Genomic DNA, 72,089 nt, shown 5'->3' with positions numbered 1-72,089 from the left:
CGAGGTAGACAATTGAAATTTGGTGAAATTATAGCTTTTGGTCCCTAACCGACGGGAAAATTCCAAGATGTTCAAATTTTTCACTTTTTACCCCCAAGGATATCGAAATATGGAGGCAATTTTAATGACTGTGCAGACATTCCTCCTGAGCTATTTTTTGGCTAAACGGTAAGTCGTATCACAAAACGGATGGCACAATGTCCCTTCAATTCGGAGTGATCTACAACTTTGGTCCTGTGACATTTTGTCGTATCTCTCTCCCTTATACGTTAAATTTGGCCGTATTTCTGGATTGTTCGTAAATTTGGTGATTTTTACAAGTATATTTTATTGTTTGACACACTTATAAGAATGATAGGATCATCACGTTGTGTGCGCACATTGGCACGATTAAGGGACATATGTTTACCAAATTTCATGATTCTAGCTTATACATAAGTAGGCAAAATGTAATGTAAAATGTTAAAAATGCACCCAAATTTCACCCTATTCAAAATTTGAACTCAATTTACCCCCTTAATACGGGAGATACGAGGAAATGATTTAGAAACAAACATGTAGAGCGATAAATGAGGCGTCTGATGGCGCAAACCGTTTCTTAATATCATAAACCGTTTAGGAGATATGAATCTCGAAGTGGAAGTCTGCACTTTTCAACGTGCTCGTGCTTATTCGTCATCTATATATATAAAAGCAAGTCGGGCTGGAGCGATGTATATATAAATATTTAAAAATGAAAAAAGACGTGAATTAATGAGGCACTTCCAGAAATCTCAGAACTTTGAAACTTGGTACGAGGGAAACTGATGACCCCAGGATCCCTAGAAAAATCGCAAATTCTCAAAATTCCCTGAAGGGGGCACGCTGGGGGGGCTCAAATTTTGGGCTCAGTATAAGAACACAGTCGTATAGTATATCCAAAACGATAACCTATAGGTTTCGTGGGCTTAAAAATTTTCGGGAATTTCCTCATTTTTATCCCCCATCCCCCCAAATCAAGATGGCGGCACAACCTGCGAGACGAGGTAGACAATTGAAATTTGGTGAAATTATAGCTTTTGGTCCCTAACCGACGGGAAAATTCCAAGATGTTCAAATTTTTCACTTTTTACCCCCAAGGATATCGAAATATGGAGGCAATTTTAATGACTGTGCAGACATTCCTCCTGAGCTATTTTTTGGCTAAACGGTAAGTCGTATCACAAAACGGATGGCACAATGTCCCTTCAATTCGGAGTGATCTACAACTTTGGTCCTGTGACATTTTGTCGTATCTCTCTCCCTTATACGTTAAATTTGGCCGTATTTCTGGATTGTTCGTAAATTTGGTGATTTTTACAAGTATATTTTATTGTTTGACACACTTATAAGAATGATAGGATCATCACGTTGTGTGCGCACATTGGCACGATTAAGGGACATATGTTTACCAAATTTCATGATTCTAGCTTATACATAAGTAGGCAAAATGTAATGTAAAATGTTAAAAATGCACCCAAATTTCACCCTATTCAAAATTTGAACTCAATTTACCCCCTTAATACGGGAGATACGAGGAAATGATTTAGAAACAAACATGTAGAGCGATAAATGAGGCGTCTGATGGCGCAAACCGTTTCTTAATATCATAAACCGTTTAGGAGATATGAATCTCGAAGTGGAAGTCTGCACTTTTCAACGTGCTCGTGCTTATTCGTCATCTATATATATAAAAGCAAGTCGGGCTGGAGCGATGTATATATAAATATTTAAAAATGAAAAAAGACGTGAATTAATGAGGCACTTCCAGAAATCTCAGAACTTTGAAACTTGGTACGAGGGAAACTGATGACCCCAGGATCCCTAGAAAAATCGCAAATTCTCAAAATTCCCTGAAGGGGGCACGCTGGGGGGGCTCAAATTTTGGGCTCAGTATAAGAACACAGTCGTATAGTATATCCAAAACGATAACCTACAGGTTTCGTGGGCTTAAAAATTTTCGGGAATTTCCTCATTTTTATCCCCCATCCCCCCAAATCAAGATGGCGGCACAACCTGCGAGACGAGGTAGACAATTGAAATTTGGTGAAATTATAGCTTTTGGTCCCTAACCGACGGGAAAATTCCAAGATGTTCAAATTTTTCACTTTTTACCCCCAAGGATATCGAAATATGGAGGCAATTTTAATGACTGTGCAGACATTCCTTCTGAGCTATTTTTTGGCTAAACGGTAAGTCGTATCACAAAACGGATGGCACAATGTCCCTTCAATTCGGAGTGATCTACAACTTTGGTCCTGTGACATTTTGTCGTATCTCTCTCCCTTATACGTTAAATTTGGCCGTATTTCTGGATTGTTCGTAAATTTGGTGATTTTTACAAGTATATTTTATTGTTTGACACACTTATAAGAATGATAGGATCATCACGTTGTGTGCGCACATTGGCACGATTAAGGGACATATGTTTACCAAATTTCATGATTCTAGCTTATACATAAGTAGGCAAAATGTAATGTAAAATGTTAAAAATGCACCCAAATTTCACCCTATTCAAAATTTGAACTCAATTTACCCCCTTAATACGGGAGATACGAGGAAATGATTTAGAAACAAACATGTAGAGCGATAAATGAGGCGTCTGATGGCGCAAACCGTTTCTTAATATCATAAACCGTTTAGGAGATATGAATCTCGAAGTGGAAGTCTGCACTTTTCAACGTGCTCGTGCTTATTCGTCATCTATATATATAAAAGCAAGTCGGGCTGGAGCGATGTATATATAAATATTTAAAAATGAAAAAAGACGTGAATTAATGAGGCACTTCCAGAAATCTCAGAAATTTGAAACTTGGTACGAGGGAAACTGATGACCCCAGGATCCCTAGAAAAATCGGAAATTCTCAAAATTCCCTGAAGGGGGCACGCTGGGGGGGCTCAAATTTTGGGCTCAGTATAAGAACACAGTCGTATAGTATATCCAAAACGATAACCTACAGGTTTCGTGGGCTTAAAAATTTTCGGGAATTTCCTCATTTTTATCCCCCATCCCCCCAAATCAAGATGGCGGCACAACCTGCGAGACGAGGTAGACAATTGAAATTTGGTGAAATTATAGCTTTTGGTCCCTAACCGACGGGAAAATTGCAAGATGTTCAAATTTTTCACTTTTTACCCCCAAGGATATCGAAATATGGAGGCAATTTTAATGACTGTGCAGACATTCCTTCTGAGCTATTTTTTGGCTAAACGGTAAGTCGTATCACAAAACGGATGGCACAATGTCCCTTCAATTCGGAGTGATCTACAACTTTGGTCCTGTGACATTTTGTCGTATCTCTCTCCCTTATACGTTAAATTTGGCCGTATTTCTGGATTGTTCGTAAATTTGGTGATTTTTACAAGTATATTTTATTGTTTGACACACTTATAAGAATGATAGGATCATCACGTTGTGTGCGCACATTGGCACGATTAAGGGACATATGTTTACCAAATTTCATGATTCTAGCTTATACATAAGTAGGCAAAATGTAATGTAAAATGTTAAAAATGCACCCAAATTTCACCCTATTCAAAATTTGAACTCAATTTACCCCCTTAATACGGGAGATACGAGGAAATGATTTAGAAACAAACATGTAGAGCGATAAATGAGGCGTCTGATGGCGCAAACCGTTTCTTAATATCATAAACCGTTTAGGAGATATGAATCTCGAAGTGGAAGTCTGCACTTTTCAACGTGCTCGTGCTTATTCGTCATCTATATATATAAAAGCAAGTCGGGCTGGAGCGATGTATATATAAATATTTAAAAATGAAAAAAGACGTGAATTAATGAGGCACTTCCAGAAATCTCAGAAATTTGAAACTTGGTACGAGGGAAACTGATGACCCCAGGATCCCTAGAAAAATCGGAAATTCTCAAAATTCCCTGAAGGGGGCACGCTGGGGGGCTCAAATTTTGGGCTCATTATAAGAACACAGTCGTATAGTATATCCAAAACGATAACCTATAGGTTTCGTGGGCTTAAAAATTTTCGGGAATTTCCTCATTTTTATCGCCCATCCCCCCAAATCAAGATGGCGGCACAACCTGCGAGACGAGGTAGACAATTGAAATTTGGTGAAATTATAGCTTTTGGTCCCTAACCGACGGGAAAATTCCAAGATGTTCAAATTTTTCACTTTTTACCCCCAAGGATATCGAAATATGGAGGCAATTTTAATGACTGTGCAGACATTCCTCCTGAGCTATTTTTTGGCTAAACGGTAAGTCGTATCACAAAACGGATGGCACAATGTCCCTTCAATTCGGAGTGATCTACAACTTTGGTCCTGTGACATTTTGTCGTATCTCTCTCCCTTATACGTTAAATTTGGCCGTATTTCTGGATTGTTCGTAAATTTGGTGATTTTTACAAGTATATTTTATTGTTTGACACACTTATAAGAATGATAGGATCATCACGTTGTGTGCGCACATTGGCACGATTAAGGGACATATGTTTACCAAATTTCATGATTCTAGCTTATACATAAGTAGGCAAAATGTAATGTAAAATGTTAAAAATGCACCCAAATTTCACCCTATTCAAAATTTGAACTCAATTTACCCCCTTAATACGGGAGATACGAGGAAATGATTTAGAAACAAACATGTAGAGCGATAAATGAGGCGTCTGATGGCGCAAACCGTTTCTTAATATCATAAACCGTTTAGGAGATATGAATCTCGAAGTGGAAGTCTGCACTTTTCAACGTGCTCGTGCTTATTCGTCATCTATATATATAAAAGCAAGTCGGGCTGGAGCGATGTATATATAAATATTTAAAAATGAAAAAAGACGTGAATTAATGAGGCACTTCCAGAAATCTCAGAACTTTGAAACTTGGTACGAGGGAAACTGATGACCCCAGGATCCCTAGAAAAATCGCAAATTCTCAAAATTCCCTGAAGGGGGCACGCTGGGGGGGCTCAAATTTTGGGCTCAGCATAAGAACACAGTCGTATAGTATATCCAAAACGATAACCTATAGGTTTCGTGGGCTTAAAAATTTTCGGGAATTTCCTCATTTTTATCCCCCATCCCCCCAAATCAAGATGGCGGCACAACCTGCGAGACGAGGTAGACAATTGAAATTTGGTGAAATTATAGCTTTTGGTCCCTAACCGACGGGAAAATTCCAAGATGTTCAAATTTTTCACTTTTTACCCCCAAGGATATCGAAATATGGAGGCAATTTTAATGACTGTGCAGACATTCCTTCTGAGCTATTTTTTGGCTAAACGGTAAGTCGTATCACAAAACGGATGGCACAATGTCCCTTCAATTCGGAGTGATCTACAACTTTGGTCCTGTGACATTTTGTCGTATCTCTCTCCCTTATACGTTAAATTTGGCCGTATTTCTGGATTGTTCGTAAATTTGGTGATTTTTACAAGTATATTTTATTGTTTGACACACTTATAAGAATGATAGGATCATCACGTTGTGTGCGCACATTGGCACGATTAAGGGACATATGTTTACCAAATTTCATGATTCTAGCTTATACATAAGTAGGCAAAATGTAATGTAAAATGTTAAAAATGCACCCAAATTTCACCCTATTCAAAATTTGAACTCAATTTACCCCCTTAATACGGGAGATACGAGGAAATGATTTAGAAACAAACATGTAGAGCGATAAATGAGGCGTCTGATGGCGCAAACCGTTTCTTAATATCATAAACCGTTTAGGAGATATGAATCTCGAAGTGGAAGTCTGCACTTTTCAACGTGCTCGTGCTTATTCGTCATCTATATATATAAAAGCAAGTCGGGCTGGAGCGATGTATATATAAATATTTAAAAATGAAAAAAGACGTGAATTAATGAGGCACTTCCAGAAATCTCAGAAATTTGAAACTTGGTACGAGGGAAACTGATGACCCCCGGATCCCTAGAAAAATCGGAAATTCTCAAAATTCCCTGAAGGGGGCACGCTGGGGGGGCTCAAATTTTGGGCTCAGTATAAGAACACAGTCGTATAGTATATCCAAAACGATAACCTATAGGTTTCGTGGGCTTAAAAATTTTCGGGAATTTCCTCATTTTTATCCCCCATCCCCCCAAATCAAGATGGCGGCACAACCTGCGAGACGAGGTAGACAATTGAAATTTGGTGAAATTATAGCTTTTGGTCCCTAACCGACGGGAAAATTGCAAGATGTTCAAATTTTTCACTTTTTACCCCCAAGGATATCGAAATATGGAGGCAATTTTAATGACTGTGCAGACATTCCTTCTGAGCTATTTTTTGGCTAAACGGTAAGTCGTATCACAAAACGGATGGCACAATGTCCCTTCAATTCGGAGTGATCTACAACTTTGGTCCTGTGACATTTTGTCGTATCTCTCTCCCTTATACGTTAAATTTGGCCGTATTTCTGGATTGTTCGTAAATTTGGTGATTTTTACAAGTATATTTTATTGTTTGACACACTTATAAGAATGATAGGATCATCACGTTGTGTGCGCACATTGGCACGATTAAGGGACATATGTTTACCAAATTTCATGATTCTAGCTTATACATAAGTAGGCAAAATGTAATGTAAAATGTTAAAAATGCACCCAAATTTCACCCTATTCAAAATTTGAACTCAATTTACCCCCTTAATACGGGAGATACGAGGAAATGATTTAGAAACAAACATGTAGAGCGATAAATGAGGCGTCTGATGGCGCAAACCGTTTCTTAATATCATAAACCGTTTAGGAGATATGAATCTCGAAGTGGAAGTCTGCACTTTTCAACGTGCTCGTGCTTATTCGTCATCTATATATATAAAAGCAAGTCGGGCTGGAGCGATGTATATATAAATATTTAAAAATGAAAAAAGACGTGAATTAATGAGGCACTTCCAGAAATCTCAGAAATTTGAAACTTGGTACGAGGGAAACTGATGACCCCAGGATCCCTAGAAAAATCGGAAATTCTCAAAATTCCCTGAAGGGGGCACGCTGGGGGGCTCAAATTTTGGGCTCATTATAAGAACACAGTCGTATAGTATATCCAAAACGATAACCTATAGGTTTCGTGGGCTTAAAAATTTTCGGGAATTTCCTCATTTTTATCCCCCATCCCCCCAAATCAAGATGGCGGCACAACCTGCGAGACGAGGTAGACAATTGAAATTTGGTGAAATTATAGCTTTTGGTCCCTAACCGACGGGAAAATTCCAAGATGTTCAAATTTTTCACTTTTTACCCCCAAGGATATCGAAATATGGAGGCAATTTTAATGACTGTGCAGACATTCCTCCTGAGCTATTTTTTGGCTAAACGGTAAGTCGTATCACAAAACGGATGGCACAATGTCCCTTCAATTCGGAGTGATCTACAACTTTGGTCCTGTGACATTTTGTCGTATCTCTCTCCCTTATACGTTAAATTTGGCCGTATTTCTGGATTGTTCGTAAATTTGGTGATTTTTACAAGTATATTTTATTGTTTGACACACTTATAAGAATGATAGGATCATCACGTTGTGTGCGCACATTGGCACGATTAAGGGACATATGTTTACCAAATTTCATGATTCTAGCTTATACATAAGTAGGCAAAATGTAATGTAAAATGTTAAAAATGCACCCAAATTTCACCCTATTCAAAATTTGAACTCAATTTACCCCCTTAATACGGGAGATACGAGGAAATGATTTAGAAACAAACATGTAGAGCGATAAATGAGGCGTCTGATGGCGCAAACCGTTTCTTAATATCATAAACCGTTTAGGAGATATGAATCTCGAAGTGGAAGTCTGCACTTTTCAACGTGCTCGTGCTTATTCGTCATCTATATATATAAAAGCAAGTCGGGCTGGAGCGATGTATATATAAATATTTAAAAATGAAAAAAGACGTGAATTAATGAGGCACTTCCAGAAATCTCAGAACTTTGAAACTTGGTACGAGGGAAACTGATGACCCCAGGATCCCTAGAAAAATCGCAAATTCTCAAAATTCCCTGAAGGGGGCACGCTGGGGGGGCTCAAATTTTGGGCTCAGTATAAGAACACAGTCGTATAGTATATCCAAAACGATAACCTACAGGTTTCGTGGGCTTAAAAATTTTCGGGAATTTCCTCATTTTTATCCCCCATCCCCCCAAATCAAGATGGCGGCACAACCTGCGAGACGAGGTAGACAATTGAAATTTGGTGAAATTATAGCTTTTGGTCCCTAACCGACGGGAAAATTCCAAGATGTTCAAATTTTTCACTTTTTACCCCCAAGGATATCGAAATATGGAGGCAATTTTAATGACTGTGCAGACATTCCTTCTGAGCTATTTTTTGGCTAAACGGTAAGTCGTATCACAAAACGGATGGCACAATGTCCCTTCAATTCGGAGTGATCTACAACTTTGGTCCTGTGACATTTTGTCGTATCTCTCTCCCTTATACGTTAAATTTGGCCGTATTTCTGGATTGTTCGTAAATTTGGTGATTTTTACAAGTATATTTTATTGTTTGACACACTTATAAGAATGATAGGATCATCACGTTGTGTGCGCACATTGGCACGATTAAGGGACATATGTTTACCAAATTTCATGATTCTAGCTTATACATAAGTAGGCAAAATGTAATGTAAAATGTTAAAAATGCACCCAAATTTCACCCTATTCAAAATTTGAACTCAATTTACCCCCTTAATACGGGAGATACGAGGAAATGATTTAGAAACAAACATGTAGAGCGATAAATGAGGCGTCTGATGGCGCAAACCGTTTCTTAATATCATAAACCGTTTAGGAGATATGAATCTCGAAGTGGAAGTCTGCACTTTTCAACGTGCTCGTGCTTATTCGTCATCTATATATATAAAAGCAAGTCGGGCTGGAGCGATGTATATATAAATATTTAAAAATGAAAAAAGACGTGAATTAATGAGGCACTTCCAGAAATCTCAGAAATTTGAAACTTGGTACGAGGGAAACTGATGACCCCAGGATCCCTAGAAAAATCGGAAATTCTCAAAATTCCCTGAAGGGGGCACGCTGGGGGGCTCAAATTTTGGGCTCATTATAAGAACACAGTCGTATAGTATATCCAAAACGATAACCTATAGGTTTCGTGGGCTTAAAAATTTTCGGGAATTTCCTCATTTTTATCCCCCATCCCCCCAAATCAAGATGGCGGCACAACCTGCGAGACGAGGTAGACAATTGAAATTTGGTGAAATTATAGCTTTTGGTCCCTAACCGACGGGAAAATTCCAAGATGTTCAAATTTTTCACTTTTTACCCCCAAGGATATCGAAATATGGAGGCAATTTTAATGACTGTGCAGACATTCCTCCTGAGCTATTTTTTGGCTAAACGGTAAGTCGTATCACAAAACGGATGGCACAATGTCTCTTCAATTCGGAGTGATCTACAACTTTGGTCCTGTGACATTTTGTCGTATCTCTCTCCCTTATACGTTAAATTTGGCCGTATTTCTGGATTGTTCGTAAATTTGGTGATTTTTACAAGTATATTTTATTGTTTGACACACTTATAAGAATGATAGGATCATCACGTTGTGTGCGCACATTGGCACGATTAAGGGACATATGTTTACCAAATTTCATGATTCTAGCTTATACATAAGTAGGCAAAATGTAATGTAAAATGTTAAAAATGCACCCAAATTTCACCCTATTCAAAATTTGAACTCAATTTACCCCCTTAATACGGGAGATACGAGGAAATGATTTACAAACAAACATGTAGAGCGATAAATGAGGCGTCTGATGGCGCAAACCGTTTCTTAATATCATAAACCGTTTAGGAGATATGAATCTCGAAGTGGAAGTCTGCACTTTTCAACGTGCTCGTGCTTATTCGTCATCTATATATATAAAAGCAAGTCGGGCTGGAGCGATGTATATATAAATATTTAAAAATGAAAAAAGACGTGAATTAATGAGGCACTTCCAGAAATCTCAGAACTTTGAAACTTGGTACGAGGGAAACTGATGACCCCAGGATCCCTAGAAAAATCGGAAATTCTCAAAATTCCCTGAAGGGGGCACGCTGGGGGGGCTCAAATTTTGGGCTCGGCATAAGAACACAGTCGTATAGTATATCCAAAACGATAACCTATAGGTTTCGTGGGCTTAAAAATTTTCGGGAATTTCCTCATTTTTATCCCCCATCCCCCCAAATCAAGATGGCGGCACAACCTGCGAGACGAGGTAGACAATTGAAATTTGGTGAAATTATAGCTTTTGGTCCCTAACCGACGGGAAAATTCCAAGATGTTCAAATTTTTCACTTTTTACCCCCAAGGATATCGAAATATGGAGGCAATTTTAATGACTGTGCAGACATTCCTTCTGAGCTATTTTTTGGCTAAACGGTAAGTCGTATCACAAAACGGATGGCACAATGTCCCTTCAATTCGGAGTGATCTACAACTTTGGTCCTGTGACATTTTGTCGTATCTCTCTCCCTTATACGTTAAATTTGGCCGTATTTCTGGATTGTTCGTAAATTTGGTGATTTTTACAAGTATATTTTATTGTTTGACACACTTATAAGAATGATAGGATCATCACGTTGTGTGCGCACATTGGCACGATTAAGGGACATATGTTTACCAAATTTCATGATTCTAGCTTATACATAAGTAGGCAAAATGTAATGTAAAATGTTAAAAATGCACCCAAATTTCACCCTATTCAAAATTTGAACTCAATTTACCCCCTTAATACGGGAGATACGAGGAAATGATTTAGAAACAAACATGTAGAGCGATAAATGAGGCGTCTGATGGCGCAAACCGTTTCTTAATATCATAAACCGTTTAGGAGATATGAATCTCGAAGTGGAAGTCCGCACTTTTCAACGTGCTCGTGCTTATTCGTCATCTATATATATAAAAGCAAGTCGGGCTGGAGCGATGTATATATAAATATTTAAAAATGAAAAAAGACGTGAATTAATGAGGCACTTCCAGAAATCTCAGAAATTTGAAACTTGGTACGAGGGAAACTGATGACCCCAGGATCCCTAGAAAAATCGGAAATTCTCAAAATTCCCTGAAGGGGGCACGCTGGGGGGGCTCAAATTTTGGGCTCAGTATAAGAACACAGTCGTATAGTATATCCAAAACGATAACCTATAGGTTTCGTGGGCTTAAAAATTTTCGGGAATTTCCTCATTTTTATCCCCCATCCCCCCAAATCAAGATGGCGGCACAACCTGCGAGACGAGGTAGACAATTGAAATTTGGTGAAATTATAGCTTTTGGTCCCTAACCGACGGGAAAATTCCAAGATGTTCAAATTTTTCACTTTTTACCCCCAAGGATATCGAAATATGGAGGCAATTTTAATGACTGTGCAGACATTCCTTCTGAGCTATTTTTTGGCTAAACGGTAAGTCGTATCACAAAACGGATGGCACAATGTCCCTTCAATTCGGAGTGATCTACAACTTTGGTCCTGTGACATTTTGTCGTATCTCTCTCCCTTATACGTTAAATTTGGCCGTATTTCTGGATTGTTCGTAAATTTGGTGATTTTTACAAGTATATTTTATTGTTTGACACACTTATAAGAATGATAGGATCATCACGTTGTGTGCGCACATTGGCACGATTAAGGGACATATGTTTACCAAATTTCATGATTCTAGCTTATACATAAGTAGGCAAAATGTAATGTAAAATGTTAAAAATGCACCCAAATTTCACCCTATTCAAAATTTGAACTCAATTTACCCCCTTAATACGGGAGATACGAGGAAATGATTTAGAAACAAACATGTAGAGCGATAAATGAGGCGTCTGATGGCGCAAACCGTTTCTTAATATCATAAACCGTTTAGGAGATATGAATCTCGAAGTGGAAGTCTGCACTTTTCAACGTGCTCGTGCTTATTCGTCATCTATATATATAAAAGCAAGTCGGGCTGGAGCGATGTATATATAAATATTTAAAAATGAAAAAAGACGTGAATTAATGAGGCACTTCCAGAAATCTCAGAAATTTGAAACTTGGTACGAGGGAAACTGATGACCCCAGGATCCCTAGAAAAATCGGAAATTCTCAAAATTCCCTGAAGGGGGCACGCTGGGGGGGCTCAAATTTTGGGCTCAGTATAAGAACACAGTCGTATAGTATATCCAAAACGATAACCTATAGGTTTCGTGGGCTTAAAAATTTTCGGGAATTTCCTCATTTTTATCCCCCATCCCCCCAAATCAAGATGGCGGCACAACCTGCGAGACGAGGTAGACAATTGAAATTTGGTGAAATTATAGCTTTTGGTCCCTAACCGACGGGAAAATTCCAAGATGTTCAAATTTTTTACTTTTTACCCCCAAGGATATCGAAATATGGAGGCAATTTTAATGACTGTGCAGACATTCCTTCTGAGCTATTTTTTGGCTAAACGGTAAGTCGTATCACAAAACGGATGGCACAATGTCCCTTCAATTCGGAGTGATCTACAACTTTGGTCCTGTGACATTTTGTCGTATCTCTCTCCCTTATACGTTAAATTTGGCCGTATTTCTGGATTGTTCGTAAATTTGGTGATTTTTACAAGTATATTTTATTGTTTGACACACTTATAAGAATGATAGGATCATCACGTTGTGTGCGCACATTGGCACGATTAAGGGACATATGTTTACCAAATTTCATGATTCTAGCTTATACATAAGTAGGCAAAATGTAATGTAAAATGTTAAAAATGCACCCAAATTTCACCCTATTCAAAATTTGAACTCAATTTACCCCCTTAATACGGGAGATACGAGGAAATGATTTAGAAACAAACATGTAGAGCGATAAATGAGGCGTCTGATGGCGCAAACCGTTTCTTAATATCATAAACCGTTTAGGAGATATGAATCTCGAAGTGGAAGTCTGCACTTTTCAACGTGCTCGTGCTTATTCGTCATCTATCTATATATATATATATAAAAGCAAGTCGGGCTGGAGCGATGTATATATAAATATTTAAAAATGAAAAAAGACGTGAATTAATGAGGCACTTCCAGAAATCTCAGAAATTTGAAACTTGGTACGAGGGAAACTGATGACCCCAGGATCCCTAGAAAAATCGGAAATTCTCAAAATTCCCTGAAGGGGGCACGCTGGGGGGGCTCAAATTTTGGGCTCAGTATAAGAACACAGTCGTATAGTATATCCAAAACGATAACCTACAGGTTTCGTGGGCTTAAAAATTTTCGGGAATTTCCTCATTTTTATCCCCCATCCCCCCAAATCAAGATGGCGGCACAACCTGCGAGACGAGGTAGACAATTGAAATTTGGTGAAATTATAGCTTTTGGTCCCTAACCGACGGGAAAATTCCAAGATGTTCAAATTTTTCACTTTTTACCCCCAAGGATATCGAAATATGGAGGCAATTTTAATGACTGTGCAGACATTCCTTCTGAGCTATTTTTTGGCTAAACGGTAAGTCGTATCACAAAACGGATGGCACAATGTCCCTTCAATTCGGAGTGATCTACAACTTTGGTCCTGTGACATTTTGTCGTATCTCTCTCCCTTATACGTTAAATTTGGCCGTATTTCTGGATTGTTCGTAAATTTGGTGATTTTTACAAGTATATTTTATTGTTTGACACACTTATAAGAATGATAGGATCATCACGTTGTGTGCGCACATTGGCACGATTAAGGGACATATGTTTACCAAATTTCATGATTCTAGCTTATACATAAGTAGGCAAAATGTAATGTAAAATGTTAAAAATGCACCCAAATTTCACCCTATTCAAAATTTGAACTCAATTTACCCCCTTAATACGGGAGATACGAGGAAATGATTTAGAAACAAACATGTAGAGCGATAAATGAGGCGTCTGATGGCGCAAACCGTTTCTTAATATCATAAACCGTTTAGGAGATATGAATCTCGAAGTGGAAGTCTGCACTTTTCAACGTGCTCGTGCTTATTCGTCATCTATATATATAAAAGCAAGTCGGGCTGGAGCGATGTATATATAAATATTTAAAAATGAAAAAAGACGTGAATTAATGAGGCACTTCCAGAAATCTCAGAAATTTGAAACTTGGTACGAGGGAAACTGATGACCCCAGGATCCCTAGAAAAATCGGAAATTCTCAAAATTCCCTGAAGGGGGCACGCTGGGGGGCTCAAATTTTGGGCTCATTATAAGAACACAGTCGTATAGTATATCCAAAACGATAACCTATAGGTTTCGTGGGCTTAAAAATTTTCGGGAATTTCCTCATTTTTATCCCCCATCCCCCCAAATCAAGATGGCGGCACAACCTGCGAGACGAGGTAGACAATTGAAATTTGGTGAAATTATAGCTTTTGGTCCCTAACCGACGGGAAAATTCCAAGATGTTCAAATTTTTCACTTTTTACCCCCAAGGATATCGAAATATGGAGGCAATTTTAATGACTGTGCAGACATTCCTCCTGAGCTATTTTTTGGCTAAACGGTAAGTCGTATCACAAAATGGATGGCACAATGTCCCTTCAATTCGGAGTGATCTACAACTTTGGTCCTGTGACATTTTGTCGTATCTCTCTCCCTTATACGTTAAATTTGGCCGTATTTCTGGATTGTTCGTAAATTTGGTGATTTTTACAAGTATATTTTATTGTTTGACACACTTATAAGAATGATAGGATCATCACGTTGTGTGCGCACATTGGCACGATTAAGGGACATATGTTTACCAAATTTCATGATTCTAGCTTATACATAAGTAGGCAAAATGTAATGTAAAATGTTAAAAATGCACCCAAATTTCACCCTATTCAAAATTTGAACTCAATTTACCCCCTTAATACGGGAGATACGAGGAAATGATTTACAAACAAACATGTAGAGCGATAAATGAGGCGTCTGATGGCGCAAACCGTTTCTTAATATCATAAACCGTTTAGGAGATATGAATCTCGAAGTGGAAGTCTGCACTTTTCAACGTGCTCGTGCTTATTCGTCATCTATATATATAAAAGCAAGTCGGGCTGGAGCGATGTATATATAAATATTTAAAAATGAAAAAAGACGTGAATTAATGAGGCACTTCCAGAAATCTCAGAACTTTGAAACTTGGTACGAGGGAAACTGATGACCCCAGGATCCCTAGAAAAATCGCAAATTCTCAAAATTCCCTGAAGGGGGCACGCTGGGGGGGCTCAAATTTTGGGCTCAGCATAAGAACACAGTCGTATAGTATATCCAAAACGATAACCTATAGGTTTCGTGGGCTTAAAAATTTTCGGGAATTTCCTCATTTTTATCCCCCATCCCCCCAAATCAAGATGGCGGCACAACCTGCGAGACGAGGTAGACAATTGAAATTTGGTGAAATTATAGCTTTTGGTCCCTAACCGACGGGAAAATTCCAAGATGTTCAAATTTTTCACTTTTTACCCCCAAGGATATCGAAATATGGAGGCAATTTTAATGACTGTGCAGACATTCCTTCTGAGCTATTTTTTGGCTAAACGGTAAGTCGTATCACAAAACGGATGGCACAATGTCCCTTCAATTCGGAGTGATCTACAACTTTGGTCCTGTGACATTTTGTCGTATCTCTCTCCCTTATACGTTAAATTTGGCCGTATTTCTGGATTGTTCGTAAATTTGGTGATTTTTACAAGTATATTTTATTGTTTGACACACTTGTAAGAATGATAGGATCATCACGTTGTGTGCGCACATTGGCACGATTAAGGGACATATGTTTACCAAATTTCATGATTCTAGCTTATACATAAGTAGGCAAAATGTAATGTAAAATGTTAAAAATGCACCCAAATTTCACCCTATTCAAAATTTGAACTCAATTTACCCCCTTAATACGGGAGATACGAGGAAATGATTTAGAAACAAACATGTAGAGCGATAAATGAGGCGTCTGATGGCGCAAACCGTTTCTTAATATCATAAACCGTTTAGGAGATATGAATCTCGAAGTGGAAGTCTGCACTTTTCAACGTGCTCGTGCTTATTCGTCATCTATATATATAAAAGCAAGTCGGGCTGGAGCGATGTATATATAAATATTTAAAAATGAAAAAAGACGTGAATTAATGAGGCACTTCCAGAAATCTCAGAAATTTGAAACTTGGTACGAGGGAAACTGATGACCCCAGGATCCCTAGAAAAATCGGAAATTCTCAAAATTCCCTGAAGGGGGCACGCTGGGGGGGCTCAAATTTTGGGCTCAGTATAAGAACACAGTCGTATAGTATATCCAAAACGATAACCTACAGGTTTCGTGGGCTTAAAAATTTTCGGGAATTTCCTCATTTTTATCCCCCATCCCCCCAAATCAAGATGGCGGCACAACCTGCGAGACGAGGTAGACAATTGAAATTTGGTGAAATTATAGCTTTTGGTCCCTAACCGACGGGAAAATTCCAAGATGTTCAAATTTTTCACTTTTTACCCCCAAGGATATCGAAATATGGAGGCAATTTTAATGACTGTGCAGACATTCCTTCTGAGCTATTTTTTGGCTAAACGGTAAGTCGTATCACAAAACGGATGGCACAATGTCCCTTCAATTCGGAGTGATCTACAACTTTGGTCCTGTGACATTTTGTCGTATCTCTCTCCCTTATACGTTAAATTTGGCCGTATTTCTGGATTGTTCGTAAATTTGGTGATTTTTACAAGTATATTTTATTGTTTGACACACTTATAAGAATGATAGGATCATCACGTTGTGTGCGCACATTGGCACGATTAAGGGACATATGTTTACCAAATTTCATGATTCTAGCTTATACATAAGTAGGCAAAATGTAATGTAAAATGTTAAAAATGCACCCAAATTTCACCCTATTCAAAATTTGAACTCAATTTACCCCCTTAATACGGGAGATACGAGGAAATGATTTAGAAACAAACACGTAGAGCGATAAATGAGGCGTCTGATGGCGCAAACCGTTTCTTAATATCATAAACCGTTTAGGAGATATGAATCTCGAAGTGGAAGTCTGCACTTTTCAACGTGCTCGTGCTTATTCGTCATCTATCTATATATATATATAAAAGCAAGTCGGGCTGGAGCGATGTATATATAAATATTTAAAAATGAAAAAAGACGTGAATTAATTTGGCACTTCCAGAAATCTCAGAAATTTGAAACTTGGTACGAGGGAAACTGATGACCCCAGGATCCCTAGAAAAATCGGAAATTCTCAAAATTCCCTGAAGGGGGCACGCTTGGGGGGGCTCAAATTTTGGGCTCATTATAAGAACACAGTCGTATAGTATATCCAAAACGATGACCTATAGGTTTCGTGGGCTTAAAAATTTTCGGGAATTTCCTCATTTTTATCCCCCATCCCCCCAAATCAAGATGGCGGCACAACCTGCGAGACGAGGTAGACAATTGATATTTGGTGAAATTATAGCTTTTGATCCCTAACCGACGGGAAAATTCCAAGATGTTCAAATTTTTCACTTTTTACCCCCAAGGATATCGAAATATGGAGGCAATTTTAATGACTGTGCAGACATTCCTTCTGAGCTATTTTTTGGCTAAACGGTAAGTCGTATCACAAAACGGATGGCACAATGTCCCTTCAATTCGGAGTGATCTACAACTTTGGTCCTGTGACATTTTGTCGTATCTCTCTCCCTTATACGTTAAATTTGGCCGTATTTCTGGATTGTTCGTAAATTTGGTGATTTTTACAAGTATATTTTATTGTTTGACACACTTATAAGAATGATAGGATCATCACGTTGTGTGCGCACATTGGCACGATTAAGGGACATATGTTTACCAAATTTCATGATTCTAGCTTATACATAAGTAGGCAAAATGTAATGTAAAATGTTAAAAATGCACCCAAATTTCACCCTATTCAAAATTTGAACTCAATTTACCCCCTTAATACGGGAGATACGAGGAAATGATTTAGAAACAAACATGTAGAGCGATAAATGAGGCGTCTGATGGCGCAAACCGTTTCTTAATATCATAAACCGTTTAGGAGATATGAATCTCGAAGTGGAAGTCTGCACTTTTCAACGTGCTCGTGCTTATTCGTCATCTATCTATATATATATATATAAAAGCAAGTCGGGCTGGAGCGATGTATATATAAATATTTAAAAATGAAAAAAGACGTGAATTAATGAGGCACTTCCAGAAATCTCAGAAATTTGAAACTTGGTACGAGGGAAACTGATGACCCCAGGATCCCTAGAAAAATCGGAAATTCTCAAAATTCCCTGAAGGGGGCACGCTGGGGGGCTCAAATTTTGGGCTCATTATAAGAACACAGTCGTATAGTATATCCAAAACGATAACCTATAGGTTTCGTGGGCTTAAAAATTTTCGGGAATTTCCTCATTTTTATCCCCCATCCCCCCAAATCAAGATGGCGGCACAACCTGCGAGACGAGGTAGACAATTGAAATTTGGTGAAATTATAGCTTTTGGTCCCTAACCGACGGGAAAATTCCAAGATGTTCAAATTTTTCACTTTTTACCCCCAAGGATATCGAAATATGGAGGCAATTTTAATGACTGTGCAGACATTCCTCCTGAGCTATTTTTTGGCTAAACGGTAAGTCGTATCACAAAACGGATGGCACAATGTCCCTTCAATTCGGAGTGATCTACAACTTTGGTCCTGTGACATTTTGTCGTATCTCTCTCCCTTATACGTTAAATTTGGCCGTATTTCTGGATTGTTCGTAAATTTGGTGATTTTTACAAGTATATTTTATTGTTTGACACACTTATAAGAATGATAGGATCATCACGTTGTGTGCGCACATTGGCACGATTAAGGGACATATGTTTACCAAATTTCATGATTCTAGCTTATACATAAGTAGGCAAAATGTAATGTAAAATGTTAAAAATGCACCCAAATTTCACCCTATTCAAAATTTGAACTCAATTTACCCCCTTAATACGGGAGATACGAGGAAATGATTTAGAAACAAACATGTAGAGCGATAAATGAGGCGTCTGATGGCGCAAACCGTTTCTTAATATCATAAACCGTTTAGGAGATATGAATCTCGAAGTGGAAGTCTGCACTTTTCAACGTGCTCGTGCTTATTCGTCATCTATATATATAAAAGCAAGTCGGGCTGGAGCGATGTATATATAAATATTTAAAAATGAAAAAAGACGTGAATTAGTGAGGCACTTCCAGAAATCTCAGAAATTTGAAACTTGGTACGAGGGAAACTGATGACCCCAGGATCCCTAGAAAAATCGGAAATTCTCAAAATTCCCTGAAGGGGGCACGCTGGGGGGGCTCAAATTTTGGGCTCAGTATAAGAACACAGTCGTATAGTATATCCAAAACGATAACCTATAGGTTTCGTGGGCTTAAAAATTTTCGGGAATTTCCTCATTTTTATCCCCCATCCCCCCAAATCAAGATGGCGGCACAACCTGCGAGACGAGGTAGACAATTGAAATTTGGTGAAATTATAGCTTTTGGTCCCTAACCGACGGGAAAATTCCAAGATGTTCAAATTTTTCACTTTTTACCCCCAAGGATATCGAAATATGGAGGCAATTTTAATGACTGTGCAGACATTCCTTCTGAGCTATTTTTTGGCTAAACGGTAAGTCGTATCACAAAACGGATGGCACAATGTCCCTTCAATTCGGAGTGATCTACAACTTTGGTCCTGTGACATTTTGTCGTATCTCTCTCCCTTATACGTTAAATTTGGCCGTATTTCTGGATTGTTCGTAAATTTGGTGATTTTTACAAGTATATTTTATTGTTTGACACACTTATAAGAATGATAGGATCATCACGTTGTGTGCGCACATTGGCACGATTAAGGGACATATGTTTACCAAATTTCATGATTCTAGCTTATACATAAGTAGGCAAAATGTAATGTAAAATGTTAAAAATGCACCCAAATTTCACCCTATTCAAAATTTGAACTCAATTTACCCCCTTAATACGGGAGATACGAGGAAATGATTTAGAAACAAACACGTAGAGCGATAAATGAGGCGTCTGATGGCGCAAACCGTTTCTTAATATCATAAACCGTTTAGGAGATATGAATCTCGAAGTGGAAGTCTGCACTTTTCAACGTGCTCGTGCTTATTCGTCATCTATCTATATATATATATAAAAGCAAGTCGGGCTGGAGCGATGTATATATAAATATTTAAAAATGAAAAAAGACGTGAATTAATGAGGCACTTCCAGAAATCTCAGAAATTTGAAACTTGGTACGAGGGAAACTGATGACCCCAGGATCCCTAGAAAAATCGGAAATTCTCAAAATTCCCTGAAGGGGGCACGCTCGGGGGCTCAAATTTTGGGCTCATTATAAGAACACAGTCGTATAGTATATCCAAAACGATAACCTATAGGTTTCGTGGGCTTAAAAATTTTCGGGAATTTCCTCATTTTTATCCCCCATCCCCCCAAATCAAGATGGCGGCACAACCTGCGAGACGAGGTAGACAATTGAAATTTGGTGAAATTATAGCTTTTGGTCCCTAACCGACGGGAAAATTCCAAGATGTTCAAATTTTTCACTTTTTACCCCCAAGGATATCGAAATATGGAGGCAATTTTAATGACTGTGCAGACATTCCTCCTGAGCTATTTTTTGGCTAAACGGTAAGTCGTATCACAAAACGGATGGCACAATGTCCCTTCAATTCGGAGTGATCTACAACTTTGGTCCTGTGACATTTTGTCGTATCTCTCTCCCTTATACGTTAAATTTGGCCGTATTTCTGGATTGTTCGTAAATTTGGTGATTTTTACAAGTATATTTTATTGTTTGACACACTTATAAGAATGATAGGATCATCACGTTGTGTGCGCACATTGGCACGATTAAGGGACATATGTTTACCAAATTTCATGATTCTAGCTTATACATAAGTAGGCAAAATGTAATGTAAAATGTTAAAAATGCACCCAAATTTCACCCTATTCAAAATTTGAACTCAATTTACCCCCTTAATACGGGAGATACGAGGAAATGATTTAGAAACAAACATGTAGAGCGATAAATGAGGCGTCTGATGGCGCAAACCGTTTCTTAATATCATAAACCGTTTAGGAGATATGAATCTCGAAGTGGAAGTCTGCACTTTTCAACGTGCTCGTGCTTATTCGTCATCTATATATATAAAAGCAAGTCGGGCTGGAGCGATGTATATATAAATATTTAAAAATGAAAAAAGACGTGAATTAATGAGGCACTTCCAGAAATCTCAGAACTTTGAAACTTGGTACGAGGGAAACTGATGACCCCAGGATCCCTAGAAAAATCGGAAATTCTCAAAATTCCCTGAAGGGGGCACGCTGGGGGGGCTCAAATTTTGGGCTCAGTATAAGAACACAGTCGTATAGTATATCCAAAACGATAACCTACAGGTTTCGTGGGCTTAAAAATTTTCGGGAATTTCCTCATTTTTATCCCCCATCCCCCCAAATCAAGATGGCGGCACAACCTGCGAGACGAGGTAGACAATTGAAATTTGGTGAAATTATAGCTTTTGGTCCCTAACCGACGGGAAAATTCCAAGATGTTCAAATTTTTCACTTTTTACCCCCAAGGATATCGAAATATGGAGGCAATTTTAATGACTGTGCAGACATTCCTTCTGAGCTATTTTTTGGCTAAACGGTAAGTCGTATCACAAAACGGATGGCACAATGTCCCTTCAATTCGGAGTGATCTACAACTTTGGTCCTGTGACATTTTGTCGTATCTCTCTCCCTTATACGTTAAATTTGGCCGTATTTCTGGATTGTTCGTAAATTTGGTGATTTTTACAAGTATATTTTATTGTTTGACACACTTATAAGAATGATAGGATCATCACGTTGTGTGCGCACATTGGCACGATTAAGGGACATATGTTTACCAAATTTCATGATTCTAGCTTATACATAAGTAGGCAAAATGTAATGTAAAATGTTAAAAATGCACCCAAATTTCACCCTATTCAAAATTTGAACTCAATTTACCCCCTTAATACGGGAGATACGAGGAAATGATTTAGAAACAAACATGTAGAGCGATAAATGAGGCGTCTGATGGCGCAAACCGTTTCTTAATATCATAAACCGTTTAGGAGATATGAATCTCGAAGTGGAAGTCTGCACTTTTCAACGTGCTCGTGCTTATTCGTCATCTATCTATATATATATATAAAAGCAAGTCGGGCTGGAGCGATGTATATATAAATATTTAAAAATGAAAAAAGACGTGAATTAATTTGGCACTTCCAGAAATCTCAGAAATTTGAAACTTGGTACGAGGGAAACTGATGACCCCAGGATCCCTAGAAAAATCGGAAATTCTCAAAATTCCCTGAAGGGGGCACGCTGGGGGGGCTCAAATTTTGGGCTCAGCATAAGAACACAGTCGTATAGTATATCCAAAACGATAACCTATAGGTTTCGTGGGCTTAAAAATTTTCGGGAATTTCCTCATTTTTATCCCCCATCCCCCCAAATCAAGATGGCGGCACAACCTGCGAGACGAGGTAGACAATTGAAATTTGGTGAAATTATAGCTTTTGGTCCCTAACCGACGGGAAAATTCCAAGATGTTCAAATTTTTCACTTTTTACCCCCAAGGATATCGAAATATGGAGGCAATTTTAATGACTGTGCAGACATTCCTTCTGAGCTATTTTTTGGCTAAACGGTAAGTCGTATCACAAAACGGATGGCACAATGTCCCTTCAATTCGGAGTGATCTACAACTTTGGTCCTGTGACATTTTGTCGTATCTCTCTCCCTTATACGTTAAATTTGGCCGTATTTCTGGATTGTTCGTAAATTTGGTGATTTTTACAAGTATATTTTATTGTTTGACACACTTATAAGAATGATAGGATCATCACGTTGTGTGCGCACATTGGCACGATTAAGGGACATATGTTTACCAAATTTCATGATTCTAGCTTATACATAAGTAGGCAAAATGTAATGTAAAATGTTAAAAATGCACCCAAATTTCACCCTATTCAAAATTTGAACTCAATTTACCCCCTTAATACGGGAGATACGAGGAAATGATTTAGAAACAAACATGTAGAGCGATAAATGAGGCGTCTGATGGCGCAAACCGTTTCTTAATATCATAAACCGTTTAGGAGATATGAATCTCGAAGTGGAAGTCTGCACTTTTCAACGTGCTCGTGCTTATTCGTCATCTATATATATAAAAGTAAGTCGGGCTGGAGCGATGTATATATAAATATTTAAAAATGAAAAAAGACGTGAATTAATGAGGCACTTCCAGAAATCTCAGAAATTTGAAACTTGGTACGAGGGAAACTGATGACCCCAGGATCCCTAGAAAAATCGGAAATTCTCAAAATTCCCTGAAGGGGGCACGCTGGGGGGGCTCAAATTTTGGGCTCAGTATAAGAACACAGTCGTATAGTATATCCAAAACGATAACCTACAGGTTTCGTGGGCTTAAAAATTTTCGGGAATTTCCTCATTTTTATCCCCCATCCCCCCAAATCAAGATGGCGGCACAACCTGCGAGACGAGGTAGACAATTGAAATTTGGTGAAATTATAGCTTTTGGTCCCTAACCGACGGGAAAATTCCAAGATGTTCAAATTTTTCACTTTTTACCCCCAAGGATATCGAAATATGGAGGCAATTTTAATGACTGTGCAGACATTCCTTCTGAGCTATTTTTTGGCTAAACGGTAAGTCGTATCACAAAACGGATGGCACAATGTCCCTTCAATTCGGAGTGATCTACAACTTTGGTCCTGTGACATTTTGTCGTATCTCTCTCCCTTATACGTTAAATTTGGCCGTATTTCTGGATTGTTCGTAAATTTGGTGATTTTTACAAGTATATTTTATTGTTTGACACACTTATAAGAATGATAGGATCATCACGTTGTGTGCGCACATTGGCACGATTAAGGGACATATGTTTACCAAATTTCATGATTCTAGCTTATACATAAGTAGGCAAAATGTAATGTAAAATGTTAAAAATGCACCCAAATTTCACCCTATTCAAAATTTGAACTCAATTTACCCCCTTAATACGGGAGATACGAGGAAATGATTTAGAAACAAACATGTAGAGCGATAAATGAGGCGTCTGATGGCGCAAACCGTTTCTTAATATCATAAACCGTTTAGGAGATATGAATCTCGAAGTGGAAGTCTGCACTTTTCAACGTGCTCGTGCTTATTCGTCATCTATCTATATATATATATATAAAAGCAAGTCGGGCTGGAGCGATGTATATATAAATATTTAAAAATGAAAAAAGACGTGAATTAATGAGGCACTTCCAGAAATCTCAGAAATTTGAAACTTGGTACGAGGGAAACTGATGACCCCAGGATCCCTAGAAAAATCGGAAATTCTCAAAATTCCCTGAAGGGGGCACGCTGGGGGGGCTCAAATTTTGGGCTCAGTATAAGAACACAGTCGTATAGTATATCCAAAACGATAACCTACAGGTTTCGTGGGCTTAAAAATTTTCGGGAATTTCCTCATTTTTATCCCCCATCCCCCCAAATCAAGATGGCGGCACAACCTGCGAGACGAGGTAGACAATTGAAATTTGGTGAAATTATAGCTTTTGGTCCCTAACCGACGGGAAAATTCCAAGATGTTCAAATTTTTCACTTTTTACCCCCAAGGATATCGAAATATGGAGGCAATTTTAATGACTGTGCAGACATTCCTTCTGAGCTATTTTTTGGCTAAACGGTAAGTCGTATCACAAAACGGATGGCACAATGTCCCTTCAATTCGGAGTGATCTACAACTTTGGTCCTGTGACATTTTGTCGTATCTCTCTCCCTTATACGTTAAATTTGGCCGTATTTCTGGATTGTTCGTAAATTTGGTGATTTTTACAAGTATATTTTATTGTTTGACACACTTATAAGAATGATAGGATCATCACGTTGTGTGCGCACATTGGCACGATTAAGGGACATATGTTTACCAAATTTCATGATTCTAGCTTATACATAAGTAGGCAAAATGTAATGTAAAATGTTAAAAATGCACCCAAATTTCACCCTATTCAAAATTTGAACTCAATTTACCCCCTTAATACGGGAGATACGAGGAAATGATTTAGAAACAAACATGTAGAGCGATAAATGAGGCGTCTGATGGCGCAAACCGTTTCTTAATATCATAAACCGTTTAGGAGATATGAATCTCGAAGTGGAAGTCTGCACTTTTCAACGTGCTCGTGCTTATTCGTCATCTATATATATAAAAGCAAGTCGGGCTGGAGCGATGTATATATAAATATTTAAAAATGAAAAAAGACGTGAATTAATGAGGCACTTCCAGAAATCTCAGAAATTTGAAACTTGGTACGAGGGAAACTGATGACCCCAGGATCCCTAGAAAAATCGGAAATTCTCAAAATTCCCTGAAGGGGGCACGCTGGGGGGCTCAAATTTTGGGCTCATTATAAGAACACAGTCGTATAGTATATCCAAAACGATAACCTATAGGTTTCGTGGGCTTAAAAATTTTCGGGAATTTCCTCATTTTTATCCCCCATCCCCCCAAATCAAGATGGCGGCACAACCTGCGAGACGAGGTAGACAATTGAAATTTGGTGAAATTATAGCTTTTGGTCCCTAACCGACGGGAAAATTCCAAGATGTTCAAATTTTTCACTTTTTACCCCCAAGGATATCGAAATATGGAGGCAATTTTAATGACTGTGCAGACATTCCTCCTGAGCTATTTTTTGGCTAAACGGTAAGTCGTATCACAAAATGGATGGCACAATGTCCCTTCAATTCGGAGTGATCTACAACTTTGGTCCTGTGACATTTTGTCGTATCTCTCTCCCTTATACGTTAAATTTGGCCGTATTTCTGGATTGTTCGTAAATTTGGTGATTTTTACAAGTATATTTTATTGTTTGACACACTTATAAGAATGATAGGATCATCACGTTGTGTGCGCACATTGGCACGATTAAGGGACATATGTTTACCAAATTTCATGATTCTAGCTTATACATAAGTAGGCAAAATGTAATGTAAAATGTTAAAAATGCACCCAAATTTCACCCTATTCAAAATTTGAACTCAATTTACCCCCTTAATACGGGAGATACGAGGAAATGATTTAGAAACAAACATGTAGAGCGATAAATGAGGCGTCTGATGGCGCAAACCGTTTCTTAATATCATAAACCGTTTAGGAGATATGAATCTCGAAGTGGAAGTCTGCACTTTTCAACGTGCTCGTGCTTATTTGTCATCTATATATATAAAAGCAAGTCGGGCTGGAGCGATGTATATATAAATATTTAAAAATGAAAAAAGACGTGAATTAATGAGGCACTTCCAGAAATCTCAGAACTTTGAAACTTGGTACGAGGGAAACTGATGACCCCAGGATCCCTAGAAAAATCGCAAATTCTCAAAATTCCCTGAAGGGGGCACGCTGGGGGGGCTCAAATTTTGGGCTCAGCATAAGAACACAGTCGTATAGTATATCCAAAACGATAACCTATAGGTTTCGTGGGCTTAAAAATTTTCGGGAATTTCCTCATTTTTATCCCCCATCCCCCCAAATCAAGATGGCGGCACAACCTGCGAGACGAGGTAGACAATTGAAATTTGGTGAAATTATAGCTTTTGGTCCCTAACCGACGGGAAAATTCCAAGATGTTCAAATTTTTCACTTTTTACCCCCAAGGATATCGAAATATGGAGGCAATTTTAATGACTGTGCAGACATTCCTTCTGAGCTATTTTTTGGCTAAACGGTAAGTCGTATCACAAAACGGATGGCACAATGTCCCTTCAATTCGGAGTGATCTACAACTTTGGTCCTGTGACATTTTGTCGTATCTCTCTCCCTTATACGTTAAATTTGGCCGTATTTCTGGATTGTTCGTAAATTTGGTGATTTTTACAAGTATATTTTATTGTTTGACACACTTATAAGAATGATAGGATCATCACGTTGTGTGCGCACATTGGCACCATTAAGGGACATATGTTTACCAAATTTCATGATTCTAGCTTATACATAAGTAGGCAAAATGTAATGTAAAATGTTAAAAATGCACCCAAATTTCACCCTATTCAAAATTTGAACTCAATTTACCCCCTTAATACGGGAGATACGAGGAAATGATTTAGAAACAAACATGTAGAGCGATAAATGAGGCGTCTGATGGCGCAAACCGTTTCTTAATATCATAAACCGTTTAGGAGATATGAATCTCGAAGTGGAAGTCTGCACTTTTCAACGTGCTCGTGCTTATTCGTCATCTATATATATAAAAGCAAGTCGGGCTGGAGCGATGTATATATAAATATTTAAAAATGAAAAAAGACGTGAATTAATGAGGCACTTCCAGAAATCTCAGAAATTTGAAACTTGGTACGAGGGAAACTGATGACCCCAGGATCCCTAGAAAAATCGGAAATTCTCAAAATTCCCTGAAGGGGGCACGCTGGGGGGGCTCAAATTTTGGGCTCAGTATAAGAACACAGTCGTATAGTATATCCAAAACGATAACCTACAGGTTTCGTGGGCTTAAAAATTTTCGGGAATTTCCTCATTTTTATCCCCCATCCCCCCAAATCAAGATGGCGGCACAACCTGCGAGACGAGGTAGACAATTGAAATTTGGTGAAATTATAGCTTTTGGTCCCTAACCGACGGGAAAATTCCAAGATGTTCAAATTTTTCACTTTTTACCCCCAAGGATATCGAAATATGGAGGCAATTTTAATGACTGTGCAGACATTCCTTCTGAGCTATTTTTTGGCTAAACGGTAAGTCGTATCACAAAACGGATGGCACAATGTCCCTTCAATTCGGAGTGATCTACAACTTTGGTCCTGTGACATTTTGTCGTATCTCTCTCCCTTATACGTTAAATTTGGCCGTATTTCTGGATTGTTCGTAAATTTGGTGATTTTTACAAGTATATTTTATTGTTTGACACACTTATAAGAATGATAGGATCATCACGTTGTGTGCGCACATTGGCACGATTAAGGGACATATGTTTACCAAATTTCATGATTCTAGCTTATACATAAGTAGGCAAAATGTAATGTAAAATGTTAAAAATGCACCCAAATTTCACCCTATTCAAAATTTGAACTCAATTTACCCCCTTAATACGGGAGATACGAGGAAATGATTTAGAAACAAACACGTAGAGCGATAAATGAGGCGTCTGATGGCGCAAACCGTTTCTTAATATCATAAACCGTTTAGGAGATATGAATCTCGAAGTGGAAGTCTGCACTTTTCAACGTGCTCGTGCTTATTCGTCATCTATCTATATATATATATAAAAGCAAGTCGGGCTGGAGCGATGTATATATAAATATTTAAAAATGAAAAAAGACGTGAATTAATTTGGCACTTCCAGAAATCTCAGAAATTTGAAACTTGGTACGAGGGAAACTGATGACCCCAGGATCCCTAGAAAAATCGGTAATTCTCAAAATTCCCTGAAGGGGGCACGCTTGGGGGGGCTCAAATTTTGGGCTCATTATAAGAACACAGTCGTATAGTATATCCAAAACGATGACCTATAGGTTTCGTGGGCTTAAAAATTTTCGGGAATTTCCTCATTTTTATCCCCCATCCCCCCAAATCAAGATGGCGGCACAACCTGCGAGACGAGGTAGACAATTGAAATTTGGTGAAATTATAGCTTTTGATCCCTAACCGACGGGAAAATTCCAAGATGTTCAAATTTTTCACTTTTTACCCCCAAGGATATCGAAATATGGAGGCAATTTTAATGACTGTGCAGACATTCCTTCTGAGCTATTTTTTGGCTAAACGGTAAGTCGTATCACAAAACGGATGGCACAATGTCCCTTCAATTCGGAGTGATCTACAACTTTGGTCCTGTGACATTTTGTCGTATCTCTCTCCCTTATACGTTAAATTTGGCCGTATTTCTGGATTGTTCGTAAATTTGGTGATTTTTACAAGTATATTTTATTGTTTGACACACTTATAAGAATGATAGGATCATCACGTTGTGTGCGCACATTGGCACGATTAAGGGACATATGTTTACCAAATTTCATGATTCTAGCTTATACATAAGTAGGCAAAATGTAATGTAAAATGTTAAAAATGCACCCAAATTTCACCCTATTCAAAATTTGAACTCAATTTACCCCCTTAATACGGGAGATACGAGGAAATGATTTAGAAACAAACATGTAGAGCGATAAATGAGGCGTCTGATGGCGCAAACCGTTTCTTAATATCATAAACCGTTTAGGAGATATGAATCTCGAAGTGGAAGTCTGCACTTTTCAACGTGCTCGTGCTTATTCGTCATCTATCTATATATATATATATAAAAGCAAGTCGGGCTGGAGCGATGTATATATAAATATTTAAAAATGAAAAAAGACGTGAATTAATGAGGCACTTCCAGAAATCTCAGAAATTTGAAACTTGGTACGAGGGAAACTGATGACCCCAGGATCCCTAGAAAAATCGGAAATTCTCAAAATTCCCTGAAGGGGGCACGCTGGGGGGGCTCAAATTTTGGGCTCAGTATAAGAACACAGTCGTATAGTATATCCAAAACGATAACCTATAGGTTTCGTGGGCTTAAAAATTTTCGGGAATTTCCTCATTTTTATCCCCCATCCCCCCAAATCAAGATGGCGGCACAACCTGCGAGACGAGGTAGACAATTGAAATTTGGTGAAATTATAGCTTTTGGTCCCTAACCGACGGGAAAATTCCAAGATGTTCAAATTTTTCACTTTTTACCCCCAAGGATATCGAAATATGGAGGCAATTTTAATGACTGTGCAGACATTCCTTCTGAGCTATTTTTTGGCTAAACGGTAAGTCGTATCACAAAACGGATGGCACAATGTCCCTTCAATTCGGAGTGATCTACAACTTTGGTCCTGTGACATTTTGTCGTATCTCTCTCCCTTATACGTTAAATTTGGCCGTATTTCTGGATTGTTCGTAAATTTGGTGATTTTTACAAGTATATTTTATTGTTTGACACACTTATAAGAATGATAGGATCATCACGTTGTGTGCGCACATTGGCACGATTAAGGGACATATGTTTACCAAATTTCATGATTCTAGCTTATACATAAGTAGGCAAAATGTAATGTAAAATGTTAAAAATGCACCCAAATTTCACCCTATTCAAAATTTGAACTCAATTTACCCCCTTAATACGGGAGATACGAGGAAATGATTTAGAAACAAACATGTAGAGCGATAAATGAGGCGTCTGATGGCGCAAACCGTTTCTTAATATCATAAACCGTTTAGGAGATATGAATCTCGAAGTGGAAGTCTGCACTTTTCAACGTGCTCGTGCTTATTCGTCATCTATCTATATATATATATATAAAAGCAAGTCGGGCTGGAGCGATGTATATATAAATATTTAAAAATGAAAAAAGACGTGAATTAATGAGGCACTTCCAGAAATCTCAGAAATTTGAAACTTGGTACGAGGGAAACTGATGACCCCAGGATCCCTAGAAAAATCGGAAATTCTCAAAATTCCCTGAAGGGGGCACGCTGGGGGGGCTCAAATTTTGGGCTCAGTATAAGAACACAGTCGTATAGTATATCCAAAACGATAACCTACAGGTTTCGTGGGCTTAAAAATTTTCGGGAATTTCCTCATTTTTATCCCCCATCCCCCCAAATCAAGATGGCGGCACAACCTGCGAGACGAGGTAGACAATTGAAATTTGGTGAAATTATAGCTTTTGGTCCCTAACCGACGGGAAAATTCCAAGATGTTCAAATTTTTCACTTTTTACCCCCAAGGATATCGAAATATGGAGGCAATTTTAATGACTGTGCAGACATTCCTTCTGAGCTATTTTTTGGCTAAACGGTAAGTCGTATCACAAAACGGATGGCACAATGTCCCTTCAATTCGGAGTGATCTACAACTTTGGTCCTGTGACATTTTGTCGTATCTCTCTCCCTTATACGTTAAATTTGGCCGTATTTCTGGATTGTTCGTAAATTTGGTGATTTTTACAAGTATATTTTATTGTTTGACACACTTATAAGAATGATAGGATCATCACGTTGTGTGCGCACATTGGCACGATTAAGGGACATATGTTTACCAAATTTCATGATTCTAGCTTATACATAAGTAGGCAAAATGTAATGTAAAATGTTAAAAATGCACCCAAATTTCACCCTATTCAAAATTTGAACTCAATTTACCCCCTTAATACGGGAGATACGAGGAAATGATTTAGAAACAAACATGTAGAGCGATAAATGAGGCGTCTGATGGCGCAAACCGTTTCTTAATATCATAAACCGTTTAGGAGATATGAATCTCGAAGTGGAAGTCTGCACTTTTCAACGTGCTCGTGCTTATTCGTCATCTATATATATAAAAGCAAGTCGGGCTGGAGCGATGTATATATAAATATTTAAAAATGAAAAAAGACGTGAATTAATGAGGCACTTCCAGAAATCTCAGAAATTTGAAACTTGGTACGAGGGAAACTGATGACCCCAGGATCCCTAGAAAAATCGGAAATTCTCAAAATTCCCTGAAGGGGGCACGCTGGGGGGCTCAAATTTTGGGCTCATTATAAGAACACAGTCGTATAGTATATCCAAAACGATAACCTATAGGTTTCGTGGGCTTAAAAATTTTCGGGAATTTCCTCATTTTTATCCCCCATCCCCCCAAATCAAGATGGCGGCACAACCTGCGAGACGAGGTAGACAATTGAAATTTGGTGAAATTATAGCTTTTGGTCCCTAACCGACGGGAAAATTCCAAGATGTTCAAATTTTTCACTTTTTACCCCCAAGGATATCGAAATATGGAGGCAATTTTAATGACTGTGCAGACATTCCTCCTGAGCTATTTTTTGGCTAAACGGTAAGTCGTATCACAAAACGGATGGCACAATGTCCCTTCAATTCGGAGTGATCTACAACTTTGGTCCTGTGACATTTTGTCGTATCTCTCTCCCTTATACGTTAAATTTGGCCGTATTTCTGGATTGTTCGTAAATTTGGTGATTTTTACAAGTATATTTTATTGTTTGACACACTTATAAGAATGATAGGATCATCACGTTGTGTGCGCACATTGGCACGATTAAGGGACATATGTTTACCAAATTTCATGATTCTAGCTTATACATAAGTAGGCAAAATGTAATGTAAAATGTTAAAAATGCACCCAAATTTCACCCTATTCAAAATTTGAACTCAATTTACCCCCTTAATACGGGAGATACGAGGAAATGATTTAGAAACAAACATGTAGAGCGATAAATGAGGCGTCTGATGGCGCAAACCGTTTCTTAATATCATAAACCGTTTAGGAGATATGAATCTCGAAGTGGAAGTCTGCACTTTTCAACGTGCTCGTGCTTATTCGTCATCTATATATATAAAAGCAAGTCGGGCTGGAGCGATGTATATATAAATATTTAAAAATGAAAAAAGACGTGAATTAATGAGGCACTTCCAGAAATCTCAGAAATTTGAAACTTGGTACGAGGGAAACTGATGACCCCAGGATCCCTAGAAAAATCGGAAATTCTCAAAATTCCCTGAAGGGGGCACGCTGGGGGGGCTCAAATTTTGGGCTCAGTATAAGAACACAGTCGTATAGTATATCCAAAACGATAACCTATAGGTTTCGTGGGCTTAAAAATTTTCGGGAATTTCCTCATTTTTATCCCCCATCCCCCCAAATCAAGATGGCGGCACAACCTGCGAGACGAGGTAGACAATTGAAATTTGGTGAAATTATAGCTTTTGGTCCCTAACCGACGGGAAAATTCCAAGATGTTCAAATTTTTCACTTTTTACCCCCAAGGATATCGAAATATGGAGGCAATTTTAATGACTGTGCAGACATTCCTTCTGAGCTATTTTTTGGCTAAACGGTAAGTCGTATCACAAAACGGATGGCACAATGTCCCTTCAATTCGGAGTGATCTACAACTTTGGTCCTGTGACATTTTGTCGTATCTCTCTCCCTTATACGTTAAATTTGGCCGTATTTCTGGATTGTTCGTAAATTTGGTGATTTTTACAAGTATATTTTATTGTTTGACACACTTATAAGAATGATAGGATCATCACGTTGTGTGCGCACATTGGCACGATTAAGGGACATATGTTTACCAAATTTCATGATTCTAGCTTATACATAAGTAGGCAAAATGTAATGTAAAATGTTAAAAATGCACCCAAATTTCACCCTATTCAAAATTTGAACTCAATTTACCCCCTTAATACGGGAGATACGAGGAAATGATTTAGAAACAAACACGTAGAGCGATAAATGAGGCGTCTGATGGCGCAAACCGTTTCTTAATATCATAAACCGTTTAGGAGATATGAATCTCGAAGTGGAAGTCTGCACTTTTCAACGTGCTGGTGCTTATTCGTCATCTATCTATATATATATATAAAAGCAAGTCGGGCTGGAGCGATGTATATATAAATATTTAAAAATGAAAAAAGACGTGAATTAATTTGGCACTTCCAGAAATCTCAGAAATTTGAAACTTGGTACGAGGGAAACTGATGACCCCAGGATCCCTAGAAAAATCGGAAATTCTCAAAATTCCCTGAAGGGGGCACGCTTGGGGGGGCTCAAATTTTGGGCTCATTATAAGAACACAGTCGTATAGTATATCCAAAACGATGACCTATAGGTTTCGTGGGCTTAAAAATTTTCGGGAATTTCCTCATTTTTATCCCCCATCCCCCCAAATCAAGATGGCGGCACAACCTGCGAGACGAGGTAGACAATTGAAATTTGGTGAAATTATAGCTTTTGATCCCTAACCGACGGGAAAATTCCAAGATGTTCAAATTTTTCACTTTTTACCCCCAAGGATATCGAAATATGGAGGCAATTTTAATGACTGTGCAGACATTCCTTCTGAGCTATTTTTTGGCTAAACGGTAAGTCGTATCACAAAACGGATGGCACAATGTCCCTTCAATTCGGAGTGATCTACAACTTTGGTCCTGTGACATTTTGTCGTATCTCTCTCCCTTATACGTTAAATTTGGCCGTATTTCTGGATTGTTCGTAAATTTGGTGATTTTTACAAGTATATTTTATTGTTTGACACACTTATAAGAATGATAGGATCATCACGTTGTGTGCGCACATTGGCACGATTAAGGGACATATGTTTACCAAATTTCATGATTCTAGCTTATACATAAGTAGGCAAAATGTAATGTAAAATGTTAAAAATGCACCCAAATTTCACCCTATTCAAAATTTGAACTCAATTTACCCCCTTAATACGGGAGATACGAGGAAATGATTTAGAAACAAACATGTAGAGCGATAAATGAGGCGTCTGATGGCGCAAACCGTTTCTTAATATCATAAACCGTTTAGGAGATATGAATCTCGAAGTGGAAGTCTGCACTTTTCAACGTGCTCGTGCTTATTCGTCATCTATCTATATATATATATATAAAAGCAAGTCGGGCTGGAGCGATGTATATATAAATATTTAAAAATGAAAAAAGACGTGAATTAATGAGGCACTTCCAGAAATCTCAGAAATTTGAAACTTGGTACGAGGGAAACTGATGACCCCAGGATCCCTAGAAAAATCGGAAATTCTCAAAATTCCCTGAAGGGGGCACGCTGGGGGGGCTCAAATTTTGGGCTCAGTATAAGAACACAGTCGTATAGTATATCCAAAACGATAACCTATAGGTTTCGTGGGCTTAAAAATTTTCGGGAATTTCCTCATTTTTATCCCCCATCCCCCCAAATCAAGATGGCGGCACAACCTGCGAGACGAGGTAGACAATTGAAATTTGGTGAAATTATAGCTTTTGGTCCCTAACCGACGGGAAAATTCCAAGATGTTCAAATTTTTCACTTTTTACCCCCAAGGATATCGAAATATGGAGGCAATTTTAATGACTGTGCAGACATTCCTTCTGAGCTATTTTTTGGCTAAACGGTAAGTCGTATCACAAAACGGATGGCACAATGTCCCTTCAATTCGGAGTGATCTACAACTTTGGTCCTGTGACATTTTGTCGTATCTCTCTCCCTTATACGTTAAATTTGGCCGTATTTCTGGATTGTTCGTAAATTTGGTGATTTTTACAAGTATATTTTATTGTTTGACACACTTATAAGAATGATAGGATCATCACGTTGTGTGCGCACATTGGCACCATTAAGGGACATATGTTTACCAAATTTCATGATTCTAGCTTATACATAAGTAGGCAAAATGTAATGTAAAATGTTAAAAATGCACCCAAATTTCACCCTATTCAAAATTTGAACTCAATTTACCCCCTTAATACGGGAGATACGAGGAAATGATTTAGAAACAAACATGTAGAGCGATAAATGAGGCGTCTGATGGCGCAAACCGTTTCTTAATATCATAAACCGTTTAGGAGATATGAATCTCGAAGTGGAAGTCTGCACTTTTCAACGTGCTCGTGCTTATTCGTCATCTATATATATAAAAGCAAGTCGGGCTGGAGCGATGTATATATAAATATTTAAAAATGAAAAAAGACGTGAATTAATGAGGCACTTCCAGAAATCTCAGAAATTTGAAACTTGGTACGAGGGAAACTGATGACCCCAGGATCCCTAGAAAAATCGGAAATTCTCAAAATTCCCTGAAGGGGGCACGCTGGGGGGGCTCAAATTTTGGGCTCAGTATAAGAACACAGTCGTATAGTATATCCAAAACGATAACCTACAGGTTTCGTGGGCTTAAAAATTTTCGGGAATTTCCTCATTTTTATCCCCCATCCCCCCAAATCAAGATGGCGGCACAACCTGCGAGACGAGGTAGACAATTGAAATTTGGTGAAATTATAGCTTTTGGTCCCTAACCGACGGGAAAATTCCAAGATGTTCAAATTTTTCACTTTTTACCCCCAAGGATATCGAAATATGGAGGCAATTTTAATGACTGTGCAGACATTCCTTCTGAGCTATTTTTTGGCTAAACGGTAAGTCGTATCACAAAACGGATGGCACAATGTCCCTTCAATTCGGAGTGATCTACAACTTTGGTCCTGTGACATTTTGTCGTATCTCTCTCCCTTATACGTTAAATTTGGCCGTATTTCTGGATTGTTCGTAAATTTGGTGATTTTTACAAGTATATTTTATTGTTTGACACACTTATAAGAATGATAGGATCATCACGTTGTGTGCGCACATTGGCACGATTAAGGGACATATGTTTACCAAATTTCATGATTCTAGCTTATACATAAGTAGGCAAAATGTAATGTAAAATGTTAAAAATGCACCCAAATTTCACCCTATTCAAAATTTGAACTCAATTTACCCCCTTAATACGGGAGATACGAGGAAATGATTTAGAAACAAACACGTAGAGCGATAAATGAGGCGTCTGATGGCGCAAACCGTTTCTTAATATCATAAACCGTTTAGGAGATATGAATCTCGAAGTGGAAGTCTGCACTTTTCAACGTGCTCGTGCTTATTCGTCATCTATCTATATATATATATAAAAGCAAGTCGGGCTGGAGCGATGTATATATAAATATTTAAAAATGAAAAAAGACGTGAATTAATTTGGCACTTCCAGAAATCTCAGAAATTTGAAACTTGGTACGAGGGAAACTGATGACCCCAGGATCCCTAGAAAAATCGGTAATTCTCAAAATTCCCTGAAGGGGGCACGCTTGGGGGGGCTCAAATTTTGGGCTCATTATAAGAACACAGTCGTATAGTATATCCAAAACGATGACCTATAGGTTTCGTGGGCTTAAAAATTTTCGGGAATTTCCTCATTTTTATCCCCCATCCCCCCAAATCAAGATGGCGGCACAACCTGCGAGACGAGGTAGACAATTGAAATTTGGTGAAATTATAGCTTTTGATCCCTAACCGACGGGAAAATTCCAAGATGTTCAAATTTTTCACTTTTTACCCCCAAGGATATCGAAATATGGAGGCAATTTTAATGACTGTGCAGACATTCCTTCTGAGCTATTTTTTGGCTAAACGGTAAGTCGTATCACAAAACGGATGGCACAATGTCCCTTCAATTCGGAGTGATCTACAACTTTGGTCCTGTGACATTTTGTCGTATCTCTCTCCCTTATACGTTAAATTTGGCCGTATTTCTGGATTGTTCGTAAATTTGGTGATTTTTACAAGTATATTTTATTGTTTGACACACTTATAAGAATGATAGGATCATCACGTTGTGTGCGCACATTGGCACGATTAAGGGACATATGTTTACCAAATTTCATGATTCTAGCTTATACATAAGTAGGCAAAATGTAATGTAAAATGTTAAAAATGCACCCAAATTTCACCCTATTCAAAATTTGAACTCAATTTACCCCCTTAATACGGGAGATACGAGGAAATGATTTAGAAACAAACATGTAGAGCGATAAATGAGGCGTCTGATGGCGCAAACCGTTTCTTAATATCATAAACCGTTTAGGAGATATGAATCTCGAAGTGGAAGTCTGCACTTTTCAACGTGCTCGTGCTTATTCGTCATCTATATATATAAAAGCAAGTCGGGCTGGAGCGATGTATATATAAATATTTAAAAATGAAAAAAGACGTGAATTAATGAGGCACTTCCAGAAATCTCAGAAATTTGAAACTTGGTACGAGGGAAACTGATGACCCCAGGATCCCTAGAAAAATCGGAAATTCTCAAAATTCCCTGAAGGGGGCACGCTGGGGGGGCTCAAATTTTGGGCTCAGTATAAGAACACAGTCGTATAGTATATCCAAAACGATAACCTATAGGTTTCGTGGACTTAAAAATTTTCGGGAATTTCCTCATTTTTATCCCCCATCCCCCCAAATCAAGATGGCGGCACAACCTGCGAGACGAGGTAGACAATTGAAATTTGGTGAAATTATAGCTTTTGGTCCCTAACCGACGGGAAAATTCCAAGATGTTCAAATTTTTCACTTTTTACCCCCAAGGATATCGAAATATGGAGGCAATTTTAATGACTGTGCAGACATTCCTTCTGAGCTATTTTTTGGCTAAACGGTAAGTCGTATCACAAAACGGATGGCACAATGTCCCTTCAATTCGGAGTGATCTACAACTTTGGTCCTGTGACATTTTGTCGTATCTCTCTCCCTTATACGTTAAATTTGGCCGTATTTCTGGATTGTTCGTAAATTTGGTGATTTTTACAAGTATATTTTATTGTTTGACACACTTATAAGAATGATAGGATCATCACGTTGTGTGCGCACATTGGCACGATTAAGGGACATATGTTTACCAAATTTCATGATTCTAGCTTATACATAAGTAGGCAAAATGTAATGTAAAATGTTAAAAATGCACCCAAATTTCACCCTATTCAAAATTTGAACTCAATTTACCCCCTTAATACGGGAGATACGAGGAAATGATTTAGAAACAAACATGTAGAGCGATAAATGAGGCGTCTGATGGCGCAAACCGTTTCTTAATATCATAAACCGTTTAGGAGATATGAATCTCGAAGTGGAAGTCTGCACTTTTCAACGTGCTCGTGCTTATTCGTCATCTATCTATATATATATATATAAAAGCAAGTCGGGCTGGAGCGATGTATATATAAATATTTAAAAATGAAAAAAGACGTGAATTAATGAGGCACTTCCAGAAATCTCAGAAATTTGAAACTTGGTACGAGGGAAACTGATGACCCCAGGATCCCTAGAAAAATCGGAAATTCTCAAAATTCCCTGAAGGGGGCACGCTGGGGGGGCTCAAATTTTGGGCTCAGTATAAGAACACAGTCGTATAGTATATCCAAAACGATAACCTACAGGTTTCGTGGGCTTAAAAATTTTCGGGAATTTCCTCATTTTTATCCCCCATCCCCCCAAATCAAGATGGCGGCACAACCTGCGAGACGAGGTAGACAATTGAAATTTGGTGAAATTATAGCTTTTGGTCCCTAACCGACGGGAAAATTCCAAGATGTTCAAATTTTTCACTTTTTACCCCCAAGGATATCGAAATATGGAGGCAATTTTAATGACTGTGCAGACATTCCTTCTGAGCTATTTTTTGGCTAAACGGTAAGTCGTATCACAAAACGGATGGCACAATGTCCCTTCAATTCGGAGTGATCTACAACTTTGGTCCTGTGACATTTTGTCGTATCTCTCTCCCTTATACGTTAAATTTGGCCGTATTTCTGGATTGTTCGTAAATTTGGTGATTTTTACAAGTATATTTTATTGTTTGACACACTTATAAGAATGATAGGATCATCACGTTGTGTGCGCACATTGGCACGATTAAGGGACATATGTTTACCAAATTTCATGATTCTAGCTTATACATAAGTAGGCAAAATGTAATGTAAAATGTTAAAAATGCACCCAAATTTCACCCTATTCAAAATTTGAACTCAATTTACCCCCTTAATACGGGAGATACGAGGAAATGATTTAGAAACAAACATGTAGAGCGATAAATGAGGCGTCTGATGGCGCAAACCGTTTCTTAATATCATAAACCGTTTAGGAGATATGAATCTCGAAGTGGAAGTCTGCACTTTTCAACGTGCTCGTGCTTATTCGTCATCTATATATATAAAAGCAAGTCGGGCTGGAGCGATGTATATATAAATATTTAAAAATGAAAAAAGACGTGAATTAATGAGGCACTTCCAGAAATCTCAGAAATTTGAAACTTGGTACGAGGGAAACTGATGACCCCAGGATCCCTAGAAAAATCGGAAATTCTCAAAATTCCCTGAAGGGGGCACGCTGGGGGGCTCAAATTTTGGGCTCATTATAAGAACACAGTCGTATAGTATATCCAAAACGATAACCTATAGGTTTCGTGGGCTTAAAAATTTTCGGGAATTTCCTCATTTTTATCCCCCATCCCCCCAAATCAAGATGGCGGCACAACCTGCGAGACGAGGTAGACAATTGAAATTTGGTGAAATTATAGCTTTTGGTCCCTAACCGACGGGAAAATTCCAAGATGTTCAAATTTTTCACTTTTTACCCCCAAGGATATCGAAATATGGAGGCAATTTTAATGACTGTGCAGACATTCCTCCTGAGCTATTTTTTGGCTAAACGGTAAGTCGTATCACAAAACGGATGGCACAATGTCCCTTCAATTCGGAGTGATCTACAACTTTGGTCCTGTGACATTTTGTCGTATCTCTCTCCCTTATACGTTAAATTTGGCCGTATTTCTGGATTGTTCGTAAATTTGGTGATTTTTACAAGTATATTTTATTGTTTGACACACTTATAAGAATGATAGGATCATCACGTTGTGTGCGCACATTGGCACGATTAAGGGACATATGTTTACCAAATTTCATGATTCTAGCTTATACATAAGTAGGCAAAATGTAATGTAAAATGTTAAAAATGCACCCAAATTTCACCCTATTCAAAATTTGAACTCAATTTACCCCCTTAATACGGGAGATACGAGGAAATGATTTAGAAACAAACATGTAGAGCGATAAATGAGGCGTCTGATGGCGCAAACCGTTTCTTAATATCATAAACCGTTTAGGAGATATGAATCTCGAAGTGGAAGTCTGCACTTTTCAACGTGCTCGTGCTTATTCGTCATCTATATATATAAAAGCAAGTCGGGCTGGAGCGATGTATATATAAATATTTAAAAATGAAAAAAGACGTGAATTAATGAGGCACTTCCAGAAATCTCAGAAATTTGAAACTTGGTACGAGGGAAACTGATGACCCCAGGATCCCTAGAAAAATCGGAAATTCTCAAAATTCCCTGAAGGGGGCACGCTGGGGGGGCTCAAATTTTGGGCTCAGTATAAGAACACAGTCGTATAGTATATCCAAAACGATAACCTATAGGTTTCGTGGGCTTAAAAATTTTCGGGAATTTCCTCATTTTTATCCCCCATCCCCCCAAATCAAGATGGCGGCACAACCTGCGAGACGAGGTAGACAATTGAAATTTGGTGAAATTATAGCTTTTGGTCCCTAACCGACGGGAAAATTCCAAGATGTTCAAATTTTTCACTTTTTACCCCCAAGGATATCGAAATATGGAGGCAATTTTAATGACTGTGCAGACATTCCTTCTGAGCTATTTTTTGGCTAAACGGTAAGTCGTATCACAAAACGGATGGCACAATGTCCCTTCAATTCGGAGTGATCTACAACTTTGGTCCTGTGACATTTTGTCGTATCTCTCTCCCTTATACGTTAAATTTGGCCGTATTTCTGGATTGTTCGTAAATTTGGTGATTTTTACAAGTATATTTTATTGTTTGACACACTTATAAGAATGATAGGATCATCACGTTGTGTGCGCACATTGGCACGATTAAGGGACATATGTTTACCAAATTTCATGATTCTAGCTTATACATAAGTAGGCAAAATGTAATGTAAAATGTTAAAAATGCACCCAAATTTCACCCTATTCAAAATTTGAACTCAATTTACCCCCTTAATACGGGAGATACGAGGAAATGATTTAGAAACAAACACGTAGAGCGATAAATGAGGCGTCTGATGGCGCAAACCGTTTCTTAATATCATAAACCGTTTAGGAGATATGAATCTCGAAGTGGAAGTCTGCACTTTTCAACGTGCTCGTGCTTATTCGTCATCTATCTATATATATATATAAAAGCAAGTCGGGCTGGAGCGATGTATATATAAATATTTAAAAATGAAAAAAGACGTGAATTAATTTGGCACTTCCAGAAATCTCAGAAATTTGAAACTTGGTACGAGGGAAACTGATGACCCCAGGATCCCTAGAAAAATCGGAAATTCTCAAAATTCCCTGAAGGGGGCACGCTTGGGGGGGCTCAAATTTTGGGCTCATTATAAGAACACAGTCGTATAGTATATCCAAAACGATGACCTATAGGTTTCGTGGGCTTAAAAATTTTCGGGAATTTCCTCATTTTTATCCCCCATCCCCCCAAATCAAGATGGCGGCACAACCTGCGAGACGAGGTAGACAATTGAAATTTGGTGAAATTATAGCTTTTGATCCCTAACCGACGGGAAAATTCCAAGATGTTCAAATTTTTCACTTTTTACCCCCAAGGATATCGAAATATGGAGGCAATTTTAATGACTGTGCAGACATTCCTTCTGAGCTATTTTTTGGCTAAACGGTAAGTCGTATCACAAAACGGATGGCACAATGTCCCTTCAATTCGGAGTGATCTACAACTTTGGTCCTGTGACATTTTGTCGTATCTCTCTCCCTTATACGTTAAATTTGGCCGTATTTCTGGATTGTTCGTAAATTTGGTGATTTTTACAAGTATATTTTATTGTTTGACACACTTATAAGAATGATAGGATCATCACGTTGTGTGCGCACATTGGCACGATTAAGGGACATATGTTTACCAAATTTCATGATTCTAGCTTATACATAAGTAGGCAAAATGTAATGTAAAATGTTAAAAATGCACCCAAATTTCACCCTATTCAAAATTTGAACTCAATTTACCCCCTTAATACGGGAGATACGAGGAAATGATTTAGAAACAAACATGTAGAGCGATAAATGAGGCGTCTGATGGCGCAAACCGTTTCTTAATATCATAAACCGTTTAGGAGATATGAATCTCGAAGTGGAAGTCTGCACTTTTCAACGTGCTCGTGCTTATTCGTCATCTATCTATATATATATATATAAAAGCAAGTCGGGCTGGAGCGATGTATATATAAATATTTAAAAATGAAAAAAGACGTGAATTAATGAGGCACTTCCAGAAATCTCAGAAATTTGAAACTTGGTACGAGGGAAACTGATGACCCCAGGATCCCTAGAAAAATCGGAAATTCTCAAAATTCCCTGAAGGGGGCACGCTGGGGGGGCTCAAATTTTGGGCTCAGTATAAGAACACAGTCGTATAGTATATCCAAAACGATAACCTATAGGTTTCGTGGGCTTAAAAATTTTCGGGAATTTCCTCATTTTTATCCCCCATCCCCCCAAATCAAGATGGCGGCACAACCTGCGAGACGAGGTAGACAATTGAAATTTGGTGAAATTATAGCTTTTGGTCCCTAACCGACGGGAAAATTCCAAGATGTTCAAATTTTTCACTTTTTACCCCCAAGGATATCGAAATATGGAGGCAATTTTAATGACTGTGCAGACATTCCTTCTGAGCTATTTTTTGGCTAAACGGTAAGTCGTATCACAAAACGGATGGCACAATGTCCCTTCAATTCGGAGTGATCTACAACTTTGGTCCTGTGACATTTTGTCGTATCTCTCTCCCTTATACGTTAAATTTGGCCGTATTTCTGGATTGTTCGTAAATTTGGTGATTTTTACAAGTATATTTTATTGTTTGACACACTTATAAGAATGATAGGATCATCACGTTGTGTGCGCACATTGGCACGATTAAGGGACATATGTTTACCAAATTTCATGATTCTAGCTTATACATAAGTAGGCAAAATGTAATGTAAAATGTTAAAAATGCACCCAAATTTCACCCTATTCAAAATTTGAACTCAATTTACCCCCTTAATACGGGAGATACGAGGAAATGATTTAGAAACAAACATGTAGAGCGATAAATGAGGCGTCTGATGGCGCAAACCGTTTCTTAATATCATAAACCGTTTAGGAGATATGAATCTCGAAGTGGAAGTCTGCACTTTTCAACGTGCTCGTGCTTATTCGTCATCTATATATATAAAAGCAAGTCGGGCTGGAGCGATGTATATATAAATATTTAAAAATGAAAAAAGACGTGAATTAATGAGGCACTTCCAGAAATCTCAGAAATTTGAAACTTGGTACGAGGGAAACTGATGACCCCAGGATCCCTAGAAAAATCGGAAATTCTCAAAATTCCCTGAAGGGGGCACGCTGGGGGGGCTCAAATTTTGGGCTCAGTATAAGAACACAGTCGTATAGTATATCCAAAACGATAACCTATAGGTTTCGTGGGCTTAAAAATTTTCGGGAATTTCCTCATTTTTATCCCCCATCCCCCCAAATCAAGATGGCGGCACAACCTGCGAGACGAGGTAGACAATTGAAATTTGGTGAAATTATAGCTTTTGGTCCCTAACCGACGGGAAAATTCCAAGATGTTCAAATTTTTCACTTTTTACCCCCAAGGATATCGAAATATGGAGGCAATTTTAATGACTGTGCAGACATTCCTTCTGAGCTATTTTTTGGCTAAACGGTAAGTCGTATCACAAAACGGATGGCACAATGTCCCTTCAATTCGGAGTGATCTACAACTTTGGTCCTGTGACATTTTGTCGTATCTCTCTCCCTTATACGTTAAATTTGGCCGTATTTCTGGATTGTTCGTAAATTTGGTGATTTTTACAAGTATATTTTATTGTTTGACACACTTATAAGAATGATAGGATCATCACGTTGTGTGCGCACATTGGCACGATTAAGGGACATATGTTTACCAAATTTCATGATTCTAGCTTATACATAAGTAGGCAAAATGTAATGTAAAATGTTAAAAATGCACCCAAATTTCACCCTATTCAAAATTTGAACTCAATTTACCCCCTTAATACGGGAGATACGAGGAAATGATTTAGAAACAAACATGTAGAGCGATAAATGAGGCGTCTGATGGCGCAAACCGTTTCTTAATATCATAAACCGTTTAGGAGATATGAATCTCGAAGTGGAAGTCTGCACTTTTCAACGTGCTCGTGCTTATTCGTCATCTATATATATAAAAGCAAGTCGGGCTGGAGCGATGTATATATAAATATTTAAAAATGAAAAAAGACGTGAATTAATGAGGCACTTCCAGAAATCTCAGAACTTTGAAACTTGGTACGAGGGAAACTGATGACCCCAGGATCCCTAGAAAAATCGCAAATTCTCAAAATTCCCTGAAGGGGGCACGCTGGGGGGGCTCAAATTTTGGGCTCAGCATAAGAACACAGTCGTATAGTATATCCAAAACGATAACCTATAGGTTTCGTGGGCTTAAAAATTTTCGGGAATTTCCTCATTTTTATCCCCCATCCCCCCAAATCAAGATGGCGGCACAACCTGCGAGACGAGGTAGACAATTGAAATTTGGTGAAATTATAGCTTTTGGTCCCTAACCGACGGGAAAATTCCAAGATGTTCAAATTTTTCACTTTTTACCCCCAAGGATATCGAAATATGGAGGCAATTTTAATGACTGTGCAGACATTCCTTCTGAGCTATTTTTTGGCTAAACGGTAAGTCGTATCACAAAACGGATGGCACAATGTCCCTTCAATTCGGAGTGATCTACAACTTTGGTCCTGTGACATTTTGTCGTATCTCTCTCCCTTATACGTTAAATTTGGCCGTATTTCTGGATTGTTCGTAAATTTGGTGATTTTTACAAGTATATTTTATTGTTTGACACACTTATAAGAATGATAGGATCATCACGTTGTGTGCGCACATTGGCACGATTAAGGGACATATGTTTACCAAATTTCATGATTCTAGCTTATACATAAGTAGGCAAAATGTAATGTAAAATGTTAAAAATGCACCCAAATTTCACCCTATTCAAAATTTGAACTCAATTTACCCCCTTAATACGGGAGATACGAGGAAATGATTTAGAAACAAACATGTAGAGCGATAAATGAGGCGTCTGATGGCGCAAACCGTTTCTTAATATCATAAACCGTTTAGGAGATATGAATCTCGAAGTGGAAGTCTGCACTTTTCAACGTGCTCGTGCTTATTCGTCATCTATATATATAAAAGCAAGTCGGGCTGGAGCGATGTATATATAAATATTTAAAAATGAAAAAAGACGTGAATTAATGAGGCACTTCCAGAAATCTCAGAAATTTGAAACTTGGTACGAGGGAAACTGATGACCCCAGGATCCCTAGAAAAATCGGAAATTCTCAAAATTCCCTGAAGGGGGCACGCTGGGGGGGCTCAAATTTTGGGCTCAGTATAAGAACACAGTCGTATAGTATATCCAAAACGATAACCTATAGGTTTCGTGGGCTTAAAAATTTTCGGGAATTTCCTCATTTTTATCCCCCATCCCCCCAAATCAAGATGGCGGCACAACCTGCGAGACGAGGTAGACAATTGAAATTTGGTGAAATTATAGCTTTTGGTCCCTAACCGACGGGAAAATTCCAAGATGTTCAAATTTTTCACTTTTTACCCCCAAGGATATCGAAATATGGAGGCAATTTTAATGACTGTGCAGACATTCCTTCTGAGCTATTTTTTGGCTAAACGGTAAGTCGTATCACAAAACGGATGGCACAATGTCCCTTCAATTCGGAGTGATCTCCAACTTTGGTCCTGTGACATTTTGTCGTATCTCTCTCCCTTATACGTTAAATTTGGCCGTATTTCTGGATTGTTCGTAAATTTGGTGATTTTTACAAGTATATTTTATTGTTTGACACACTTATAAGAATGATAGGATCATCACGTTGTGTGCGCACATTGGCACGATTAAGGGACATATGTTTACCAAATTTCATGATTCTAGCTTATACATAAGTAGGCAAAATGTAATGTAAAATGTTAAAAATGCACCCAAATTTCACCCTATTCAAAATTTGAACTCAATTTACCCCCTTAATACGGGAGATACGAGGAAATGATTTACAAACAAACATGTAGAGCGATAAATGAGGCGTCTGATGGCGCAAACCGTTTCTTAATATCATAAACCGTTTAGGAGATATGAATCTCGAAGTGGAAGTCTGCACTTTTCAACGTGCTCGTGCTTATTTGTCATCTATATATATAAAAGCAAGTCGGGCTGGAGCGATGTATATATAAATATTTAAAAATGAAAAAAGACGTGAATTAATGAGGCACTTCCAGAAATCTCAGAAATTTGAAACTTGGTACGAGGGAAACTGATGACCCCAGGATCCCTAGAAAAATCGGAAATTCTCAAAATTCCCTGAAGGGGGCACGCTGGGGGGGCTCAAATTTTGGGCTCAGTATAAGAACACAGTCGTATAGTATATCCAAAACGATAACCTATAGGTTTCGTGGGCTTAAAAATTTTCGGGAATTTCCTCATTTTTATCCCCCATCCCCCCAAATCAAGATGGCGGCACAACCTGCGAGACGAGGTAGACAATTGAAATTTGGTGAAATTATAGCTTTTGGTCCCTAACCGACGGGAAAATTCCAAGATGTTCAAATTTTTCACTTTTTACCCCCAAGGATATCGAAATATGGAGGCAATTTTAATGACTGTGCAGACATTCCTTCTGAGCTATTTTTTGGCTAAACGGTAAGTCGTATCACAAAACGGATGGCACAATGTCCCTTCAATTCGGAGTGATCTACAACTTTGGTCCTGTGACATTTTGTCGTATCTCTCTCCCTTATACGTTAAATTTGGCCGTATTTCTGGATTGTTCGTAAATTTGGTGATTTTTACAAGTATATTTTATTGTTTGACACACTTATAAGAATGATAGGATCATCACGTTGTGTGCGCACATTGGCACGATTAAGGGACATATGTTTACCAAATTTCATGATTCTAGCTTATACATAAGTAGGCAAAATGTAATGTAAAATGTTAAAAATGCACCCAAATTTCACCCTATTCAAAATTTGAACTCAATTTACCCCCTTAATACGGGAGATACGAGGAAATGATTTAGAAACAAACATGTAGAGCGATAAATGAGGCGTCTGATGGCGCAAACCGTTTCTTAATATCATAAACCGTTTAGGAGATATGAATCTCGAAGTGGAAGTCTGCACTTTTCAACGTGCTCGTGCTTATTCGTCATCTATCTATATATATATATATAAAAGCAAGTCGGGCTGGAGCGATGTATATATAAATATTTAAAAATGAAAAAAGACGTGAATTAATGAGGCACTTCCAGAAATCTCAGAACTTTGAAACTTGGTACGAGGGAAACTGATGACCCCAGGATCCCTAGAAAAATCGCAAATTCTCAAAATTCCCTGAAGGGGGCACGCTGGGGGGCTCAAATTTTGGGCTCAGCATAAGAACACAGTCGTATAGTATATCCAAAACGATAACCTATAGGTTTCGTGGGCTTAAAAATTTTCGGGAATTTCCTCATTTTTATCCCCCATCCCCCCAAATCAAGATGGCGGCACAACCTGCGAGACGAGGTAGACAATTGAAATTTGGTGAAATTATAGCTTTTGGTCCCTAACCGACGGGAAAATTCCAAGATGTTCAAATTTTTCACTTTTTACCCCCAAGGATATCGAAATATGGAGGCAATTTTAATGACTGTGCAGACATTCCTTCTGAGCTATTTTTTGGCTAAACGGTAAGTCGTATCACAAAACGGATGGCACAATGTCCCTTCAATTCGGAGTGATCTACAACTTTGGTCCTGTGACATTTTGTCGTATCTCTCTCCCTTATACGTTAAATTTGGCCGTATTTCTGGATTGTTCGTAAATTTGGTGATTTTTACAAGTATATTTTATTGTTTGACACACTTATAAGAATGATAGGATCATCACGTTGTGTGCGCACATTGGCACGATTAAGGGACATATGTTTACCAAATTTCATGATTCTAGCTTATACATAAGTAGGCAAAATGTAATGTAAAATGTTAAAAATGCACCCAAATTTCACCCTATTCAAAATTTGAACTCAATTTACCCCCTTAATACGGGAGATACGAGGAAATGATTTAGAAACAAACATGTAGAGCGATAAATGAGGCGTCTGATGGCGCAAACCGTTTCTTAATATCATAAACCGTTTAGGAGATATGAATCTCGAAGTGGAAGTCTGCACTTTTCAACGTGCTCGTGCTTATTCGTCATCTATATATATAAAAGCAAGTCGGGCTGGAGCGATGTATATATAAATATTTAAAAATGAAAAAAGACGTGAATTAATGAGGCACTTCCAGAAATCTCAGAAATTTGAAACTTGGTACGAGGGAAACTGATGACCCCAGGATCCCTAGAAAAATCGGAAATTCTCAAAATTCCCTGAAGGGGGCACGCTGGGGGGGCTCAAATTTTGGGCTCAGTATAAGAACACAGTCGTATAGTATATCCAAAACGATAACCTATAGGTTTCGTGGGCTTAAAAATTTTCGGGAATTTCCTCATTTTTATCCCCCATCCCCCCAAATCAAGATGGCGGCACAACCTGCGAGACGAGGTAGACAATTGAAATTTGGTGAAATTATAGCTTTTGGTCCCTAACCGACGGGAAAATTCCAAGATGTTCAAATTTTTCACTTTTTACCCCCAAGGATATCGAAATATGGAGGCAATTTTAATGACTGTGCAGACATTCCTTCTGAGCTATTTTTTGGCTAAACGGTAAGTCGTATCACAAAACGGATGGCACAATGTCCCTTCAATTCGGAGTGATCTACAACTTTGGTCCTGTGACATTTTGTCGTATCTCTCTCCCTTATACGTTAAATTTGGCCGTATTTCTGGATTGTTCGTAAATTTGGTGATTTTTACAAGTATATTTTATTGTTTGACACACTTATAAGAATGATAGGATCATCACGTTGTGTGCGCACATTGGCACGATTAAGGGACATATGTTTACCAAATTTCATGATTCTAGCTTATACATAAGTAGGCAAAATGTAATGTAAAATGTTAAAAATGCACCCAAATTTCACCCTATTCAAAATTTGAACTCAATTTACCCCCTTAATACGGGAGATACGAGGAAATGATTTAGAAACAAACATGTAGAGCGATAAATGAGGCGTCTGATGGCGCAAACCGTTTCTTAATATCATAAACCGTTTAGGAGATATGAATCTCGAAGTGGAAGTCTGCACTTTTCAACGTGCTCGTGCTTATTCGTCATCTATATATATAAAAGCAAGTCGGGCTGGAGCGATGTATATATAAATATTTAAAAATGAAAAAAGACGTGAATTAATGAGGCACTTCCAGAAATCTCAGAAATTTGAAACTTGGTACGAGGGAAACTGATGACCCCAGGATCCCTAGAAAAATCGGAAATTCTCAAAATTCCCTGAAGGGGGCACGCTGGGGGGGCTCAAATTTTGGGCTCAGTATAAGAACACAGTCGTATAGTATATCCAAAACGATAACCTATAGGTTTCGTGGGCTTAAAAATTTTCGGGAATTTCCTCATTTTTATCCCCCATCCCCCCAAATCAAGATGGCGGCACAACCTGCGAGACGAGGTAGACAATTGAAATTTGGTGAAATTATAGCTTTTGGTCCCTAACCGACGGGAAAATTCCAAGATGTTCAAATTTTTCACTTTTTACCCCCAAGGATATCGAAATATGGAGGCAATTTTAATGACTGTGCAGACATTCCTTCTGAGCTATTTTTTGGCTAAACGGTAAGTCGTATCACAAAACGGATGGCACAATGTCCCTTCAATTCGGAGTGATCTACAACTTTGGTCCTGTGACATTTTGTCGTATCTCTCTCCCTTATACGTTAAATTTGGCCGTATTTCTGGATTGTTCGTAAATTTGGTGATTTTTACAAGTATATTTTATTGTTTGACACACTTATAAGAATGATAGGATCATCACGTTGTGTGCGCACATTGGCACGATTAAGGGACATATGTTTACCAAATTTCATGATTCTAGCTTATACATAAGTAGGCAAAATGTAATGTAAAATGTTAAAAATGCACCCAAATTTCACCCTATTCAAAATTTGAACTCAATTTACCCCCTTAATACGGGAGATACGAGGAAATGATTTCGAAACAAACATGTAGAGCGATAAATGAGGCGTCTGATGGCGCAAACCGTTTCTTAATATCATAAACCGTTTAGGAGATATGAATCTCGAAGTGGAAGTCTGCACTTTTCAACGTGCTCGTGCTTATTCGTCATCTATATATATAAAAGCAAGTCGGGCTGGAGCGATGTATATATAAATATTTAAAAATGAAAAAAGACGTGAATTAATGAGGCACTTCCAGAAATCTCAGAAATTTGAAACTTGGTACGAGGGAAACTGATGACCCCAGGATCCCTAGAAAAATCGGAAATTCTCAAAATTCCCTGAAGGGGGCACGCTGGGGGGGCTCAAATTTTGGGCTCAGTATAAGAACACAGTCGTATAGTATATCCAAAACGATAACCTATAGGTTTCGTGGGCTTAAAAATTTTCGGGAATTTCCTCATTTTTATCCCCCATCCCCCCAAATCAAGATGGCGGCACAACCTGCGAGACGAGGTAGACAATTGAAATTTGGTGAAATTATAGCTTTTGGTCCCTAACCGACGGGAAAATTCCAAGATGTTCAAATTTTTCACTTTTTACCCCCAAGGATATCGAAATATGGAGGCAATTTTAATGACTGTGCAGACATTCCTTCTGAGCTATTTTTTGGCTAAACGGTAAGTCGTATCACAAAACGGATGGCACAATGTCCCTTCAATTCGGAGTGATCTACAACTTTGGTCCTGTGACATTTTGTCGTATCTCTCTCCCTTATACGTTAAATTTGGCCGTATTTCTGGATTGTTCGTAAATTTGGTGATTTTTACAAGTATATTTTATTGTTTGACACACTTATAAGAATGATAGGATCATCACGTTGTGTGCGCACATTGGCACGATTAAGGGACATATGTTTACCAAATTTCATGATTCTAGCTTATACATAAGTAGGCAAAATGTAATGTAAAATGTTAAAAATGCACCCAAATTTCACCCTATTCAAAATTTGAACTCAATTTACCCCCTTAATACGGGAGATACGAGGAAATGATTTAGAAACAAACATGTAGAGCGATAAATGAGGCGTCTGATGGCGCAAACCGTTTCTTAATATCATAAACCGTTTAGGAGATATGAATCTCGAAGTGGAAGTCTGCACTTTTCAACGTGCTCGTGCTTATTCGTCATCTATCTATATATATATATATAAAAGCAAGTCGGGCTGGAGCGATGTATATATAAATATTTAAAAATGAAAAAAGACGTGAATTAATGAGGCACTTCCAGAAATCTCAGAACTTTGAAACTTGGTACGAGGGAAACTGATGACCCCAGGATCCCTAGAAAAATCGCAAATTCTCAAAATTCCCTGAAGGGGGCACGCTGGGGGGCTCAAATTTTGGGCTCAGCATAAGAACACAGTCGTATAGTATATCCAAAACGATAACCTATAGGTTTCGTGGGCTTAAAAATTTTCGGGAATTTCCTCATTTTTATCCCCCATCCCCCCAAATCAAGATGGCGGCACAACCTGCGAGACGAGGTAGACAATTGAAATTTGGTGAAATTATAGCTTTTGGTCCCTAACCGACGGGAAAATTCCAAGATGTTCAAATTTTTCACTTTTTACCCCCAAGGATATCGAAATATGGAGGCAATTTTAATGACTGTGCAGACATTCCTTCTGAGCTATTTTTTGGCTAAACGGTAAGTCGTATCACAAAACGGATGGCACAATGTCCCTTCAATTCGGAGTGATCTACAACTTTGGTCCTGTGACATTTTGTCGTATCTCTCTCCCTTATACGTTAAATTTGGCCGTATTTCTGGATTGTTCGTAAATTTGGTGATTTTTACAAGTATATTTTATTGTTTGACACACTTATAAGAATGATAGGATCATCACGTTGTGTGCGCACATTGGCACGATTAAGGGACATATGTTTACCAAATTTCATGATTCTAGCTTATACATAAGTAGGCAAAATGTAATGTAAAATGTTAAAAATGCACCCAAATTTCACCCTATTCAAAATTTGAACTCAATTTACCCCCTTAATACGGGAGATACGAGGAAATGATTTAGAAACAAACATGTAGAGCGATAAATGAGGCGTCTGATGGCGCAAACCGTTTCTTAATATCATAAACCGTTTAGGAGATATGAATCTCGAAGTGGAAGTCTGCACTTTTCAACGTGCTCGTGCTTATTCGTCATCTATATATATAAAAGCAAGTCGGGCTGGAGCGATGTATATATAAATATTTAAAAATGAAAAAAGACGTGAATTAATGAGGCACTTCCAGAAATCTCAGAAATTTGAAACTTGGTACGAGGGAAACTGATGACCCCAGGATCCCTAGAAAAATCGGAAATTCTCAAAATTCCCTGAAGGGGGCACGCTGGGGGGGCTCAAATTTTGGGCTCAGTATAAGAACACAGTCGTATAGTATATCCAAAACGATAACCTATAGGTTTCGTGGGCTTAAAAATTTTCGGGAATTTCCTCATTTTTATCCCCCATCCCCCCAAATCAAGATGGCGGCACAACCTGCGAGACGAGGTAGACAATTGAAATTTGGTGAAATTATAGCTTTTGGTCCCTAACCGACGGGAAAATTCCAAGATGTTCAAATTTTTCACTTTTTACCCCCAAGGATATCGAAATATGGAGGCAATTTTAATGACTGTGCAGACATTCCTTCTGAGCTATTTTTTGGCTAAACGGTAAGTCGTATCACAAAACGGATGGCACAATGTCCCTTCAATTCGGAGTGATCTACAACTTTGGTCCTGTGACATTTTGTCGTATCTCTCTCCCTTATACGTTAAATTTGGCCGTATTTCTGGATTGTTCGTAAATTTGGTGATTTTTACAAGTATATTTTATTGTTTGACACACTTATAAGAATGATAGGATCATCACGTTGTGTGCGCACATTGGCACGATTAAGGGACATATGTTTACCAAATTTCATGATTCTAGCTTATACATAAGTAGGCAAAATGTAATGTAAAATGTTAAAAATGCACCCAAATTTCACCCTATTCAAAATTTGAACTCAATTTACCCCCTTAATACGGGAGATACGAGGAAATGATTTACAAACAAACATGTAGAGCGATAAATGAGGCGTCTGATGGCGCAAACCGTTTCTTAATATCATAAACCGTTTAGTAGATATGAATCTCGAAGTGGAAGTCTGCACTTTTCAACGTGCTCGTGCTTATTCGTCATCTATATATATATATAAAAGCAAGTCGGGCTGGAGCGATGTATATATAAATATTTAAAAATGAAAAAAGACGTGAATTAATGAGGCACTTCCAGAAATATCAGAAATTTGAAACTTGGTACGAGGGAAACTGATGACCCCAGGATCCCTAGAAAAATCGGAAATTCTCAAAATTCCCTGAAGGGGGCACGCTGGGGGGGCTCAAATTTTGGGCTCAGTATAAGAACACAGTCGTATAGTATATCCAAAACGATAACCTACAGGTTTCGTGGGCTTAAAAATTTTCGGGAATTTCCTCATTTTTATCCCCCATCCCCCCAAATCAAGATGGCGGCACAACCTGCGAGACGAGGTAGACAATTGAAATTTGGTGAAATTATAGCTTTTGGTCCCTAACCGACGGGAAAATTCCAAGATGTTCAAATTTTTCACTTTTTACCCCCAAGGATATCGAAATATGGAGGCAATTTTAATGACTGTGCAGACATTCCTTCTGAGCTATTTTTTGGCTAAACGGTAAGTCGTATCACAAAACGGATGGCACAATGTCCCTTCAATTCGGAGTGATCTACAACTTTGGTCCTGTGACATTTTGTCGTATCTCTCTCCCTTATACGTTAAATTTGGCCGTATTTCTGGATTGTTCGTAAATTTGGTGATTTTTACAAGTATATTTTATTGTTTGACACACTTATAAGAATGATAGGATCATCACGTTGTGTGCGCACATTGGCACGATTAAGGGACATATGTTTACCAAATTTCATGATTCTAGCTTATACATAAGTAGGCAAAATGTAATGTAAAATGTTAAAAATGCACCCAAATTTCACCCTATTCAAAATTTGAACTCAATTTACCCCCTTAATACGGGAGATACGAGGAAATGATTTAGAAACAAACATGTAGAGCGATAAATGAGGCGTCTGATGGCGCAAACCGTTTCTTAATATCATAAACCGTTTAGGAGATATGAATCTCGAAGTGGAAGTCTGCACTTTTCAACGTGCTCGTGCTTATTCGTCATCTATATATATAAAAGCAAGTCGGGCTGGAGCGATGTATATATAAATATTTAAAAATGAAAAAAGACGTGAATTAATGAGGCACTTCCAGAAATCTCAGAAATTTGAAACTTGGTACGAGGGAAACTGATGACCCCAGGATCCCTAGAAAAATCGGAAATTCTCAAAATTCCCTGAAGGGGGCACGCTGGGGGGGCTCAAATTTTGGGCTCAGTATAAGAACACAGTCGTATAGTATATCCAAAACGATAACCTATAGGTTTCGTGGGCTTAAAAATTTTCGGGAATTTCCTCATTTTTATCCCCCATCCCCCCAAATCAAGATGGCGGCACAACCTGCGAGACGAGGTAGACAATTGAAATTTGGTGAAATTATAGCTTTTGGTCCCTAACCGACGGGAAAATTCCAAGATGTTCAAATTTTTCACTTTTTACCCCCAAGGATATCGAAATATGGAGGCAATTTTAATGACTGTGCAGACATTCCTTCTGAGCTATTTTTTGGCTAAACGGTAAGTCGTATCACAAAACGGATGGCACAATGTCCCTTCAATTCGGAGTGATCTACAACTTTGGTCCTGTGACATTTTGTCGTATCTCTCTCCCTTATACGTTAAATTTGGCCGTATTTCTGGATTGTTCGTAAATTTGGTGATTTTTACAAGTATATTTTATTGTTTGACACACTTATAAGAATGATAGGATCATCACGTTGTGTGCGCACATTGGCACGATTAAGGGACATATGTTTACCAAATTTCATGATTCTAGCTTATACATAAGTAGGCAAAATGTAATGTAAAATGTTAAAAATGCACCCAAATTTCACCCTATTCAAAATTTGAACTCAATTTACCCCCTTAATACGGGAGATACGAGGAAATGATTTAGAAACAAACATGTAGAGCGATAAATGAGGCGTCTGATGGCGCAAACCGTTTCTTAATATCATAAACCGTTTAGGAGATATGAATCTCGAAGTGGAAGTCTGCACTTTTCAACGTGCTCGTGCTTATTCGTCATCTATCTATATATATATATATAAAAGCAAGTCGGGCTGGAGCGATGTATATATAAATATTTAAAAATGAAAAAAGACGTGAATTAATGAGGCACTTCCAGAAATCTCAGAACTTTGAAACTTGGTACGAGGGAAACTGATGACCCCAGGATCCCTAGAAAAATCGCAAATTCTCAAAATTCCCTGAAGAGGGCACGCTGGGGGGGCTCAAATTTTGGGCTCAGCATAAGAACACAGTCGTATAGTATATCCAAAACGATAACCTATAGGTTTCGTGGGCTTAAAAATTTTCGGGAATTTCCTCATTTTTATCCCCCATCCCCCCAAATCAAGATGGCGGCACAACCTGCGAGACGAGGTAGACAATTGAAATTTGGTGAAATTATAGCTTTTGGTCCCTAACCGACGGGAAAATTCCAAGATGTTCAAATTTTTCACTTTTTACCCCCAAGGATATCGAAATATGGAGGCAATTTTAATGACTGTGCAGACATTCCTTCTGAGCTATTTTTTGGCTAAACGGTAAGTCGTATCACAAAACGGATGGCACAATGTCCCTTCAATTCGGAGTGATCTACAACTTTGGTCCTGTGACATTTTGTCGTATCTCTCTCCCTTATACGTTAAATTTGGCCGTATTTCTGGATTGTTCGTAAATTTGGTGATTTTTACAAGTATATTTTATTGTTTGACACACTTATAAGAATGATAGGATCATCACGTTGTGTGCGCACATTGGCACGATTAAGGGACATATGTTTACCAAATTTCATGATTCTAGCTTATACATAAGTAGGCAAAATGTAATGTAAAATGTTAAAAATGCACCCAAATTTCACCCTATTCAAAATTTGAACTCAATTTACCCCCTTAATACGGGAGATACGAGGAAATGATTTAGAAACAAACATGTAGAGCGATAAATGAGGCGTCTGATGGCGCAAACCGTTTCTTAATATCATAAACCGTTTAGGAGATATGAATCTCGAAGTGGAAGTCTGCACTTTTCAACGTGCTCGTGCTTATTCGTCATCTATCTATATATATAAAAGCAAGTCGGGCTGGAGCGATGTATATATAAATATTTAAAAATGAAAAAAGACGTGAATTAATGAGGCACTTCCAGAAATCTCAGAAATTTGAAACTTGGTACGAGGGAAACTGATGACCCCAGGATCCCTAGAAAAATCGGAAATTCTCAAAATTCCCTGAAGGGGGCACGCTGGGGGGGCTCAAATTTTGGGCTCAGTATAAGAACACAGTCGTATAGTATATCCAAAACGATAACCTATAGGTTTCGTGGGCTTAAAAATTTTCGGGAATTTCCTCATTTTTATCCCCCATCCCCCCAAATCAAGATGGCGGCACAACCTGCGAGACGAGGTAGACAATTGAAATTTGGTGAAATTATAGCTTTTGGTCCCTAACCGACGGGAAAATTCCAAGATGTTCAAATTTTTCACTTTTTACCCCCAAGGATATCGAAATATGGAGGCAATTTTAATGACTGTGCAGACATTCCTTCTGAGCTATTTTTTGGCTAAACGGTAAGTCGTATCACAAAACGGATGGCACAATGTCCCTTCAATTCGGAGTGATCTACAACTTTGGTCCTGTGACATTTTGTCGTATCTCTCTCCCTTATACGTTAAATTTGGCCGTATTTCTGGATTGTTCGTAAATTTGGTGATTTTTACAAGTATATTTTATTGTTTGACACACTTATAAGAATGATAGGATCATCACGTTGTGTGCGCACATTGGCACGATTAAGGGACATATGTTTACCAAATTTCATGATTCTAGCTTATACATAAGTAGGCAAAATGTAATGTAAAATGTTAAAAATGCACCCAAATTTCACCCTATTCAAAATTTGAACTCAATTTACCCCCTTAATACGGGAGATACGAGGAAATGATTTACAAACAAACATGTAGAGCGATAAATGAGGCGTCTGATGGCGCAAACCGTTTCTTAATATCATAAACCGTTTAGTAGATATGAATCTCGAAGTGGAAGTCTGCACTTTTCAACGTGCTCGTGCTTATTCTTCATCTATATATATATATAAAAGCAAGTCGGGCTGGAGCGATGTATATATAAATATTTAAAAATGAAAAAAGACGTGAATTAATGAGGCACTTCCAGAAATATCAGAAATTTGAAACTTGGTACGAGGGAAACTGATGACCCCAGGATCCCTAGAAAAATCGGAAATTCTCAAAATTCCCTGAAGGGGGCACGCTGGGGGGGCTCAAATTTTGGGCTCAGTATAAGAACACAGTCGTATAGTATATCCAAAACGATAACCTACAGGTTTCGTGGGCTTAAAAATTTTCGGGAATTTCCTCATTTTTATCCCCATCCCCCCAAATCAAGATGGCGGCACAACCTGCGAGACGAGGTAGACAATTGAAATTTGGTGAAATTATAGCTTTTGGTCCCTAACCGACGGGAAAATTCCAAGATGTTCAAATTTTTCACTTTTTACCCCCAAGGATATCGAAATATGGAGGCAATTTTAATGACTGTGCAGACATTCCTTCTGAGCTATTTTTTGGCTAAACGGTAAGTCGTATCACAAAACGGATGGCACAATGTCCCTTCAATTCGGAGTGATCTACAACTTTGGTCCTGTGACATTTTGTCGTATCTCTCTCCCTTATACGTTAAATTTGGCCGTATTTCTGGATTGTTCGTAAATTTGGTGATTTTTACAAGTATATTTTATTGTTTGACACACTTATAAGAATGATAGGATCATCACGTTGTGTGCGCACATTGGCACGATTAAGGGACATATGTTTACCAAATTTCATGATTCTAGCTTATACATAAGTAGGCAAAATGTAATGTAAAATGTTAAAAATGCACCCAAATTTCACCCTATTCAAAATTTGAACTCAATTTACCCCCTTAATACGGGAGATACGAGGAAATGATTTACAAACAAACATGTAGAGCGATAAATGAGGCGTCTGATGGCGCAAACCGTTTCTTAATATCATAAACCGTTTAGGAGATATGAATCTCGAAGTGGAAGTCTGCACTTTTCAACGTGCTCGTGCTTATTCGTCATCTATCTATATATATATATATAAAAGCAAGTCGGGCTGGAGCGATGTATATATAAATATTTAAAAATGAAAAAAGACGTGAATTAATGAGGCACTTCCAGAAATCTCAGAAATTTGAAACTTGGTACGAGGGAAACTGATGACCCCAGGATCCCTAGAAAAATCGGAAATTCTCAAAATTCCCTGAAGGGGGCACGCTGGGGGGGCTCAAATTTTGGGCTCAGTATAAGAACACAGTCGTATAGTATATCCAAAACGATAACCTACAGGTTTCGTGGGCTTAAAAATTTTCGGGAATTTCCTCATTTTTATCCCCCATCCCCCCAAATCAAGATGGCGGCACAACCTGCGAGACGAGGTAGACAATTGAAATTTGGTGAAATTATAGCTTTTGGTCCCTAACCGACGGGAAAATTCCAAGATGTTCAAATTTTTCACTTTTTACCCCCAAGGATATCGAAATATGGAGGCAATTTTAATGACTGTGCAGACATTCCTTCTGAGCTATTTTTTGGCTAAACGGTAAGTCGTATCACAAAACGGATGGCACAATGTCCCTTCAATTCGGACTGATCTACAACTTTGGTCCTGTGACATTTTGTCGTATCTCTCTCCCTTATACGTTAAATTTGGCCGTATTTCTGGATTGTTCGTAAATTTGGTGATTTTTACAAGTATATTTTATTGTTTGACACACTTATAAGAATGATAGGATCATCACGTTGTGTGCGCACATTGGCACGATTAAGGGACATATGTTTACCAAATTTCATGATTCTAGCTTATACATAAGTAGGCAAAATGTAATGTAAAATGTTAAAAATGCACCCAAATTTCACCCTATTCAAAATTTGAACTCAATTTACCCCCTTAATACGGGAGATACGAGGAAATGATTTAGAAACAAACATGTAGAGCGATAAATGAGGCGTCTGATGGCGCAAACCGTTTCTTAATATCATAAACCGTTTAGGAGATATGAATCTCGAAGTGGAAGTCTGCACTTTTCAACGTGCTCGTGCTTATTCGTCATCTATATATATAAAAGCAAGTCGGGCTGGAGCGATGTATATATAAATATTTAAAAATGAAAAAAGACGTGAATTAATGAGGCACTTCCAGAAATCTCAGAAATTTGAAACTTGGTACGAGGGAAACTGATGACCCCAGGATCCCTAGAAAAATCGGAAATTCTCAAAATTCCCTGAAGGGGGCACGCTGGGGGGCTCAAATTTGGGCTCATTATAAGAACACAGTCGTATAGTATATCCAAAACGATAACCTATAGGTTTCGTGGGCTTAAAAATTTTCGGGAATTTCCTCATTTTTATCCCCCATCCCCCCAAATCAAGATGGCGGCACAACCTGCGAGACGAGGTAGACAATTGAAATTTGGTGAAATTATAGCTTTTGGTCCCTAACCGACGGGAAAATTCCAAGATGTTCAAATTTTTCACTTTTTACCCCCAAGGATATCGAAATATGGAGGCAATTTTAATGACTGTGCAGACATTCCTCCTGAGCTATTTTTTGGCTAAACGGTAAGTCGTATCACAAAACGGATGGCACAATGTCCCTTCAATTCGGAGTGATCTACAACTTTGGTCCTGTGACATTTTGTCGTATCTCTCTCCCTTATACGTTAAATTTGGCCGTATTTCTGGATTGTTCGTAAATTTGGTGATTTTTACAAGTATATTTTATTGTTTGACACACTTATAAGAATGATAGGATCATCACGTTGTGTGCGCACATTGGCACGATTAAGGGACATATGTTTACCAAATTTCATGATTCTAGCTTATACATAAGTAGGCAAAATGTAATGTAAAATGTTAAAAATGCACCCAAATTTCACCCTATTCAAAATTTGAACTCAATTTACCCCCTTAATACGGGAGATACGAGGAAATGATTTACAAACAAACATGTAGAGCGATAAATGAGGCGTCTGATGGCGCAAACCGTTTCTTAATATCATAAACCGTTTAGGAGATATGAATCTCGAAGTGGAAGTCTGCACTTTTCAACGTGCTCGTGCTTATTCGTCATCTATCTATATATATATATATATATATATAAAAGCAAGTCGGGCTGGAGCGATGTATATATAAATATTTAAAAATGAAAAAAGACGTGAATTAATGAGGCACTTCCAGAAATCTCAGAAATTTGAAACTTGGTACGAGGGAAACTGATGACCCCAGGATCCCTAGAAAAATCGGAAATTCTCAAAATTCCCTGAAGGGGGCACGCTGGGGGGCTCAAATTTTGGGCTCAGTATAAGAACACAGTCGTATAGTATATCCAAAACGATAACCTACAGGTTTCGTGGGCTTAAAAATTTTCGGGAATTTCCTCATTTTTATCCCCCATCCCCCCAAATCAAGATGGCGGCACAACCTGCGAGACGAGGTAGACAATTGAAATTTGGTGAAATTATAGCTTTTGGTCCCTAACCGACGGGAAAATTCCAAGATGTTCAAATTTTTCACTTTTTACCCCCAAGGATATCGAAATATGGAGGCAATTTTAATGACTGTGCAGACATTCCTTCTGAGCTATTTTTTGGCTAAACGGTAAGTCGTATCACAAAACGGATGGCACAATGTCCCTTCAATTCGGAGTGATCTACAACTTTGGTCCTGTGACATTTTGTCGTATCTCTCTCCCTTATACGTTAAATTTGGCCGTATTTCTGGATTGTTCGTAAATTTGGTGATTTTTACAAGTATATTTTATTGTTTGACACACTTATAAGAATGATAGGATCATCACGTTGTGTGCGCACATTGGCACGATTAAGGGACATATGTTTACCAAATTTCATGATTCTAGCTTATACATAAGTAGGCAAAATGTAATGTAAAATGTTAAAAATGCACCCAAATTTCACCCTATTCAAAATTTGAACTCAATTTACCCCCTTAATACGGGAGATACGAGGAAATGATTTAGAAACAAACATGTAGAGCGATAAATGAGGCGTCTGATGGCGCAAACCGTTTCTTAATATCATAAACCGTTTAGGAGATATGAATCTCGAAGTGGAAGTCTGCACTTTTCAACGTGCTCGTGCTTATTCGTCATCTATCTATATATATAAAAGCAAGTCGGGCTGGAGCGATGTATATATAAATATTTAAAAATGAAAAAAGACGTGAATTAATGAGGCACTTCCAGAAATCTCAGAAATTTGAAACTTGGTACGAGGGAAACTGATGACCCCAGGATCCCTAGAAAAATCGGAAATTCTCAAAATTCCCTGAAGGGGGCACGCTGGGGGGCTCAAATTTTGGGCTCATTATAAGAACACAGTCGTATAGTATATCCAAAACGATAACCTATAGGTTTCGTGGGCTTAAAAATTTTCGGGAATTTCCTCATTTTTATCCCCCATCCCCCCAAATCAAGATGGCGGCACAACCTGCGAGACGAGGTAGACAATTGAAATTTGGTGAAATTATAGCTTTTGGTCCCTAACCGACGGGAAAATTCCAAGATGTTCAAATTTTTCACTTTTTACCCCCAAGGATATCGAAATATGGAGGCAATTTTAATGACTGTGCAGACATTCCTCCTGAGCTATTTTTTGGCTAAACGGTAAGTCGTATCACAAAACGGATGGCACAATGTCCCTTCAATTCGGAGTGATCTACAACTTTGGTCCTGTGACATTTTGTCGTATCTCTCTCCCTTATACGTTAAATTTGGCCGTATTTCTGGATTGTTCGTAAATTTGGTGATTTTTACAAGTATATTTTATTGTTTGACACACTTATAAGAATGATAGGATCATCACGTTGTGTGCGCACATTGGCACGATTAAGGGACATATGTTTACCAAATTTCATGATTCTAGCTTATACATAAGTAGGCAAAATGTAATGTAAAATGTTAAAAATGCACCCAAATTTCACCCTATTCAAAATTTGAACTCAATTTACCCCCTTAATACGGGAGATACGAGGAAATGATTTACAAACAAACATGTAGAGCGATAAATGAGGCGTCTGATGGCGCAAACCGTTTCTTAATATCATAAACCGTTTAGGAGATATGAATCTCGAAGTGGAAGTCTGCACTTTTCAACGTGCTCGTGCTTATTCGTCATCTATATATATAAAAGCAAGTCGGGCTGGAGCGATGTATATATAAATATTTAAAAATGAAAAAAGACGTGAATTAATGAGGCACTTCCAGAAATCTCAGAACTTTGAAACTTGGTACGAGGGAAACTGATGACCCCAGGATCCCTAGAAAAATCGGAAATTCTCAAAATTCCCTGAAGGGGGCACGCTGGGGGGGCTCAAATTTTGGGCTCAGCATAAGAACACAGTCGTATAGTATATCCAAAACGATAACCTATAGGTTTCGTGGGCTTAAAAATTTTCGGGAATTTCCTCATTTTTATCCCCCATCCCCCCAAATCAAGATGGCGGCACAACCTGCGAGACGAGGTAGACAATTGAAATTTGGTGAAATTATAGCTTTTGGTCCCTAACCGACGGGAAAATTCCAAGATGTTCAAATTTTTCACTTTTTACCCCCAAGGATATCGAAATATGGAGGCAATTTTAATGACTGTGCAGACATTCCTTCTGAGCTATTTTTTGGCTAAACGGTAAGTCGTATCACAAAACGGATGGCACAATGTCCCTTCAATTCGGAGTGATCTACAACTTTGGTCCTGTGACATTTTGTCGTATCTCTCTCCCTTATACGTTAAATTTGGCCGTATTTCTGGATTGTTCGTAAATTTGGTGATTTTTACAAGTATATTTTATTGTTTGACACACTTATAAGAATGATAGGATCATCACGTTGTGTGCGCACATTGGCACGATTAAGGGACATATGTTTACCAAATTTCATGATTCTAGCTTATACATAAGTAGGCAAAATGTAATGTAAAATGTTAAAAATGCACCCAAATTTCACCCTATTCAAAATTTGAACTCAATTTACCCCCTTAATACGGGAGATACGAGGAAATGATTTAGAAACAAACATGTAGAGCGATAAATGAGGCGTCTGATGGCGCAAACCGTTTCTTAATATCATAAACCGTTTAGGAGATATGAATCTCGAAGTGGAAGTCTGCACTTTTCAACGTGCTCGTGCTTATTCGTCATCTATATATATAAAAGCAAGTCGGGCTGGAGCGATGTATATATAAATATTTAAAAATGAAAAAAGACGTGAATTAATGAGGCACTTCCAGAAATCTCAGAAATTTGAAACTTGGTACGAGGGAAACTGATGACCCCAGGATCCCTAGAAAAATCGGAAATTCTCAAAATTCCCTGAAGGGGGCACGCTGGGGGGCTCAAATTTTGGGCTCATTATAAGAACACAGTCGTATAGTATATCCAAAACGATAACCTATAGGTTTCGTGGGCTTAAAAATTTTCGGGAATTTCCTCATTTTTATCCCCCGTCCCCCCAAATCAAGATGGCGGCACAACCTGCGAGACGAGGTAGACAATTGAAATTTGGTGAAATTATAGCTTTTGGTCCCTAACCGACGGGAAAATTCCAAGATGTTCAAATTTTTCACTTTTTACCCCCAAGGATATCGAAATATGGAGGCAATTTTAATGACTGTGCAGACATTCCTCCTGAGCTATTTTTTGGCTAAACGGTAAGTCGTATCACAAAACGGATGGCACAATGTCCCTTCAATTCGGAGTGATCTACAACTTTGGTCCTGTGACATTTTGTCGTATCTCTCTCCCTTATACGTTAAATTTGGCCGTATTTCTGGATTGTTCGTAAATTTGGTGATTTTTACAAGTATATTTTATTGTTTGACACACTTATAAGAATGATAGGATCATCACGTTGTGTGCGCACATTGGCACGATTAAGGGACATATGTTTACCAAATTTCATGATTCTAGCTTATACATAAGTAGGCAAAATGTAATGTAAAATGTTAAAAATGCACCCAAATTTCACCCTATTCAAAATTTGAACTCAATTTACCCCCTTAATACGGGAGATACGAGGAAATGATTTACAAACAAACATGTAGAGCGATAAATGAGGCGTCTGATGGCGCAAACCGTTTCTTAATATCATAAACCGTTTAGGAGATATGAATCTCGAAGTGGAAGTCTGCACTTTTCAACGTGCTCGTGCTTATTCGTCATCTATATATATAAAAGCAAGTCGGGCTGGAGCGATGTATATATAAATATTTAAAAATGAAAAAAGACGTGAATTAATGAGGCACTTCCAGAAATCTCAGAACTTTGAAACTTGGTACGAGGGAAACTGATGACCCCAGGATCCCTAGAAAAATCGCAAATTCTCAAAATTCCCTGAAGGGGGCACGCTGGGGGGGCTCAAATTTTGGGCTCAGCATAAGAACACAGTCGTATAGTATATCCAAAACGATAACCTATAGGTTTCGTGGGCTTAAAAATTTTCGGGAATTTCCTCATTTTTATCCCCCATCCCCCCAAATCAAGATGGCGGCACAACCTGCGAGACGAGGTAGACAATTGAAATTTGGTGAAATTATAGCTTTTGGTCCCTAACCGACGGGAAAATTCCAAGATGTTCAAATTTTTCACTTTTTACCCCCAAGGATATCGAAATATGGAGGCAATTTTAATGACTGTGCAGACATTCCTTCTGAGCTATTTTTTGGCTAAACGGTAAGTCGTATCACAAAACGGATGGCACAATGTCCCTTCAATTCGGAGTGATCTACAACTTTGGTCCTGTGACATTTTGTCGTATCTCTCTCCCTTATACGTTAAATTTGGCCGTATTTCTGGATTGTTCGTAAATTTGGTGATTTTTACAAGTATATTTTATTGTTTGACACACTTATAAGAATGATAGGATCATCACGTTGTGTGCGCACATTGGCACGATTAAGGGACATATGTTTACCAAATTTCATGATTCTAGCTTATACATAAGTAGGCAAAATGTAATGTAAAATGTTAAAAATGCACCCAAATTTCACCCTATTCAAAATTTGAACTCAATTTACCCCCTTAATACGGGAGATACGAGGAAATGATTTAGAAACAAACATGTAGAGCGATAAATGAGGCGTCTGATGGCGCAAACCGTTTCTTAATATCATAAACCGTTTAGGAGATATGAATCTCGAAGTGGAAGTCTGCACTTTTCAACGTGCTCGTGCTTATTCGTCATCTATATATATAAAAGCAAGTCGGGCTGGAGCGATGTATATATAAATATTTAAAAATGAAAAAAGACGTGAATTAATGAGGCACTTCCAGAAATCTCAGAAATTTGAAACTTGGTACGAGGGAAACTGATGACCCCAGGATCCCTAGAAAAATCGGAAATTCTCAAAATTCCCTGAAGGGGGCACGCTGGGGGGGCTCAAATTTTGGGCTCAGTATAAGAACACAGTCGTATAGTATATCCAAAACGATAACCTACAGGTTTCGTGGGCTTAAAAATTTTCGGGAATTTCCTCATTTTTATCCCCCATCCCCCCAAATCAAGATGGCGGCACAACCTGCGAGACGAGGTAGACAATTGAAATTTGGTGAAATTATAGCTTTTGGTCCCAAACCGACGGGAAAATTCCAAGATGTTCAAATTTTTCACTTTTTACCCCCAAGGATATCGAAATATGGAGGCAATTTTAATGACTGTGCAGACATTCCTTCTGAGCTATTTTTTGGCTAAACGGTAAGTCGTATCACAAAACGGATGGCACAATGTCCCTTCAATTCGGAGTGATCTACAACTTTGGTCCTGTGACATTTTGTCGTATCTCTCTCCCTTATACGTTAAATTTGGCCGTATTTCTGGATTGTTCGTAAATTTGGTGATTTTTACAAGTATATTTTATTGTTTGACACACTTATAAGAATGATAGGATCATCACGTTGTGTGCGCACATTGGCACGATTAAGGGACATATGTTTACCAAATTTCATGATTCTAGCTTATACATAAGTAGGCAAAATGTAATGTAAAATGTTAAAAATGCACCCAAATTTCACCCTATTCAAAATTTGAACTCAATTTACCCCCTTAATACGGGAGATACGAGGAAATGATTTAGAAACAAACATGTAGAGCGATAAATGAGGCGTCTGATGGCGCAAACCGTTTCTTAATATCATAAACCGTTTAGGAGATATGAATCTCGAAGTGGAAGTCTGCACTTTTCAACGTGCTCGTGCTTATTCGTCATCTATATATATATAAAAGCAAGTCGGGCTGGAGCGATGTATATATAAATATTTAAAAATGAAAAAAGACGTGAATTAATTTGGCACTTCCAGAAATCTCAGAAATTTGAAACTTGGTACGAGGGAAACTGATGACCCCAGGATCCCTAGAAAAATCGGAAATTCTCAAAATTCCCTGAATGGGGCACGCTTGGGGGGGGCTCAAATTTTGGGCTCATTATAAGAACACAGTCGTATAGTATATCCAAAACGATGACCTATAGGTTTCGTGGGCTTAAAAATTTTCGGGAATTTCCTCATTTTTATCCCCCATCCCCCCAAATCAAGATGGCGGCACAACCTGCGAGACGAGGTAGACAATTGAAATTTGGTGAAATTATAGCTTTTGATCCCTAACCGACGGGAAAATTCCAAGATGTTCAAATTTTTCACTTTTTACCCCCAAGGATATCGAAATATGGAGGCAATTTTAATGACTGTGCAGACATTCCTCCTGAGCTATTTTTTGGCTAAACGGTAAGTCGTATCACAAAACGGATGGCACAATGTCCCTTCAATTCGGAGTGATCTACAACTTTGGTCCTGTGACATTTTGTCGTATCTCTCTCCCTTATACGTTAAATTTGGCCGTATTTCTGGATTGTTCGTAAATTTGGTGATTTTTACAAGTATATTTTATTGTTTGACACACTTATAAGAATGATAGGATCATCACGTTGTGTGCGCACATTGGCACGATTAAGGGACATATGTTTACCAAATTTCATGATTCTAGCTTATACATAAGTAGGTAAAATGTAATGTAAAATGTTAAAAATGCACCCAAATTTCACCCTATTCAAAATTTGAACTCAATTTACCCCCTTAATACGGGAGATACGAGGAAATGATTTACAAACAAACATGTAGAGCGATAAATGAGGCGTCTGATGGCGCAAACCGTTTCTTAATATCATAAACCGTTTAGGAGATATGAATCTCGAAGTGGAAGTCTGCACTTTTCAACGTGCTCGTGCTTATTCGTCATCTATATATATAAAAGCAAGTCGGGCTGGAGCGATGTATATATAAATATTTAAAAATGAAAAAAGACGTGAATTAATGAGGCACTTCCAGAAATCTCAGAACTTTGAAACTTGGTACGAGGGAAACTGATGACCCCAGGATCCCTAGAAAAATCGCAAATTCTCAAAATTCCCTGAAGGGGGCACGCTGGGGGGGCTCAAATTTTGGGCTCAGCATAAGAACACAGTCGTATAGTATATCCAAAACGATAACCTATAGGTTTCGTGGGCTTAAAAATTTTCGGGAATTTCCTCATTTTTATCCCCCATCCCCCCAAATCAAGATGGCGGCACAACCTGCGAGACGAGGTAGACAATTGAAATTTGGTGAAATTATAGCTTTTGGTCCCAAACCGACGGGAAAATTCCAAGATGTTCAAATTTTTCACTTTTTACCCCCAAGGATATCGAAATATGGAGGCAATTTTAATGACTGTGCAGACATTCCTTCTGAGCTATTTTTTGGCTAAACGGTAAGTCGTATCACAAAACGGATGGCACAATGTCCCTTCAATTCGGAGTGATCTACAACTTTGGTCCTGTGACATTTTGTCGTATCTCTCTCCCTTATACGTTAAATTTGGCCGTATTTCTGGATTGTTCGTAAATTTGGTGATTTTTACAAGTATATTTTATTGTTTGACACACTTATAAGAATGATAGGATCATCACGTTGTGTGCGCACATTGGCACGATTAAGGGACATATGTTTACCAAATTTCATGATTCTAGCTTATACATAAGTAGGCAAAATGTAATGTAAAATGTTAAAAATGCACCCAAATTTCACCCTATTCAAAATTTGAACTCAATTTACCCCCTTAATACGGGAGATACGAGGAAATGATTTAGAAACAAACATGTAGAGCGATAAATGAGGCGTCTGATGGCGCAAACCGTTTCTTAATATCATAAACCGTTTAGGAGATATGAATCTCGAAGTGGAAGTCTGCACTTTTCAACGTGCTCGTGCTTATTCGTCATCTATATATATATAAAAGCAAGTCGGGCTGGAGCGATGTATATATAAATATTTAAAAATGAAAAAAGACGTGAATTAATTTGGCACTTCCAGAAATCTCAGAAATTTGAAACTTGGTACGAGGGAAACTGATGACCCCAGGATCCCTAGAAAAATCGGAAATTCTCAAAATTCCCTGAAGGGGGCACGCTTGGGGGGGGCTCAAATTTTGGGCTCATTATAAGAACACAGTCGTATAGTATATCCAAAACGATGACCTATAGGTTTCGTGGGCTTAAAAATTTTCGGGAATTTCCTCATTTTTATCCCCCATCCCCCCAAATCAAGATGGCGGCACAACCTGCGAGACGAGGTAGACAATTGAAATTTGGTGAAATTATAGCTTTTGATCCCTAACCGACGGGAAAATTCCAAGATGTTCAAATTTTTCACTTTTTACCCCCAAGGATATCGAAATATGGAGGCAATTTTAATGACTGTGCAGACATTCCTCCTGAGCTATTTTTTGGCTAAACGGTAAGTCGTATCACAAAACGGATGGCACAATGTCCCTTCAATTCGGAGTGATCTACAACTTTGGTCCTGTGACATTTTGTCGTATCTCTCTCCCTTATACGTTAAATTTGGCCGTATTTCTGGATTGTTCGTAAATTTGGTGATTTTTACAAGTATATTTTATTGTTTGACACACTTATAAGAATGATAGGATCATCACGTTGTGTGCGCACATTGGCACGATTAAGGGACATATGTTTACCAAATTTCATGATTCTAGCTTATACATAAGTAGGTAAAATGTAATGTAAAATGTTAAAAATGCACCCAAATTTCACCCTATTCAAAATTTGAACTCAATTTACCCCCTTAATACGGGAGATACGAGGAAATGATTTACAAACAAACATGTAGAGCGATAAATGAGGCGTCTGATGGCGCAAACCGTTTCTTAATATCATAAACCGTTTAGGAGATATGAATCTCGAAGTGGAAGTCTGCACTTTTCAACGTGCTCGTGCTTATTCGTCATCTATATATATAAAATAGCTTGTCCTGACTGACTGACTGACTGACTGACTGATTCATCATCGCCGAGCCAAAACTACTGGACATAATGAAATGAAATTTTGGAGATACATTCATATTAAGATGTAGGTGCTCGCTAAGAGAGGATTTTTGGATATTCCGTCGCTAAGGGGGTGAAAAGGGGGGTGAAATTTTAAAAATAGTGTATCTATATCTCAAAACTTTTAAAGTTTACAAATGTAAAAATTGGTATTTAGACTCTTCATTAAAAATAAGGAAACACATATTTTTTTGTTTTCAGAAAATCCCAATAGGAGGGGCGAAAAAGGGTGAAAAAGGGGTTGAATGCCTTTAATCAGGATACCGGTACTTATATCTCCGAAACTAAAGGTTTTACAGACCTGAAAATTGGTACTTTTTATCTCTTTTAAAAATAAAGAAACACGTATTTTTTGTTTTTGGTAAATCCAGTTAATGAGAGGGTTTAAAGGGGGTGAATTTTTAAAATCAGTGTATCTATATCTCAAAATGTTGAAAGTTTACAGATGTAAAAATTGGTATTTAGAATCTTCATTAAAAATAAAGAAACACCTATTTTTTTGATTTCGGAAAATCCTAATAGGAAAGGAGGAAAGGGGTGAAAAGGGGGTTGAATGCATTTAATGAGGATGCTTATATCTCAGAAACTGAAGATATTACAGACCTGAAAATTGGTGTTTTGTATCTCCTTTAAAACTAAAGAACCACGTATTTTTTGTTTTTGGAAAATCCAATTAATGGGGGGTGAGAAAGGGGTGAATTTCTAAAATGAGTGTATCTATATATATCACAAAACTTTTAAAGTTTATAGATGTAAAAATTAGTATTTAGAATCTCCATTAAAATAAAGAAACACGTATATTTTTGTTTTCGGAAAATCCCAATAGGAAGGGTGGAAAAGGGTGAAAATATGTTAAATGCCTTTAATGAGGATAATTATATTTCAGAACCTGAAGATATTACAGACCTGAAAATTGGTATTTGGGATCTACTTAAAAATAATAAAGAAACAGGTATTTTTCGTTTTTGGAAAATCCAAATAATGGGGGCAGGGGTGAAAAGGGGTGTGAATTTTTAAAATGAGTGTATCTACATATGAAAATTTTAAAAGTTTACAGATGTGAAAATTGGTATTTAGAATCTCCTTTAAAAATAAAGAAACACGTATTTTTTTGTTTTCGGAAAATCCCAATGGGAAGGCTGTAAAAGGGTGAATAATGGGTTGAATGCCTTTACTGAGGCTACTTATATTTCAGAACCTGGAGATATTACAGACCTGAAAATTGGTATTTGGGATCTACTTTAAAAGAAAAGCAACACGTATTTTTTCGTTTTTGGAAAATCCAAATATTGTGGGGTGAAAAGGGGGGTGAATTTTATGAAATGAGTGTGTCTATATCTTAAAACTTTAAAATTTACAGATGTAACAATTGGTAGTTAGAATCTCCTCTAAAAATAAAGAAACGCGTATTTTTTTGTTTCCTGTAAATCCCAATAGGAGGGGTGTAAAAGGGTGAAAAATGGGTTGAATGCCTATAATGAGGATACATATATCTCAGAAACGGAGGATATTACAGAACTGAAAATTTGTATAAGGGATCTCCTTTAAAAATAAAGAAACACGTATTTTTTAGTTTTTAGAAAATCCAATTAATGGCGGTTAAATAGGAGTGACAAATTGGGGTGAATTTTTTGAAAGACTATATCTACAGAATATCTTGGAAACGTAAAATGTTACAGG

This window comes from Anabrus simplex, chromosome 4 (genome assembly GCF_040414725.1).
Source record: "Anabrus simplex isolate iqAnaSimp1 chromosome 4, ASM4041472v1, whole genome shotgun sequence".
Taxonomy (NCBI): Eukaryota; Metazoa; Arthropoda; class Insecta; order Orthoptera; family Tettigoniidae; genus Anabrus; species Anabrus simplex.
Note: the sequence above shows the minus strand (reverse complement) of the source record.